This window comes from Physcomitrium patens, chromosome 22, assembly GCF_059467195.1.
Source record: "Physcomitrium patens ecotype Gransden chromosome 22, ASM5946719v1, whole genome shotgun sequence".
In the NCBI taxonomy this organism is placed as follows: Eukaryota; Viridiplantae; Streptophyta; class Bryopsida; order Funariales; family Funariaceae; genus Physcomitrium; species Physcomitrium patens.
The window spans coordinates 6215779-6287867 of NC_143431.1; the positions used below are offsets into that span (position 1 = coordinate 6215779).

Below are 72089 nucleotides of genomic sequence, written 5' to 3' on the forward strand. Positions count from 1 at the left end.
CTTTGGTTTATTCTAGAGGCTCTAGATAGGCTCTTAGTTTTATATAAGGATTACTATAGTAAGAATATCTAAGAAACAAGTGTAGAATTTTAAATATCTTGTTGAAATATAGAACATCATCCAAAACAATATTCACATATTCTCTTTGTTTTTTTTTTCTGATTAGGTATTAACATAGTGTACTACTACCTCTTTTAGATCACAAAAATATAGAAATTTATTGGTTCTTTAATCCCACATGCTCAAACTCATGTGTTGTACAGGATTAGAATCATAACAACTATAGATATATTATTAAAAATATTGCTTATTCTTTGATACATGTAAAAATCAAATAAAAATGAATATTTACCTTTGAAATAGTTTGCAACTAGCACAGATCCACATCATGTGCACTTCTTTTCTGTATAATCATTTTTTTAATCAAGATAAACAATTACTATCTTTGTGTTGGTGATTGGATGAGAACCTTTTCAAACATTAAAAGTCTTTTTCTATTCATGTAGTATATATCCTAGATTTGTATCTATCCTATAACAATAATATAGTTTTTATATAGGTTTCATTTTAAGTTGCCATTCTTTTTGTGAGCCTTTAGTTGTGGTAATTTTATTTAGAAAACCTTCTTACAATTTGCCCTCATTATTCTTAAGAAAATAACTTTTATACAATCCTCTTTCTTACTATATATATATATATATATATATATATTTGCCTCCAATAACAAACTTATAAAAGAATATCCATTGAAGGAAAAAAAAATGATATAAACATAATTCATTGATATTAAAGAATTGTATTAAACTAGAAAAAATAATATACCTCTCTTACATCAAATATTTATTACAACCTTCTTTTTTTAACAAAAGAAACAACTTTGTGCAAATTCTTGAAGTGTCTAATATTTGCTTAAGTTTAGAATTAGTCTAAAATATTAATTATTAAATTTGATCCAATAAATTATCAGTGAGGATCATAGAGTCTTATATATTTTAACTTTTAATTTTTGAGTTCTTTTTTCATAGATAAAGCTTTTTTTTAATAATCAAGTATTCTATATATATATATATATATATATATATATTTGTCTTCATTACAAATGCTTGCTTTTGGTTCATGTGGATACAAAAGAACAAAATATTTTCTAAAAATATTGATTGGGATAAAAAGAAGCTATAAATACAATTCACATCATCTTCATTAAATATAAACACTTTATTGGTATAAACCTTAAAAGAAAATAAAAATTAATTCCAAATTTTTCTTTGATAAAATGTAGAATATAAAAAAACAAATGTAGTCTAGATGAAGACCAGAAATCCAATGAATAGCTACATTTCATGTACGTGCTTAAGGTCTAGAATTATAGTTTGAACCATAATCCAAAGAGGGTCGTTGTGCACAAGAACGAAGAAGATGAACTCTACAATTTTCAAAACTTGTGGTTGATTGCCTTTCACAGAGTTGAGCTCACAGTGTTAGCCCAAAGTTTGGTAGGTGAATCTCCAAATAGCTCAATAAACACAAAACAAGAATAGAAAAAACAGGATAAACAGAGAGAAAAAGGTAGAAAACAGCCCAAATTGGCTTACAAAGCACAAAATGAAATAGCGAGAGAGAGAGAGAGAGAGAGAGAGGAATGAATAAAATGTATGGAATGTATGGAATGGATGAATGCAATGCAATGCTGGTTGGTCATGGAGGAGTGCGGGACTGCGATGCTTCATGGCCGTGATTCATTGATTCCTTCATTTTCCGACGAAGGAACCTTTTTCTCAACCCAATTCCTTCTACTTCTTCTTGTTTGTTTGTTTGTTTGTTTGTCTGTTTGTGTGTGTGTGTGTGTGTTTGATGGAAGTGTCTCTGTCTGTCTGTTAGTCCGACTGACGGCCGAGTGATTCTCAAGTGTCGTCGTGACATAGCCACTTAAGGCTTTGACCTTTATCTGCGTGGCATCAACGCCCATCGCAGTCGCCCAGACCTGAGATTCCATCCAGCCCCCGGATTTGCACTTCCTACTTGGCTGCTCCAACTTGTGGGTCACCGTCGAATCGCTTGTTCGGCGATGCTGTATGCATGATTCTACCCTTAATTTGGTTCAGGTTCGCGGTATCCGACAATCAGTTGCGATGGTCTACGAACAATTCACCGTTGTTGACAATGTTGTTGACAATGTTGCCTTCATTTTGAGTTTGTTTTCTGAGAGTGGGTGGGGTGTGAGAGTTGTGGCTCTTCGCAAGGTTTCGTTCTCTTTAGGGGTACGAAGTAGTGTGTGATTTTAGGCTAAGTCTTTAGTCTGTGTGATGGTTTTTTTTTCGTCTCTCCGTGGGGGTCGTTTATGAGGGTTAACTGCGTCAGGAATTGCAGCTTGTGCGTCGATGTCAAGTTGCGCATAGTTCTCGGCATTTTGCGATAATTAGAAGCCTTTTCATGGTTCTTCATGCCCTTTCATGCTTTGAACCGGGTTTGAGTAGTTCTTTTGAATGGGGCATTGTTTGAGTTTGACTGATTATCTTGGTAACGAATTCGATTTTGGCGTTTCTATGTCTTGTCATTGTGATGAGAGCAATGTTGATAATTGAATCTCGTTATTGAAGGACATGGTGGTTTAGGTGCTCTCTATTTTCGCCTCAGTGTTGTACGAAACTTACGACGTCGTGCTTATTGCTCTGCACTTACGTCTACAGTGATTGCGCAGCTCATTTATTTCATATTTATGTTGAAGTGAGATTTCACCTGTGCAAGTCGGAATATGAGAACGAGTTCGGATGGGATGGTGAGTTATATATTCTTGAGCACGATGAATTGAGTTTTCATCAGTCACATTGTTGAGGTTTTGATTGTTCGACAGTAGTAAAACAAAGCGAGGGTCAATTGTGATGATCATTGAGGTCAATGAATTACTGTCTTAAGTAGAACTCTTAAACCTAGGGGTTTCAAAAGCATTTTCGTTTCCAATATGGAATTGGGTCGTTGTTTCCAACATGCGGAAGTCTCACACATGCTAATTTATTCTTCTCTGCACGGATATGCCAAAGTGAGTGGAATTTCCTCCTACGATCGTCTTATAAAGATTGGTACAGACTTCAACGAATTTAAATCACACGTCGCTGCTGTCGTCTCAGAGAAGAATTCGAATGCAAGTGCTTTATTCGTAGGTGTGCTTTTCTGAACTTTTGAGGTGCGTTGAAGCATTTTTTCCATTTACACAAACCTCATGCCTGTATTTTACGCTTGATCTTTTTGTCGTGAATGTGGTGTTGATATATGTCAGGTAGCATTTGGAAATGGACATAATGCGGATAGTGACAAACACAGGCACGAGTTCGCGAGCACGTATGAATTGGCCGATTACCGCCAGCTCTTGGTGGTACTGATCTCGCATGCCTATTCCGTAAAAGAGCATTTCGGCTATCAACTTTGGTTTATCTTTTGGTTATGAATCCAATTGCAAATCTGATCGAATCCACGTACTGATGATAGATTCTAAATTGATCGATCTTGACGAAGCAAAGATGGAGTTCAGGGAACGGCAACCTCTACTTCAGACGTCGTCACGAAGTGAGGAGGTAAAGTCTAGGCATATCACTTCGTACCCTTGCATCTCTACTTTCAAGAACATAAGAAAATAAAATTAAATGGAGCGATGGCAATGGATATTTTAATTAATCTGCACTCAATGATTTTGTGTAACTGGAGATGTATGTATACTAGGGTGTTGGCAATGCATCTCCTAACGATTATGTTTCTGTGGACAATTTCGTCAAGTGAGATCACTTAGCAGAGTTGATTTGGCGCTAAATCTGATAGCAAGTGAAATTGCACCTTAAATACAGAAGTTGCAGAGAAGCCGATCCTGGTGGAGCTCATTGACATTCTCGTGGGTAAATCCACTCTTGGAAACTGGAATTCAAAGGCAGCTTCAGCAAGAAGACTTGCTAACCGTACCTCCCGACCTAGCACCTAAATTATGTTGTGGCCAATTATGGAGGTGCTGGGATCAAGAACGCAAATGCCACAGCAATAACCCTTCGCTTCTTTGGGCTATTTTTAACGCCTACGGTCGAGTGTACCTGTTTCTTGGACTTCTTAAGGTGCTCAGTTCATGGTCCAATATATTAACGTTTTATTCAGTCGAATTAAATGGTTTGGCCTATTCGTACATAAATATTAACAATCAATCAGTCAGCGTGTAAAATCATTATGGCTAATAAAGCACACCTTTGTGTATGTTTATTCAACAATTGAACAATCCTGTGTTTCATCTAGTACTCTGACCTCAATCCTTTTTCACGAATAGGCGCATCTTTGTTGCAGTTTATCATCATCATATTGGAGTTTTCGGGACCCATCCTTTTGAACCAGATTCTTAAGTTCCTGCAATCAGGTAAGGATTATCCGCGCAGTGACATATTTTGAGCTTCTAGCTGAGGTGTGATAATTGAGCGACTTAGAGTCATCTGGTGCCACAGGCCCTGAAGTTGGAGCACGGTGGGGTTATATCTGTGCAATTGCGCTTGGATTAGTATCAGTTGTGAGGTATGTGCACATCAGAGCTATCTTTATAATTATATGAATCGATTCTCAAGCTGTAATGCTTTCTTTTCCATCCAGTACATTAGGTTTCAAATCGGGTGTGCAAATGTGACATTTGGGTCGGCGATTAAGTTGCTCCAAATCTGACTCTTGAAATAACATCAAGCATCTCGGCTTGTTCACCTGTGTAGAACTGTGCTGGGCACGCAGTACGAGTATCGTATGGCAAAGCTCAGATTGCAGCTCGAAGCGAGTCTTACTACTATGGTTTACTGCAAGGTAACATGGAATTTTGAATCTTGTTTTTGTACAGTCATATGCAGAATACTATTTCATGTCAAATCTACGTCTTCGGTAAATGGATCATGGAATTAGAGAAACAGTTGGACCTGGATGACACTCGTAGGGATGCTTTAGTAATCTCAAGATAAAATTCATGTTTACGGATACGAGAGTCCGTCCTTTGAAGAATGTTTGCTTTGACGGAAAACTTTCTGGTTACAAACTCGTGAGTCTAAACTAAGTTATTGTACTTTGGTTTCATGTGATTGGCTGGTTGGTTCTTTCGACGACAGGTTCTAGGTTTTCTGTAGATTATCTTTTCCTTAGATCAGTATCGAGTCCATATGTATAGAGTGTTGATCACTTGATGTTTGTACACTTAAATCTTGTTATCTACGTATGATGAGCAGTCGATGTGCGTAAGCTCATACCATCGAAGATCATTTTCAAGTGGAGAAATTCAGACTTACATGTCAGTAGATGCACACCGGGTGATTCAAGTATGTTCTAGTGCCCACGACCTTTGGAGGTACACAATTCTTCTTATCTTCAACTCCATACCGTATCACTCATAGTCCCTTTCTGCTATCTCTACTCTGCTAGATCGTCATGTTCTGTAAATTTTTTCAGGATTTTATGTTCTATATTTTTTCTGTTCGATATTGGTATTTCTATCAGCTTTAGTCACAACCTAATCTCCTTGAGTGGGTTTGGATGCTCTGGTGTATATATATCATCAGCGTACCATTGCAGATAGCTGTGGCCCTTGGAATGCTCTACATGCAAGTTAAGTTCGCTTTTTTGGCCGGTCTTGCAGTTATCATCCTCTTAATACCTGGTGAGAGATAGCTAAGCCATTGCACCAAGTTTGCTAACATGCTAGAATAATGAGATCATTCGTCATCGTGCCCAGCGGGTAGCGTGGCTTCCTTTTACAGTCTGCATAGTTATAACAATTACTGATTGTAGGTTACTCCAGCACTACTTGCCTACCCTCGCTTTGATGGGTACAGTGGTACTTATTGCTCTTGAAACATCTTTACTCTGTAAAATTCTGAATTCGATGAGAATGCGATTAACTGACCAGCTTTCATTTCTTTCACTACGTTTGATGGTTTAGGACAGAGTCGTATTATTGAGCTTCCTTTATTATCCTTTTAAGGCTATCTTTGAGGTCTAGCGGCTGCTATCTGAATCATGGTGAAATTTGCTGTGCTGTGCACAATTTTTATTAGTGAATCGCATCATCGCTTTGAAAATTGCGACATCAAGTGAGAAAATGATGAAGGAGAAAGATGAAAGGTATTACTTTTTAAACTTACCTTTAGCTTGTACTCCCCCCTTTCGCTGCTTTTCTCAGAACGGAGACTTTCGTGCAAATGTTCCCTTTTCAGTTGATCATGAATTTGGAGCACACGATCACGTACGCAGAATCCATCATCGTGTGTGTGTGTCTTTTATTTCTTTGTATATGTATGCATTCTCTCTCGTCGAATGCATGTTCAATGACTTAAATGTTAGAGAATTGATGTCTTTGTACTGATTCTACTTGTTCAAGAACATCTCCCATGTTTTAACGCCTTAATGTCCGACGCGTCGTAGAGACTTCTATGCCGAAAGCAACGAAGGTAACAGATTTCTGAGCTCGTTTTCGAATATGGGAATCTGGTTACCAAGACCTACCATCTTGGAGCGTTCAAGAACAGGCATCATGTATAATTGTGATAAGTACCATATGCTTTATCTCATGTAATATCAATATTCATAAACCCTTGATGTACTCCTTCCTGGCTGTGCAGGGTGAGGATGATGGGTGAACTTCTGCAGTACATTCGCACCATCAAGATGTATACTTGGGAGCACATTTTTGTGTCTCGAATCATGGAGACACGAACTCGGGAAATGAAACAGTTGGCTGTATGTGAAGCATTACGCATCTGTTCACAATAATAAAATTGTTTATGTATTCTTTGAATTTCTCTGAATTTTTTGATGTTCTGCTGAAAAGAGGTATTTTATTTATTTATTTGTATCTTTGTATTTATTCATTCTAACTTTATAAAATTTAACTATTGAATAATAGCTGTTATATAAGTGTTGATAGCTTGTGGAATGTGATCAGGTCAAAAAATATATGGATGCGTTTTGTGTCTACTTTTGGGAAGGAACGCCGGTGCTTTTCACCATCTTCACTTTTGGTCTTTTCGTGGTCACGGGACACACCCTAGATGCAGCAACGGTACTTTAGGAACCCTGAAATGCAACATGCTGAAAATCTGAGTGTCTTGTCGTTATCTGCCTCGAGATTCATTGTTTTCTTTGTGCTTCTTAGTAACTTTTTATTTAATGTATCCTTTAGCTCTTGCCCATCATTTTTTTTTTTTTTTTTTTTTTTTTTTTGCGTGCGTGTGTGTTCATGGTGTTGTTGCATTACACTGAAAGACAAATGACCTTTGGCTGATAGTACTTGCGCATTCCCAGGCGTTCACAAGTCTTGCTCTCTTTGATATTCTGACGGCCCCTCTTAATATCTTTCCATGGGTGATCAACAGTATCATTGAGGTACCATCTTACTATTCACTGCTTATGATGTGTTGTTGTTGTTGTTGTTGTTTTTTGTCTAGTTTTTCAAGAAAATTTAAACTTTTAGTTCTTCGTTTTTGACTTTTTGGGAACCGTGTAAGCATTATATTCCTCGCTGTTTTTTTGAGCTTTATTTCTGGTCTTTAATGAATATTGGTCGGTTACATGCAGTAGGAGTCGAGTAATTGAGTGCGTAGTTGTCGGTCTAATGATGATGCCTAGTATATTGAATGTTTGCTGGCTATTTTTGACGCTTTCGAGCTGTCAGATTATTGTGAGTAGTGATGATGTTTTGGACTTCAGGATATTCTCAGGTGCATTCACTTAATCTTTCTAACACTGAGTCAACTTTCTCAATATTGATTCAATGCAGGCCCAAGTCTCTCTCAGACGTCTTTGTCGGTATTTATGTTGCCCTGATACTGATTGCAATTGGACGATTAGCATTTTTGAAACCATACATGAAGAGAATGTCACTGATTCCTCCTACGTGCCGAATGCAATTTCAAGTATTTTTAGTAGTCACGAAGGGAACATTCCGGAGGAAAACGCCCACGGACAAGCAGTTTTAGTTGAAGATGCAGCTTTTACGTGGTCTAACGAGGATGATGCGTTGATCACATTGACTGATTTGTCGCTAACCATACCACAAGGTTCTCTAGTTGTCATACTGGGAAAGGTGACCAACCTAGAGCCTCTTCTGCCTTCTTCCTCAATCTAACCAGCAATAGTTTCGCTGGGAGGCATTACCCTAAGATTCTGTTAATAGGAGCGATCTACTCTTTCTATGCCTACTTTGATCTGTCCCTGAATTCAGCTTTTTATAGTCTTGATGCAGGTCTCATCAAGCTGATAGGAAGTATGATTGAGCACAGTTTTGAACGTTGATTTTGATGGTTCACAGGTAGGAGCTGGTAAATCATCCTTATTGGAAGCTCTTTTGGGAGAAATGCGCTGCCTGAAGGGCCAAGCTCGCATGACTGGCTCTGTTGCTTATGTGGCCCAGGTTTGGCACTAATCGATGCTGCAAATTGAATTGCAAGTGTTTGAACGATTGCCGTCCATATTAATCAGCTTATTGAGGGTTACTTGTTACTCCACAATCTTCCGCACAATGAAACATTTTCAGAATTTTTGGTAGCAGTTAAAAGATATGCGTTGCTCTTATCTGTTGCAAGTTGCCACTGCTTCTCCATTGCTTCTCATGAAATAGCAGGAAACATTTTGCCCTATAAGTCATGACTGTCTCTACTGTTAAACGTTGTGAACATGCTTATTCATTCTCTATAAATGATGGACTTTGCATTGATGATTATTTGAGTGATACAGACACCATGGATCCAATCAGGAACGGTTCGTGACATTATCCTCTTTGGGTCTCGGTATGATGCTGAGAGGTGATCATCTGATTCTTCTTCATAACGATTTAATACTATCCAAGTTTCATCTCGCATCATTGTAATCTCTTGAAATGTATTCTGATATAATGATGGTGGTCTAGAACTTGCAACTTAGAGGATATGATTCGTAGGGGACACATTTACTTTTCTCATAGATTTCTTCCGATATCTATCGAAATCAATATTTATCAACGTGCGCATCCTATAATTTTACCTGTGAAGGCGTACACCTCATTTGGCTTGTTGATCCTCCAATTACTCAATGTCTCACAGAGCATATTATTGCGATTCTATCATTTATCCCTGAGAATCCTCCTAGACAGGAGATTATGATTGTCCTAAACCATCCAACTTGATCAGGTACAACCATGTTGTGATGGCATGCGCACTAGGGGAGGATATCCAGAACATGCAGGGGGGGGACATGGCTGAAATTGCTGAGCAGGGATCCAACCTCTCAGGCGGTCAGAAAGCTCGGCTCGCTCTCGCTCGGTACCATCCAACTATTTTTAAAGATCTGTGAAGTTTGTCTTGCAAAATGTATGTTAAGTATATAATCTGCTCTTGATTTGTGGGCAGAGCCTTATACCAGGATCGCGAAATCTATATCCTGGATGACCCCTTGAGTGCTGTGGACGCACATGTGGGAAATTGGCTGCTACATAATCCGATAGCTGGTCTGGCTAAGAAGGGGAAGACATGTATACTCTGTACGTATCATCCTGAGGTAGTTCACTTGGTACTTGTCCTTGCATCATGAAATCTCAGCCTTTTCTGAAGCGTGGTATTGGAACTTAAACAGGAACGGCAAATGTGGTTGTACCTCTCCGTTGTTGTGTGGCTAATGAGTGATTGCTCGATACTTTTGCAGGCAATTTCTGTCGCAGATCTGGTGATTCAACTGGAAAATGGTTGTTTGACTTATCATGGAAAAAGTTCTGGTCTGCAATCGTCATTATCAGGCAACGAATTATCAAACCAGAAGAGGACGGTACCCAAACTTCACTCTCCTCTAATCGAAATTCTTGAGGAAGCCCCAGTTACTGAAGGTAAATGATCTGCACTTTCATGTTCACCTATTCGTGATTTTTTTAATACAGTTGGACTACATCCAAAAACAGAATATCCGATTCATGTTTAATGTTTTATTTATGTAGCAATGTGTAGTTGGCAGCATGATTGATAAACAAGATTCTCCGAGGGGTTCTAGCTCTTTCCTATCCCCAGCAAATCCGATTCCTCTCAACCAGGTTGAAGATGTGAAGGGCGAAGTCATACTCGTTGATAACGAGCGGACACTGGATTTGGACGACGGTCATAATACCAGAAATATAGGTGATACAGAAACTTGTGACATTTCTGTGTCGTGCGTGATGCCGCCAGTGCCACTGATTGAGGAGGAAACTCGGAAAGCAGGGCATGTGCAGGCATCTGTCTATCGGTAAGTGACTTTTGTTTGCTGATACTGGGTGTTTTAAATAAAAAGAAAACTGACACAGTTTTTCTCGACCGCGTATGTTGGATGTTTTTGACACCAATTTTCGACAATACCGTAATTCGAGCTTAAATTGAAACTTGTTCTCCAATTTCAAACTTCAGTTCGTTATTGACTGGATTGATTGATTATGTTGCTGGAAAGATATAAGTTCTGGTGTAACGGATTTGTCATTGGTAGTGGATTGCAGTGCATATTGGGCTTTCACAGGTTGGTGGATAGTAGTCATCATATTAGTGAGTACTACTCTTATGCAAGGAACACAAAATGGTGGTGATTTATGGCTCTCTTATTGGGTCGATCACAGTAATGACGGTCTGCATTCCACGACCTTCTATCTTGTGAGGCTTAAACCGATTTTATTCTCAAATTCTAAATATGTGGGTTAATTATGAATCGTGTGTGAGCTGCTGTAAACCTCTGCAAGTACAAATAGAAGTTTTCTATACACATATACACATATACCACCAAGGAAATTAATTCATTCTTCGGTAAACCTTAATGACATTGGTGCGGTTCATTCTAACTTCCTATACTGACTGCCTCCTTTTTCTCCCTCTAACTTTGTTTCTGCTTTTCATGCGATAGCAAATGCTCTGATTTTCCATTTCTTCTAGTCTATATATATAGCGATAATAATTAGTTGGTACTCTGGAGACGTCAACAGAAAGTGATGCTGGTGCTGGGTGGACTTCACTCACTCTTTACTTTAGCTCGCTCATTTTCATTTGCGTATGGAGGTCTTCGAGCAGCCCATCAGATGCATCATGTTCTATTGCAGAAAGTCATTTCAGCTCCCATTACTTTCTTTGATCGCAATCCTCGCGGTCGCATATTGAATAGGTAAATAATCTGAAAACCAGAAGCAACACTTTTAAGTGCAACTGCAGCCTGAGTGATACGAGTCTGAGTCTTGATCGTCTGGAAGAGTTTAAAATAAGGTGGCAAGATATAACTAACAAGTAGTACTGTGCATGACAGTATTTAGAGCAAGTTCTTGTCCGCGTGCATCGTACTTCTGCTTTCGTTATTCCAAGAACCATAATTTATGCTGAAACATTTGCAGGTTCTCGTCGGACCAGTTTTCCGTAGATGACTCGCTACCTTTTATAGCCAACATCCTGCTTGCTAACGTCTTTGTCCTGATTGGGATTTGTCTAGTTCTCTTCTACATTCAGGTAAAATATTTTCCGAAATAAGTTACTTCCATCCCATTGATCATCGGTGTAATCGGTTCTTTGAAAAGGCATGATTTCAATGGGGTGAATTTGGAGACTTCAAATTTTCGGGACATGACTTGACTTCGGTTGAATGCTGCTGGTGCAGCGGGCACTTTTATTGACGATGCTGCCACTCAGCTATTTCTTCTTTAAATTGCAGGTCTACTTTCCACCTTCATAGTAAATTTGCTGACTGCTGAACTTGGGGTCAACAGTCCTGCGACGCTGTGCCTGGATTGTTCCCGTTACTTAAATGTAGGCTCATTTATTTAGTTTGTCCTGAAATTGTCATGTTCCTGCTTATTACTTTTTAAGAAGGGGCTTGTCTTTGTCATATTTATGATATCCAAATCCTGTTTGTCTCTCATATCCAATTCCCTTCTGAAAACTGATGTGCATGATAAAATTGACGACATGTGCTGAAGCGTTTTAGTTCTTATACAATCATCGCAGAGGTACTACCGCGAAACCTCTCGTGAACTGCGGAGACTGGAGAGTGTATTTCGATCTCCCGTGTATACTTCTTTCACAGAAATGCTTGAGGGATGTGCAACGATCCGAGCATTTGGGGCGCAGGTGAGTAGACTCATAGTCCCACTTGTATATGAATTAAAGTCTAACATGTTACATTTTGATACTATTAGCGAGTGTTTAATTTTCTCTTGGAGCTTATGGAATTGAACTCGAAGAAGTATTCTGTGTTCCAAAAAGCACCAATTTTCACTGAAGTGCATATTCGCAAAAACTTCACATGTCTGTGTTAACAGTGGAGATTCCTTTTCTTTGATGAGGTTTTACTAGCTACTTCTACTGAATATTCTGAGTTCAGGACGCTTCCTTATAAAAAGCCATGAACTTCTTGTGACGTGGATCTCTGGCAATTGTAACGTTGTTACCAGACTGCATTCGCGGCCAAAAATTGGAAAAATGTTGCAGATCGGCAGAAGGGATCATACGCGGAAATGGCTGCAAGTCTATGGCTGGCATTTCGACTTGAGGTAGGATATTTACACGCCTCCCGTGTCTTCGTTCTTTACGTTCCATCGTCAAAAAACAGACGGAATTTCAGCCTCATAATATATTCTATTTTTTATTCATTCGTCTGTTTTTATTATAAAAGAGATGCTTACGTATCTTAATGTTGGAACAAAGGAGTAACATGATGCAGTAATTTTTTTCCAGTTCGTAGCCATTCTGCTCAGAAACAAGCGTTAGTGTATGGAACGTAACTAAAATTTTAACAAATGAATACATGAATTTTGGTAAGTTTGAGGACAAAAAGAACCGTACTTGCGCCACCAGAAGTGAGATTATGAATTCTGGATCGTCGGAATCATAGGATTTAACCGGAACGTATATCAGTAGTTTCAAAGTAAGAGGTAAAATTTCAGCAACCAACTACCCCAGATAGAAGCTGGTATACTGCTCAAATCAATAATGTGCTTATGTGCCGTGTGCAGATCATAGCGTCTGCACTCACAGGCCTCATATGTGTCATGGCTGTGGTCAGTCATATTTATTCTCAGGCTCATTTTGCAGCTACATCGGCCGGCATGGTACATCTGCTAACCCTGTCTATTAAGGAACTCTTTGCACAAGCCCCACGTAGATGAAGTAATAACAGAGACAGAATGTACTGAATTTCAGACGCGTGATGCATCAAAAAATCAGTACATTCTCGTTTCAGTTAAAAATACAGGATGTAAAAGATATATATCCTAAGTCATTCTTTCTCTCAATGATTAACTTCCTGTCTGGATGTCAGGTGGGACTTTGCTTGTCTTATGTCACGCCAATAATTGGTCTTCTCAGTGGTATTATGACAACTTTCACTGAGACTGAGCAAGAGATGGTATCAGTGGAACGAATTCAGCAGGTATGGTGTGCTAAGTGATCATTTGAGTGGAATCTGTGAGACACCATTCCAGATCTCAAGTACCACATGTGATTTGATCATGCTGAGGATAGGGTTTGGTACTATCGCACAGTCCAGCATACTCTTTATAACAACGATACACTGTGAACCTGGCAGTATATGGATGTGCCAGAGGAGAATGACCAAAGTGATCATGAAGTGAGTCCGTCGTGGCCAGTAGAAGGTGCCGTAAATTTCAATCATGTTAGCTTAATTTATCGTCCCGGGTTGCCTCTCGCCCTAAACGACGTTTCGTTCTTTATTCAGCCACGCGAACATGTAAGTTACCGCTCCCAACTAATTTTTAGACTACTGCAGTATTTTTAGTCAAGTACTAGGATTGATTCCTCTCGAGTAAATGTTAGGAGTGCAAACGTTATATATGAAAAATGTGTACTGTTTCAGATTTGCAAGGCGTCGCAGGCTCCTATCGGAAGCTATTACAGCGACTAACATTTTTCAGCTGCTTGACTCACTAGTTATCACCCGATTCAATTGTACATTTTCTTTTAAAAATATGATTCAAGAGATTCGACTAAAATGACTGTGCTCGAGTTGCAGATTGGTATTGCTGGAAGAACAGGAGCCGGGAAGTCGAGCGTCCTTAATAGTCTCTTTCGTTTGACACCAATTTGTTCAGGAAGTATTGTGATTGATGGAATCAATGTATCTGGCGTTCCTCTTCAGCGCCTTCGATCCTCGCTCACAATTGTTCCCCAAAGTTCCTTTCTTTTTGGTGGAAATATACGGTCAGCACAGGGATTTGCATTGTCCTTGCTCATGTAGAATGCTTTCGAACCTTCTGAATGCCACCATTGATATTAATCTTCTCATGACGGGGATGATTTGTATATATGCAGGGAAAATTTGGATCCCATGAGCCGTGCCACCGATGCCAGATTGTGGGAGGTTCTTGAACTGTGTCACTTGAAAGAAGCTGTTGAGTCTGTTGGGGGTTTGAGTGGAAATGTGGTAGAGGGTGGGGAGACCCTTTCGCAAGGGCAGAGACAGCTTCTATGCCTAGCTCGCTCACTTCTGGGAACTGCACGCGTAAGCCGTGACGTTCATTCACTTTCCCATATCAAAAGGCCACGTCGTTAATATGTCTTATGATAGTTGCAGAAGGTATTCATCAGTTTGATAAATTGATCCAATGCTCTGCAGATATTGTGCCTGGACGAATGCACTGCCAACGTGGATCCTGAAACGAACGCACTGTTGAAGAAGACAGTGGCGAAAGAGTGTGCTAACATGACAGTTATAACCATAGCCCATCGAATCTCCACCATCATTGACTTACACCGAGTTCTGATCATGGAGCAGGGAAGAATGGTTCGTATCTCTTCCTCTATCGGCATCTTCTTATATCTTATTATTTTCGTACTAGTCGAAAATTGTCCCTGGTCAAATGAGAAATGCAGTACTGGAGAGCTTTAGCAAAACATTTCAAAAGGGAAATTTACCCGTCTAAAGTACCTGGTGAGGATTTCCAACACCCATCTAGTTTAGAGCCGAAAGTAGAAGTGAAAAAAGTTTCGATTTTTTTTTAAGTCTACGCAAGGTAACGAGTGATGCCATCAAGTTCAGACATGGATGTGGCTAATGATCAGTTAATATGTTAACATGCAATTGAAGCTAAAATAACACATATTCCATTTCTAGTGTTTCCCTTTGATACAAATTCTGATACAATCCTACGTGATGGCAGGTTGAAGCAGGCTGCCCCAAAGACCTTCTGGCAAACGTCCACTCTAGATTCTTTGGTCTCGCCAATGCATCTCAAGCATGATGCCGGATCAGCAGGAACCCAATCTCAGTTCTTACTGCGGCTCATTAAATACATTTCGATCGTACAAACTCTAGATGCAGCCTAAGAAGAGGCGCTCCTACTCATCTACCACCAGGTTGCAGGGTTTTTTCTCATCAATTTTAGCTACAACGTGATCTTTTGACACCCTTCGTCTCTCTGCTTAATATCTGAACAGCTGGGCAACCTCCCCAAGTAGCTGAAAGTATCAAACGCAAAGCAATAACACAACGAAAGCCCGTTCCCATGTAATTTTAGTTCAATGTGTGTTGGGGTTCCCACAAAATTGATTGAAGACAGTAATTATAGTTTAAAATCTTGCATGTGTGGCATAAAGGAATTCAATAACAGTTGAAGTCATCACAATTCTTTCTTTTGTTGAAATCACTCAACACTCCATATACATATTCACATTGAGAGCCAAGGTGAATCCACCAAGATGGGCATTAGGAGGTGAATTTTTGAAGTAAATGTTCATCTGATTTTCAATAAAACTTAATATTAAACCTAAAAAAATTACATCTTTAAGCTGTTATATCAATAGTTCTAATTGACTCTAGATTTTCTGGTGAGGTTCAAAATTTTCAAGAATTTTCCTTGTTATTAATATAAAGAACAAATTATATGATAATTTTAATGAACTTTGTGATATATATATATATATATATATATGTATTATAAAAAATTAAACCACATAAAAATACTATAAAGCTTTGAAAATAATTGTGTGTGTTTTAAGGATGACATGACTATCTATGAGTAATATATTTAAATACAATAAAATGTTGGAGCTTATTAAAGAGTTTTTTTTTTTTTTTTTATAGCTTTAAATGTAAAAAATTGTCAAAAATTTCATATTTGGTCTTGTAATTTTTGTCATTAGCAAAAACTCTTCATTATTCATTGCTTAAAAGAAAAATTATCTTTTTTTCTTTCAAATCAAATATATTCAAGTATTGTAATGGATTTAATTATGAAAATCTCTAACTTATATTCTTATAACTTTACTTTTGAAAAATTATTTTATTAAAACAAAGTTGCATATTTTAAAACTTACTAAAAATATTTAACAGTAAATAATTTAAATTCTTGTTTAATAATATATGTATTAATATTACATATTTTTAATTTATATGATATTTAATAGAGAATCTTTAAAAGAATCTTTTAAATGTATTAAATATATATTTTTAATTAATAATATATATGTAAGATACAACTAGAGTGTTATTACAATTTTAAAATAGATTTTTGATACTTAGATTTTAAAATGCCTATTATCTATAATTATAAAGAATATCTATCAAACTTTGTAGCATATAATATTTAAAAAATCTTCAAGTTTATTGAATTTAGTAGCAATTTGAGTATATTTTTATGGAACTATTTTATAAAAAGAGATATAATATAATTTATAAGGTTTTCTTATTTGACTTAACTATAGTGTGGATATTTCCTCCCTTGAGAAGATCTAGCTTCAACTTGAGAATAATCTTGTAAATGTTGCAAGAGTTGGAATATTTGATCTGGTAGTAGTGATAAAGAAAGCTCCAATTCTGCCTCTACTTTGAGATTTGTGATCTAAAGTCTCTCTAAACACTCTACAATTTGATATATTGGATCACAAACTAGATACACTAAATTTTAAGCTTGCTGTGAGCAATACTTGCTTTCTTTTTATATACAACATTCTAGTAGTAGCTTCATAGAAAAGTCATCCTAAATTAGGTTTAGATTTTTGAAGAGAGCATTGATGAAACTTCTATATCTTTTACAGTGCATTAACTAGATTTTTTGCTAATTTTTACATATGCTCATTAATATTGTAACTGTACTGATGAATAAAATATTCCAACTTACCTCTTGTTTGTTGAGAATCAAGGACCTTTTTTACCTCATATTCTATATGATTATCTATTTCAATATAAGGCAGTGATAGTTGTATTTTTTTTTTTTTTAAATAGTTGATTTTGTATATGTCTCTAAGTAAAAAATATGAAAGACTAGATGTACCTTCATAGATGTGGATAGTTCCAACAAATAAGATACTAGATTGATTTGCTTTTGTATACAAAATGGTCTTAGACTTTGGTAGTCTAATTTATTGCAAGGTTGATTGGTCTTGATATTTTGTCAAAGAAGCCTTATTTATTTTTAACTTGAAAAGTAAGGAATTTCTTTTTAAATTCATCTAAAGATGCTTCATAAGAATCTTAAGCTACTTATAAATAGAGCTTCAAAGTTGTCTAGAGCTATGAGAATTTTTTTGCAAGATCTTCAGCTATTAGATTTTCATACTTTGATGTACCTAATAAATCAAGCTTTGAATAATAACTATAATTGGCATGAAATCGTATTTGTAGAGTGAAAGCATGAGGAGTATTATTATAAGCAAATTTTGTAAAAGATAAATATAAAGTTCAATTATCCTATTGATAATTGATGGCGTATGACAAATATAGCTCTAAAACTTAATTGATATGTTTTGTTTCACCATTGGTTTGAAGATAGAAGGTAGAAGAAAGTTTGATATCTACCTTCAATATTTCAAAAAATAAATTTTAAAAATTTGATATTAATTGAGGTCTTTGATTAAAAATGATATTAAATATGCCATGATATCGATATATATTATCAAAAAAGAGTCTTGCTGTTTCTTCTCCAGAAATCATCTTTTTGCATAAGACAAAATGAGACATCTTTAAAAGGTGATCTACAACAATCTAGATAGCATCAAATGTAGATAATGGTGGCAGATCAATAATGAAATCCATTGATACTGAAGGCCATGGTCACTTTGGAATTGGCATTGGCAATAGAAGTTCAAAAAACCAATGTTGAAAATTCTTAGATCTTCAACAGATGTCACACAAGAAGACAAAGTCCTTCATGGTCTTTTATATTTGAGACCACCAAAAATCTTGAAAAATAAGCTCTAATGTTTTGTTAATTCTAAAATATTTTTTAGCTAGAAAATTATGATTAGATTAAAGAATATGAAGTTGTATTGGTTCTTTTAGAATATATAAATGATCTTCAAAATATAAAAGATATTTTACAAATTTAAATTTATTTTTATTAGAATGCTGCTCAATATTACAAACTAATGAGTCCAAAAAAACTTGAAACAACAAGTATAGCCATAGAAGTAGCATAAAGACAAAACTACTCTAACTTCAGGAGAATAATATATTATTGATCAAATACTACTTTTTTAATCTTTGGAATTAGATATGATCTCCTTGATAAAATATCTGATAATCCTTGCTATTTTCTTGCTCAATATATAATTACAAAATCAAAATAAAATAATGATATATTTCAACGAAATTAGCAACAATTCAAAACTTAAGCATATATGAAATACTCAAAATTTTTGTGATTTGTATATACAGTCACAAGATGTGTAGTGCCTTCTAGTGAATGATGCCATTCTTGAAAAGAGTCTATAATTATAAATCTCATAATTGAATTTTTTTAGAATAAAATGTAACTAGGTGGAACTTTTTATTCATTTCTATGTTAAAGCTAAGAATTTGATGAAAGAAAATAAATAAATAAATAAAACTTTTTTAAAAAAGTATAAAAAAATAGAAATAAGAAAGTATATATATTAAAAAAATAAATAGAAGGGCTATTGGAAAAGACAAGAAAATTAGAGACTTCTTAAAATTAGTCTAGAAGTAAGAAAAGATTTGATAAGAGTGAAAAAGACTTCATTTTTGCCTCTACACGTATTATCTACTTAGGAGCTATATAGCAATATTCTATAGAATCTCTAAAATGTGTTGACTTTGCACAATACATATCTTGACTTATAAGGCAAGTTTTTTAAATGGATGCTACACAATTAGCTTTTTTTATAAGCTATTAATATTTGTGGCATATAATTAATTTGTTAACGGAGTTTCTAACCTATCAATCAAGTACAAATACATATAAAATCAAAAGAGTATCTATGAAGTTTTTAAGAAACTTCTTTAAAAGATATTATGAAATTAATTTATTTTTATTTATTCATATTATCTAGTTAAAAAATAGAGTAAATTTATGTCCGTGACATTATTCTCTCTTCTTTCTAGGAACAAGTTCCATGAAAAGAGGTGATCACATATTGAAGAAGTCTAAGATGCAGCAAACTGTATTTGTTATGTACTCTAATCTTTATTCTCTTCAAAGATGGTTAATAGGTCTTTTCAACCATCAATAATATTCTATTCTAGGAAAAAAGATCACCATATTATATGATCATTGTTGAGACTTTTATAACTTCCTTCAAACAAAATATTTGTAATACTATGAAGAATTATTTGGATATCTAATAAAATTACCAAACATCAAGACTTTCTTTCTTGGTTGTGATACCAAATACATTGTAGCTTGCTATTTATTCAAGAAAGAATATGTTATTCTTGAAGATCTTCATCCCTATTACATTATCTTAAAGGCTATGATAATTACAATATCTTGTCCAATAAGTCAATAAATGATGGTTCTTAAATTGAATTTATTGGCTATTAATTCTCTATTTTTTTAACTCTACAATTATATAAAAATTACAAATAAGGATAGAATACAATCTTTTTTAAATTATATTTTTTTATAGCAAAGATTTGTTATCCTTCATCTTAGTTTTGATGGATGTTGTCAATAAATAAGATATTCTAACTTAAGTTGATATTACCTTAAATCTAAAACTTCTTCCACATCAAATTCTTAGTTATCATTTATTTTTATAGAAGGCAGTGGTATTTATATTTTTTCTAAGATATTTATTATCTTATATGGCTCCAAAAAAGATATGTGAAATATAGGATGGATTTTTATAGACTTCAATAGATGTAATCAATAAGCAATTAGATTGACTTGTTCACAAATAAAAAATAGTCCAAATCTATGATAATCCAACTTATTATAAGGACAAATAGTTTTAATATTATAATAAAGTAACCATATCTTATCACCAACATAGAAATGAAGTTGTTCCTTGTAATAGGCATTCACATTGCTCTTTTTTTGTTCTTGAACCTCTTCCAGTTGCACCTTTATTATTGTATATAACTTAGATAAATGATTTATAAAATCTTTTGTCATAGAATTATCAAATTTTAAAAAATCAAATACATTAAGTATAGATGATAGCCACAATTAGCAAAGAAAGGTGTTTATTGTATAGAAGAATATATTGTATTATTATAAACAAATTTTATCAATGGAAAAATAATTATTCAATCATCTTATTGGTAGTTAATAATACACCTTAAATACTTATTTAAAACTTAATTTAAATACTCTATTTATCTATGAATTTGAAGATAAAAAGTAAAAGATAGTTTTTAATCTATTTTTAGAAAATTAAAAAGTATTCTTCAAAATCTTAATATAAAATAAGTTCTCATATTTGATATAATATCTTAAAGCAATCCATGATAGTAATAGATGTTGTCAAAGAAAAGCTTAGCTATTTCTTTACTTGCAACAAATTTTGTATATAATATAAAATGTGTCATTTTGATGAAACAATCTATTATCATAAATATAGAATCAAAAGAACATGAAATTAGAAGATCCGTGATAAAGTACATAGAAATAGAAGACCATGGTTGTTTTGGAATGAATAATGGTTGAAAATGTCCATAAAGTCGATGACAAGAAGTTTTTGATCTTGAGCAAACATCACGGGATTGTACAAAATCCTTGACTACCTTCCACATTTGGAACCACTAAAAATCCTTCAATATTAGCTCTAAAGTCTTATTATACACAAAATGTCCTGATTTTTCTTAAATTCAAACTTAGAAGTATCATAAAACTTTGAAAATTTTTTCTTAATATCACAAATAAGAGGATTAAAAGACATATTCGATTGAATTTGCTTAAAGAAAGTTGAATCAATAATTAGTGTTGATTTCATTGCTCAAAGATGAAGATGCTTTGGCTTTAAGAAAATTGTCCATCATTGATTAAAAGTGGAATTTATTTCTTTTGGTATAAGATAAGATTGTTTAGAAATTTTATATGACAAATCTTATTCATCAATAACTAAACTTAAATTTCAATATTAACAAGGACGTGCTTTAGAAGGCTTGATGATAATTCAAAATGCATGTTGAGATAAAATACTCAAGATTCTTGTAATCTATATAAAAAATGTTTAAATTAGGAACTCTTTTTAGATAATAGTGCCATTCTTGAAATGAATCCTTGATTGTAAGAAATTCTTTATCATAAATCTTATAGTTGATCTCAGCTACTAAAATTATTTTGGAATAAAAAGCTATTACATGAAATTTATCATCTGCTCCTATTTATGATAATAAGATATCCAAAGCAAACTCTGATACATTTGTTTCTATAAAAAATAGCTTAGAAAAGTCAATGCAACATAAGATTAGTGCAAAAACAAAGCTTGTCTTCAAAGCTTCAAAAATGTTACTTTTTCTTCTTGATTTCATTGAAGTTTATCTTTACAAGTCAAACGTATAAGTGGAGCTATAATTTGAGAGAAGTTCTTGTTGAAGATCTAGTATTAGTTGACAAATTCTAAAAAGCATTGAGCATATCTTACCATTTTTGAGATCTTCCAATTCATAATAATTTGAACTTTCTTAGGATCCATCATAAGTCTATTATTTGAAATGATATATTCTAAAAAGATAATTTGAGTAGTGTGAAATATATACTTTTCTAATTTGGCATAGAATCTTATATCCTTTAATTTTAATAATACATAACAAACATGAAGTTCATATTTTTTTATGTTCTTAGAATAGATTTATATATTGTTTAGATAATAGATAATAAAATTATCTAAAAAATCTCAAAAGACATCATTTATTAAATGTTGAAAAGCTACTAGTACATTTGTAAGTCCAAAAGGTATAAAATTATATTCAAAATATCCATTGTTGTATTGTAACACAACTATATGGTAAAAATATAATCAAAAATAAAATTTTAATTAATATTTAATCATCTTGATTCAATTATAATTCAAGAAATTTAAACATGGCTTTTATAAAAGCCTCTTAATTTATTTTCTTGTTTTAATAAGTAATAGATTAAAGGTTGATTAATAATTTTACCTTCTAAATTATAGAATTTCTTTTATTACCTTTAAAGGGCTATAAATTAATAAAAATAGGATAGAAGAAATAAATAATTAGTATGGTTGATACTAAGTTAAATTAAATATAGTGTTGGACTAAAACATTCCAGGGATAGATTGGATTGATACTCAAGGGTCAATCATTTTTAGAACAAAGTCAAAATCAAACCTCTGGCCACTAAAATAACCGCTTAGGATAAAATAGGGAGGCATTTAAAGATTAGGAATTGAATTTTTTGAACTAGCTTTAAGTTTATTTCAAAGTTGTAAGGCTTATTTTTATAAGGTTTGGAATAACTTTGCAATTTTTGTTCAAAAATAAGATTTGTATCGGTGACTCGGAATTTATGCAATACAACCTTAGGTGTAGCTTTTCTACATGATTGTTTTAAAATTATTCTAAATATCCTTTGATATTTGATTTAGTACACTTATTATTATTACTTTTTGTTTATTGTTACTTCTTATCTTTTGCTGATTAAGCTTGCTAATCTTTTTTTCTATATACCTCCATACAATGTCTACTAGAGTATGTATATATTTGAAGCCCAAACAGTCCCTATCATCTTCTCACTTGAGTGATAGTATAGTCTCTATAAATTTATATATCATCAACAATAACATCTTTATCTTCTTGTCATCATCAAGAGTTACCAAGATTCTTTTTGTTGAATGTATGATACTATTATTAAGCATAGTAGCATCTAATTATGATTCTAAAAGAAGTCCTAATACATCCTTTGGATGATCTGTTTATAACAGTATCTCTTATTTTGTACTGACGATAGTCTTTTGAAGAACTTTCATTATAGCAAAGATGTTCACAAGATTGTTATGTGATAGAAAAACTTTTAATACTCCATTGATCATATAGATTTTGCCATGACATTTTGTTAATTGTAGTTTACATTTTTCTTTTTATGCTAGATATCTAAAGGTATAATTTCTTTCTTGGCACATAAAGACCTTTCTTCTTCCTTCTATAATAAATAATCGTCTTATAGCTAATGCTTCTTCTAAAGGTTTGTAATAGCAACCAATAAGAATAGACATAGTGAATACTACTTTGTTATCTGCTATGATGCTACATTCCTATATACTTAGAATGTTAATACACTCTTGATACATCTTTTGATTGAAAGAGATATATACATTGTTAAAGATCTTATAATTATAAATTATTATATTTTTGATTAGATCTACAACATAGAGCATCATAATATCATACAGCTTAATAATACTACTATCCATTTTAATACTTTTTATAAACCTTGATAGATCTATTTGTTGTCTTTCATATATACTAAGTGTGAATATGATTTTGAATGTGAGTGCCACATGTAACCATCTTTAGTTATATATGTGTGACTTCTTTTTTTATTTTTTATACATTCCATGCTAATAAGCATTTACCAATACCACAATGGCTAGTCAGCTCAAGACTATATCATTCTCTTTTTATTCTATAAAGGAGAATTACTTGAATATCCTCAATACAGATTATTAACAAGAGTGATATAGGTTCTTCTGCTCTAGAAATATGAGCTTGAATCTACTATTCTATATGTTCTCATTCAAAAAGTTGTCAAAGATATATGAGATTCATACAACTTAAAGAATCAGTCTTCAATCCATTATGTTTGAAAGAGATCATAAAAATCATAGAAATGATATGTCCTAGGTATAGATCATTTGATTCTATAGGAAAGATCAAAAGAAAGAAAGTATGTTCTAATTGTAAAGTTCATATAAGAGTATACACGTTTAATCCAAAGAGAATGTAGCTTGTTGATAAAAAAGAATCAAGCTATATTATATCAGCTTCTACTATAAAAGATATATTTAATATTTTATCAAACGATCAGATAAGGTTTATGGACTATAATCTATCAAGTTCCAAGGATTTTATAATGAATCATATACTTATTGTTCCTAATTGCATCAGATTTTCTTTGAGTCTTGAAGACAGCCTTACTAGACTATACAGTTCAATACTAAGAAATAATAGTAATACTTCTATTATATATAAAGAGTATTGTACAATAATAAGAAAGGACTCATTCAAAAATAATGAAGGATTTTTAATAAACAAAATATCTGGAAAAAGAAAAAATTTAGAAGATACATCCTTGGTAAGAGAAAGAAGCATTGTGCAAGAGCTGTAATAACTCCTAATCTTAATATAGATATTGATGAAGTTGATATTCTTTTATCCTTTTGTAGTAATCTTAAAGTACAAAAAGATGGAGATTATATACTACTTAATAGACAACCATCTCTTCAAAGGATGTCCTTCATGGCATTTAGAGCAAAGATGATGATTGATTCTTATATTATAAGAATCAATCAATTTGTCAATCTGGCATTCAATGCAGAGTTTGATAGATATGAAATGAACATATTTTGTGCATCATCATATCTATCTAAAGCTAAGTGTGATATACTTCTTGTTGTTGATAAGTGCATCTTATCACCTCAGAATTTAATGCCTATTGTGTATGCAATACAAGATACAGTTGCAAGAACATTCATAATGTATAAAATGAATAAGATACTAAGACGATTAACATTGCATGATTGTATTATGGTGTCTCATATATATCTTGATGCTACTAACATATGTACTTCGAGGGATCTTATACTCATGCTCATCCAAATAGTGAGCAGTGGTGGCAATTTAGTGGTCAAGTCGCTCATATCTAGTACAATAAAGAATGTAATGAAGAGCACATTCATAAGCAAAGGTGGACAAGGTGCTTTAACATTTCTAGCATCACTATAGAGAATCATTAATCACTAGCTTCTTGAAGAAAGATTAAGCGTAGGACATAATGACTAAGTAAACAAAGTTAATCTTGTTGCTATAGCAGATGTAAATATAGATGATAAGAATAATAATTTTATTCTTAATAATATTAAAAATATAAGCCAATATAGCTCTTGAGGTTATTTATTTCTTCAGGAGGTAGCCTTGACACAATATCGAGTATAACCACAACAATTGACTTTGGATCAGATGAAGACTATGAACACACTATCTAAAAAAAAATAATTTAACATTCCCTTTCATACTAGTGAAACATGATTGATCTATTTCAAGTGTCTAAGATCGTTTTAATCTATAGCAACATAAAACCTCATCACAAAATAAGACAAACTAGATGAAAACAAAATTGAATAAAACTAAACAAAATGGGACACAAAAGATAAAATTAAACAACCAAAATTAAAATAAAATAGAACAAAATATGAAGATACAAAATCCAATTGTATTAAGAAAAAAGATCCGAAGCCATACTTAACCAAATGCCCCTAAAAGGCCTTGACTAGTCTTATTTATATATTATTCTATCACCGTGGACTTTCTAGAATGTTCCTAGATGATGGATCCTACTTAAATAACCTCCTTAAATTCCTTCTTGAAGGTTCTATAGTAAGCCCCACCTAGATAATCACCTTAAGTCTTTTCTAAAATGTTCTATAGTAGATCTTACATGGTCCACTAACCTAACTCCAATTTTAGAAACTTCTATGGTTTTAACTATCTATCTCTATATACAAATATCTTATGTATACTCTCTTATATAGCTTGTTTTAGAAGCTACTAATATGTGTGGCATATGATTAACTATTGATCAAGTTTCTAACCTATTAATCAATTATAAATACATGTAAAGTCAAAACAATATTTGTAAAGCTTTTAAAAAGCTTTTCTAAAAGATATTATAAAATTAACCTATTTTTATTTATTCATATTATTTAGATAATAATTATAATAAATATATATTTGTGATATGCTATCTATAATAGTATAGCTCCCAATGCATAGTCAAAAGCATCAATCTCTAAATAAAAGGCCTTTGTGAAATTCGGATGCATTAAGATTGAAACTATAGTAAAAGTTGCCTTTAAATCTTAAAAATCTCTTTGGACTTAAGGTCTCCATTTTAGTTTGTCTCTAGATGTCAATCAAGTAAGAAGAACAATAATTTAGAAATAATTTTTAATAAATATCTAATAGAAATAAAAAAATCTAAGGAAATATTATATATTCCATATTTTCTTTGGACTTGCCCAGTTTGTTATATCTTGAACTTTCTACAAGTCCATCTATAGGTTTTTATTGGATATAATATATCCAAAAAATTCTACTTTTGGCTAATACAATATATATTTTTCTAATTTGGCATATAAACTTGCATCTTATAATTTTTACAAGACTAATCTGACATGTTCTTTGTATTCTTCAAGAGTCTTGAAGTATATTAAGATATCATCAAAATAGCAAAGAACAAACTATTTTAAGAATTTCAAAAAATATCATTCATCAAATGCTAGAATATAGCTAGAGCATTTATCAATCAAAAATACATTCCATTATATTCAAAATATTTATATCTTGTTCAAAATATTATCTTTTATTTATCTTTTTTTTTAATAATTTTTTTTGAATGATTGCACTCATAGATCTATTTATATATTATTTTTTTGACAAATTTCAAATTCACCATAATATAAGTATATGCCTTCTCTAAATTGATGCTTATTCTCTTTTGCTATAAGAAATTTGAATTATATTACATCAATTTGTATATCTTTAGCTCCGGAGTGTAGAAGTAATGTATTTATTGAAGCAACAAAGTACAAATTTCTACTACATTACTTTGTCAAAATTTACATCCATTAATCTTAGCAGCATTAAAATAATTAATTATTACACTTCATAACTTGGGTAATAGCTTTACTAAGTATTTGAAGATTACGTAATAATAATAATAATAATAATAATAAGTCTTTCACATTGTTTTTTAGTCTCTAATAGAATTGGTTTATAAGAGCTTATTCATTCCGATTGACGCCATAAGCCGATTGCTTAATATCAAATGCATAAATTGATGTAGAATGAGATCTTTAAGATAATGATTGAATCTTTTTGTCATCCATTGAGTCTTGTCATATTCACCAAATGCTCCCACAAATACTTTTAATTTTTTTTTAAAGTTACTCAAAATTAGAGATTTCTTTTCAAAAAAAAGAGCAAAACAAGCTAAGGGGTGTCTAGTAAGTAAGGTTGTAAGTAAACCAATTTGAGAGTCGTTTTTTGGATAGTACTCAATTTATCAAAAAGATACTAATTTAATTTTGTTAACAATCCTTGAAACTTGGAGACTGTGCCATCTAATGTTTCTAAAGAACTAATTTGAAGCTCCTTATATTGTTAAATAGGCCAATTTTCTTATTAAGATATAGGTGTCATTGCTTCCTTGGATATAGAAGCTTGAAAAAGTGATTGTATCAGAGATTGAATTACTCTAGGTCTTCCATCACTATAAAAACTTGTAAAAAATTCTTCAGTTTTTAGTAGTTCTACAAGATATAATATTCAAAATATTTAAAATAATATCTAACTTAGACTTGACAAACTTTATTATATTAATATCTTTACTTCCAATAATCTTCAAAGAAAAAAAACAAATTTCTAAACAATATCAGTTTAGAGGAGAATAATCCTCAATCTCTAAAGCACTCAAATGCCTTCAAAAAGAGAGATAATTCACTCTCTATTAAGAAGGATCAAACTATAATATTAATAAGATGGAAGACTTAATAAATTATCATAGATACACTATACAGAAGACCAAATAAGAAGTTGAATAGAAGAGTTTGAAGTAGAATGCTAACAAGAATTCAATTAAACCAAATGAATATAAGATCAACACCAAGAGTAATGAACTAGAGTTCTAAGAGATATACTATCAAAATTGAGGATTCCTTCAGCCTAAATTCCAATATATACTAGATATTAGGAAGCTTCTTGAAAAGTTTTCATATTACTTGGAAACAAAGCAACCCTAGAAAGCTTCCTAAGAAGTTTCCATGTTGCTTAAAAATAAATCAATCTTTAAAATCTTCTTAGACAATTTTTTTAATCCTCCTAAAACTTTCTAGAATTTTCTGAAATATTTCAATATGTGCAACATGTGGCAAACTTATTAGCCAAATTTTCAACCTATCAATTACTTATTAATATTTGAAAAACCAAATTTTCATCTATGAAGCTTTTACAAAGCTTTTTCAAAAAATATTATCAAATTTTCTTGCTTCTACTTACTTCTATCTAATTTCTCTAATCTAGGTAATTACTAATATAAATATGTATATTTGTGATAATATTAAATATAAAAGAATGGTTATTATAAAAATCTTTAAATTAAATTATATATATTTATATATAAATTAAATAAAATTTTTAATTTTTAAAAATATATTTTTAAAATTTTATATTCAATGGTGTAGAGATTTGTTTTATTTGTATAAAATTTACATCTATAAATCTTTTTATTGTAAGTAAAAAAAATATCTTATTTAATTATTTATAAACTTATATAATAACTATTGAAATAATAAAGTTAAAAAGAAATTTGATCATTTCAAAAAAATTATTTATTTAATTTTTTTAATATTATATATAATTTTTTATTTTAAGTTTTTATTTAATTTTTGTGATAATAATGGAATTTATTTGTGATTTTTAGTTTTATTACATGTATTATAACTAATTATTATATCCTATAATATTCTATAGTAATTGTGTAATTTAACAAATCACTTTCAAAGAAAACAATAAATTCTATTTAAAAAAATAAATCCATAAATACTTATTTTATAAAACTTCTTTACTTAAATTAAAAATTATTATTTAATATTAATTTATAAAAAATAATTTTAATTAATTTACTTAGTATATAATTATCAAATTTTAAATTATTATTTACTTTATTTAAGACACATAATTTTTAAGAAGTTATCAAGAAGCTTCCTAAGGTTGCTTCATCTTCAAGCAATATGGAAACTTTTTAAGAAGCTTCCTAAGGTTGCTTAATCCTCAAGCAACATGAGAACTTCTCAAAAAGCTTCCTAAGATTGCTTCATCTTAAAGCAACATGAGAACTTCTCAAAAAGCTTCCTAATATCTAGTATATATTAGAGTTGAGACTATAGAAATCCTCAATCTTGATAATATATCTTTCGGAATTTTAGTTCACTTTTCTTGGTATTGATCTTGTACTCATGTAGTTTAATCAATTTCTTGTTACCTTTTTGTTGAAACTTTTATTTTCAACTTCTTGTTTGGTCTCCCATTTAGTATATTTGTCATAAGAACAAGCAAAGAAACTACAACTTTTAAATCCTATTATTAGTTGAAATGAGGAAGTCTAAATATTTGAGCTAGTGAAAGGATTTAAAATTTATAACCTCTCACCTTATCCCCTAAGTATAAAACCCCCTTAGGATACACCTTCAAAGTATAAATAGACAATAATTAGCATAATATTTCTCTACAAACCTTGTTTTTGAATTATAAATTTTTTTGAGTAGGATAATGTTAAAATATCAAAATACATAAATCAAATACCGTTCTTATTATTTTTAGGATGTTTTAATTTTTTTAATACTAAAAATCATGTACCAACCTAGTTGCTGAGTACTTAAAAGCTTGTAGATACAAAGCGGCTAAAACTGTACGGGCTGCCAACAAGGGTAACAGATTTCTCTCAGAACTGTCGTGGCGGCAGGGGACAGTTCTACGCAGAACAGTCGTCGTCCTCCGCCCATGGATGAATCCTGGTGAAAGGATGCCTGCTGTGCCCTTGTTGTGGTGGTGGTGTGGAGACCATGGATGTGGGGATTCTGGGGGCAACGAAGTTTGCTTTTGCTCGTGGGGGAAATAAATCGCCTAGTGGATGGATTGTGCGATTGATCGCTTGAATTGCGAGCATTCGGAGCTGTTGCTGCCCCTTTGAGGAGAATTGTGGTGCAATCGTGTGTGGCGTCCGAGGTGGGTTCATCGTGTTTGATTTGGGTCTAGGTGGAGTTTACTGAAGTGTTGATGCACGGTTTGTGTGTTTTTTGAGCATTTTTTTTTGTCGTCGCAGGGTTATTTGTAGTATGTTGGGTGTGTTCCGGTTTCTTTGTGTTCCTTGTTGAAGTGTTTGCGAGGGAGTTCCAAATTCTGTTCATCTTATTGGTTGTTGCGATAGCGTGGTGGTTCCGTGAAAACTTTTATGCATGGGTAGCTTTGTTTCACTCAACGGCGATGTCTTTCTTGTGATCGGTTTGCAGTAATGGTGAAAACCATGAGCTGCCCCTGTGTTCTTGGTCTCGTTTTTGAGGGATATTGCATTGAAAGGCTATTGCTTCAAAACCTAGATTTCAGGATAGTTTTTCTTGATCATCTATTGAGGTGAATCCTTGTGTTCAATTTTTAATGGCAATCGGTTTATGCGATTTGAAACAGTTACGCAACGTTTTTTTTCTTGTTTTATCAGTGACAAACTCAGTATTATTTTATTTTATTTTATTTTTCTTCAAATGATTAAATTTTTTGTTTGCAGAATTTTCTACGCCATACTTCTGCTTACGAAAACATGCTGTAGTGGCTCCCAATTTTGGAACTTGAAGATCGCTAAACGTGAATTAGAGGCCTTGACGTGAGCTTTACAAATATCAAGAAATGTGGATGTATTTGAAGCTCACAGGCACCTTCCGATATACTAGAAACGCATGTGCTACAGGGGACAGTTAGCACCATATTTGCCATCCCAGGAGAAGGTGCAGTGGCTAACGCAGCCGCCATAACACATTGCGAAGCGTGCTCCTAGTTAATATGAAGAAAGTTTGTGAAGAGTGCCGCAGAAACTGCTTGAGGCTGCATGGGGCGGAAGAGGATGATGTGCATCCTAATCTATTATGTACCCCAGGAGGGTCCGAAGCAGACAAAAATGTCCAAACTGATCGCCATCCATCATTCCTGAAGACTATGACAGAGAGTACTATAGACACCTTGAAGTTACCAAGGTCTTTCTTATTGGATAATTCGGGAAGACTTAGTGACAGTGTCATCCTGGAGGGACCTTGCAGGGAGCAATGGAGAGTAGAGTTGCATGGTTATGGTCAAAGCTTCAACGTCAGCTTTGGACAAGGTTGGAGTAAGTTTGTGGTGGATCATGTACTACAAGTTGGAGATCACCTCGTTTTTTTCCTCTTACAAAAGTCTTATTTCCAAGTGGAGGTATGTAATTTCCTCTGAACAGCGAAGTACGTAGTTTTAGGATTCTGTTCAATCTACAGGTTTGAAATATATCATCTCGGCCGTTGTGTTGTTTTGAGGCTATTTCATATGATTTATCTCCTTCCTGCATTTTTGCATCTTATTTTTAATTTTGTTCCTAATATGTGCCAGCTTCTTGATTTCTTCTATCATCCAGGTATATGATGGATTTGGTGTTCAGAAAAGGAGTGCCCTTGATGCCGTAAATACTCCCTTGAAAACAAATACCAAGAACGTCGACGTTGTCCAACAAAGCCTTGACCTAGACCATGGAGTGGTTCAGACCGAGCAGAAGAAGCCTGAGAGTGCCACTCAGCCTGAGAATGCCGCACAGCCTCTTATCGATTTGATACAGTCGAGTGAGTCAGAGTCAATGTTAATGAGTGCGCGGAAAATTGACATGATAATAGCTGAGGCATTAAGATCTGAAGACTCAGGGCATCCAATAATGAAGTCGCCGGAAGTTGAGAAGCGAAAGGTCTTGCCCCCACATGTGTTGGTCAATGGAACTGTCACATCCAAACGGCGCCCCGTAACAGAGTTGGAGAAAGCAAGGGCTCTTCAGGCAGCGAGTTCTCTCGAACTTGTTAAACCCAACGTTTTGGTGGTGATGACCAAAAGTCATGTATATAGAGGTTTTCTTCTCGTGAGTTCTTCAATCCTCTTTGCGAATCTGTTGAACTTGTCGCTACTTGTTCATGTCCATGTTATGTTGTATTATTATGTTGTTTGTTTACGTTATACATTAATGTGGCATTCAATCTATGATAGGTTTTTTGTTCTCTTATATAAGCATTTGCAGTGATCAAGGTAAGTATTTGTGTTGCGCACTGTTCTGTTTATGAGCCAACTGCATTAGCATTTTTAACGCGGCGAGCACAATTTGATCAATGCAGAGTATCCCTAAGCGGTTTTCGAAGGATTGGCTGCCTTCAGAAACCAAGGAGGTTACCCTCACCAATAAGAGCGGACACACATGGCCTGCAAAATGGCTTGCCTCGCAAGGAGGTTTAAGTGCGGGATGGAGACGGTTTTCTCTTGACCATCGTCTAGAAGAGCATGACGTGTGTGTGTTGGAATTGGTTGACAAGGCGAACCTTGTGCTGCTTGTTCATATTTTCCGAGTATTAGGCAGTCCAGAAGAAGATGAAGGACTCTACTTCCCTACTAACTCAGCCGTAAAAGCCTTTGATGGTAAACGGAACATCAGTAACTCCCCCCAAGTCCACGACGACCACAAAGGTGTTTCTCCTTACGGAAATGGCTCAGAAAGTGATAAAAAGGGCTCTGAACATTCCTCGCGCGGCTCTGATGGCCTAAATGATAAAAGCACCTCGGAACCAGATAAGATGACGAATAGCCTAAAGCGCAAAATCTGTGTTCTTGGATTAGAAGCCTTACCTGACAAGACGAAAGCGTTGGGCGATCAAAGTCATCGGGAAACAGGCACCGCTGCCATTCATGATGTCCAGGCAGCTGAACCTGACTTGGGCGTGAGAACTAGAGATCCATGTGGTGCAGAGCTCCGTCCAACTGCTGCACGGCAGGACTTGGTAGACTTTCGATCCACACTTATGAAATTGACTAAGGATTTGTTGGTAAAGAATGGTGTAGGAAGTATCGTCCCTGCTAAAGGTGTCCTTCCTGGGAATCCTGCTGCAAATGCTGATGATGTACATGAGCAGCTCACAAATTTTGTAGATTTTCCAACAACTAAGAGGCAGCACACTTTACCGAGCGTTAGTCAAGAAGGGGACGGAAAAGACCAGAGTGGCGAGGATAATGCGAACCTAGCAGATGCTCCAATTCCTGAGCAGCATACTCCGAGTGTTCGTCATGAAAGACCGAGGAAAGAACTAGGCCAAGAGTATAAAGTTGTACACATCTACAAAGGACGAAGTGTAGGGACTAGTACCGAGTTCCTTGCAGAACTGGAGGGATATTCAGAGAGCATTGTTTCTAAACTGCCCAGGGATGACGATACAGGGTTCTTGTGGGTTCCAAGTAATCAGTTTTCATGGGATATGCAAACTTGCTGCATCGAGTGATAGGACAGCGAATCCGTCTTTTCGTGAACGTGGTTAAATATATCACACTAGATGGAACGAATCTCTACCCATCTATTGCGGGTTTCCTACGTGCTGCATTTTTGAAGTGTGAGCAATTCTTCGAATCTGCCGCTGCATGCCCCAGGTTCGGATTTTCACAGCAAATATAGACATCTGGGAGCTATGTCGATGACCCAATTGAAACTACAGCATTACAAGAAACTGGATTAACAGGATCATGAACTAAGAGAAACGAAATGAAGGGCTCTTGTGTCTTACCACCTTCATTCCATCTGCAACGTCAATGCCCTCCTGTGCGTCAGAAATGGGTCCATAGCACTAAACATCGGTGATCGCTCCAAGTCACTGTTAACTGATGTTTACCGTTGCGTCCATTTCAGTTCTTCTCCGCCATTTGGAATGACACAAGCTAGATTTCTAATGCGACTACTGAGATCACAATCTACTCTGTGCAACTGTGTATGTGTACTTTTAGTTTTTGTTCACTGTTTTTGTTCACTGTTTTTGTTCACTGTTTTTGTTCCGTGTCAAAACCAAATTGTGTTAATCTGCACTGAAATCAAACACAAATTGGTAAAAATTGAACATTGTACGAATCAGTTGCTTACAACTCCAATTAATGTTCATGGCATTCATTTCTTGATAAAAAAATATGGAGTAAAGTTCATTGGCTCGGTGGATTGTTGTTAATTATCAGAGGAGAATCGTATGGAAGAAATGTGCTGAGAAAGCCCACTCAGAACAATGCTTAAACAATGAATTACAGAGATGTTGATGTCTCCAAGTGAAAATGATTTCCTTCAATTGCAATGCACATTTGTCTTCATCATTGTCTACTTTATGTATAGTAGATCTGTTTTTTATTGATACTATTTAAAGACAATTTAAAAGGCGATTTTAGATGGAGATCCATAACTTTCAGACTAGTTCTTTACACCCTCATTTAAAATTTTCCGACAATTATGCTCCATTATCATTATATTTTCCTAGCACTATATTCTCTCCAATAGAATCTACATGTTAGTACTCATAATTAGTTTTCCTTTACTCCTAACAATTTTTAAAAGTTATTACCACCAATTAGATAACACTCAATGGACAAAATTTAGTATACGGTTTAGGATATGGTTTCTTAGATATTATAGTGTTTATAATTTGACAAAATTAACTACATATAAATTTTCTATGAAAAGATTTTTGACATTTACGTTTATTAAAAAAATTGGAAGTTGCAGTCACGTAAATGTGGTATATTGCATGGATTTTCTCTAATCTTCAAATAAAAAATATATATATTTAGAATATATTACCCACATGTCAATAGAGATGGATGTTTAGTAGATAAATCAGATTTACTAGGTAGCTCAATGATGGGCAACCAATTGGATTGTTCTAAAACACTCGCAATAGGAATTCAAGATTAAAAATTAAAGATAAAAAATTTCAAGTAAAAGTGAACAAACAATTTTGGACAGTTAGGCAAAACTGAAAATTAAGAATTCATTAAAATATTTTGGTACACAAAGGCCTTTTCGATTTTCTGTTCATCCAGTACCAGGTTCTTGCTGGGTACCAATTCCTCTACGGCCCAAAATGGGCCAAAATGGCCCAAAATACCCTCTTAAGCAAGGCGTAAAACTGGATAAGGAGCCATCATCAGGAAAAGACATAAGCCCGGTCGGTTTCACAGAAAGACAGACGCGACTTCTTGAACTGTCTACAGTACCACCTAGATGGGCAGCCCAGCCATTTCACAAGCAATTGTAAGCACTAGGATCAAATTCCACAAATCTACACTGGACTGTAGGTGCAGAACCACTGTTATCAGGACATGGTGATGCATACCTCTGGAACTCTTGATGATCCAAGCCGCCAACTATCCAGCACCTAAATGAAGTGCTCCAAATATTCAATAAACTACATTTCAAATACGTGCAAACTCAGTTATGCACCTTTAATCTTTTGGATAAACCATCGAAATTTCCGCGTATAAAACAGAAGTATGCAATAAACTGAGGACACTCATTAACTGCCGTTACACAAGTAAAAGGTGACATACGAAGCAAAGCGATTTCCCTCCATGTTAATTCATAACAAAGAGATTTCATATTACAAAATATTCAGCCATACACTACTTCTTTGACTTCTTTACTGAAGCAACACTCGATGGAGCCTCAACAGCCTCAGCAGGAGCTGCGTCAGAGATACCCTGGGCTTGACGCTCCTCCCTCCTTGCAATCTTGCGCTCACGTGAAGCCTTGTTCTTGGCACGCCTAGCCTCGAATTGATCAGAGAGAGTCTTCTCACGAGCCTTCTCGGCCTTGGACTTGTGAATACTCTCCATCAACACACGCTTGTTCTTAAAGACATTACCCTTAACCTTCATGTACATATCATGATACATGTGCTTGTCGATCTTCTTGGCATCACGGTACTTGCGCAAAAGACGCCTCAACACACGCATACGCCGCAACCACAGCACCTACAAAACGGCCAGCCCGCTTGTCATCCGTCAATACTAACATCACAGAAGATTTTTAACATGTGATTTTCTAAGAATGCAGAAAATTTTCTAAAAAGATTTTTAACACGTGATTTTCATGGACTTCATCCAGAAAATTTAAGGGTGCAGCTCAAAGTTCAAAAAAGGAAACGCAGGCCGGCTAATTAGAATTTTTTTCAGCAAAGAATTTGATGAAAGAACCAATACCATGTACCTCGATAATAATAAATTGGGTGCGTCTGCCTACACCCCATTCTAAACCTCACCATTAACAAGAGCAGTCCCATAGTAACTCTTGAATTCACTAATCCGTTCTGTTAACATAGGGAGCCGGAAAAGTACAGTTCGACGTAACCAAGCAACAACTAAAAGAAAATCTCAAATGGAAATCTGATTACCCTCAACCCGCTCGACTTTCAAGCAAATGAATCATCAAAAGATATAAAAATCTAAGGTATCATCAAGCATATTACAAAACCCTAGCTAAATCCAAATTGTGTAATGACCAGAAACAAGGCGGGGTTAGCCTCAGTAATGGATTGTAGCGTCACAATACGGAAAAAAAAATAATGACTTTAAACCCTTGAAGCCCAAATGACGTCTTCAAAAAAAGACAGCAAGAGCTGATCGATACGTTGAAATACTAATTGAGACCCGCAAAACCATACCTAAAACAGCATACTCCTAAGTAGAACAACAGGGGGAAAATAAAAAATAAAGAGGGAAGAAGAAGAAGAAGAAGAAATAATAGAAATAAAAGAAAAAATACAAAAACTTAAATTCATCACTAAGGTATGAAGTCAGACGCGAAAGGCACCTTGGTAGGAAGCCTGGCCTCCCTGGTACCGCGACGTTTTCCGTAGCCAGAGTGACGTCCCTTCCGCTTAGCCTCGAGAGCACGACGAGCACGGGCACGAGAGTGTATCTTCTGGGGCTTGCGGATAACGAAGCCATCCTTGACCAGCTTGCGGATGTTCTGCCTGCTGTTAGCCATGGAAATCTCGTTGACTTCGTTGGGGTCGAGCCATACCTTGCGCTCGCCGCACTTGAGCACGCTGGCAGCGAGGCGCTTCTGCAGCTTGATGGACACCATAGCTGCTGCAGCTGGTGCTGGAGCAGCGAGGAGGAGAAGCAAGCTTGGGGGCTATGGTGGACGGTAAAGGGCAAACCCTACAAACTTAACTCCAAAGAGCGAGAGGGGGAGCCTGGAGGCCCCCGCAGCTCCTCTTGAGGGAAAGGGAAGGAAAGGGGAATGGAAAGGGAAGGAAAGGGGAATGGAAAGGGAGGCTCTCTCCCCAATCACGGGTCTCCTCTTCCTCCTCGCCCCGGTTTGCCCCCACCCGACCCGTCCCTCCTCCGCCACCTCCATGCTCGTTCCACAACCAACCTCCTGTCATCTTTTCCATAACATATCTGTCATAATTAATCAACATACTTAGATTAATTTTTAAGATGATTAGATTTTATTTTTATTTTTGATAATATTAGAATGTATATTTCTACATACTAGATTTTCAAGCAATGAAAACCAACCACATTCATCATGATTATCATATTCTTTATTGTGATTATAATTATGGCTCCCTTCCATTTCTCTTGCCTTCTATGGAAGGAACCCTAATTTTTTGTTTAAAAAGAAGTAAGAGATACATTTCAAAAAAATCTCCTTTCCATACCCTCCATTTTCCTCTTATTATCTATCATATTTTGCTTATTATCAATTCCTTGTACTTATAGACATTTGTCAAGGACATGAATCTTAAAGAAAGAGAATCCTCGATACACTCTTGTATCACTCAAGAGAACTAGAAAGTCACTCAAAAGGTAATGTAATATTAACTAGAATGGCTATTTCCAAAAATAAGAAGATTAGAAAGTCTTGAAACAAAACTTAGAATTAGAACGGTGTTGACAAGAATGAAGAAGGCTTCACTCTTGTCTCCATATATACTCTTAACTAGGAGCTACGTGATAATGTCCTATGGGACCTCCAAAACATGTTGACTTTGCTAGCCACATGACTTAATTTACAAGGCAAGTTATCCATATATACGCCACATGGTTAGCTTATTATACAAGCTACTATATTGAGTTAACTTGTTCTTCTTCAATCAAGTTTTTGTTCTTGATACCTTTCAAATAATCGATTGTCGCATGCAATGGCTTGAGCAATAAATTATTCCAAAATTTTTGCTTTTGGCATTGTTAATAAGAAATCTTTCACTTTATCCTTTAATTCATATCAAAATTGATTGATGAGTGTTTTGTCATTTCAATTCACATTGCAAGCAAGGTTTTAGAATTCAGCAGAATATGTAGTGTTTGATCGTGTTCTTTGTCGTAAAGATAAGAGTTTGGTCTCTGCTACTTGTTTTCAATCAGTTTCTTTGAATGTGGCCGTGAATATTTCTAGGAATGAATTCAAATCATAAATGAATTACAATCTTTTTCTATTAAAGGTGCAAACCAAGAGAGAGCACTTCTTCATAGAAGTGCACCTATGAATCCAACTTGAGTAAATCCATTAGGATATTAGAAAGAGTTCAATCTTAGATAGAGCTTGACTTGTTGCAAAAATCCTTAAAATTTTGATCTTGTTCCATCAAACTTCTTAAGCATACTAATTGTTATGTCTGTTATATTAAAATAAGCAAAATTCCTTAAATTTGGTTATAAAGTCGATCTACTTGCTTCCTTCAATTGCATAATTTCTTGCCAAAAACTTTGAACTTCTTCCATAGGTATAGGCATAGTACCTCCATGATTCACGTTAGAAATACATAAGATTTATACTCTAAGAGTGTTGGTAAACTCATGAAGATCTACAATAGTTGCAAATCTATTCTCACTTTTGCTAGGTGTAGCATCCATAATCTTTCTTTCCATATGCAATTCAAACAAATCTAAAAAATTAAATTAGACGAGGATAATCCACAACCTCTAATAAAAATTTCCACAAAGAAAGATAATCCACTCTCTTTAAAGAAAGATCAGTATTAGAAAACAAGATTTTTTTATTTAAAAGGTGGATAGTCCGTAACCTTCAAAATGTAATAATAAAAGTGAAATAATCCACTTACTTCTAAAACAAGATAAGAATAGTATATTAGCACTCTTGTCAAATTATCAAGGATATAAATCTCAAAGAAAGAAAATCCTCGATACACTCTTGTATCTTTAAAGAGAACTAGAAAGTCATCCAAAAGATAATGTAATATTAACTAGAATAGCTATTGTCAAAAACAAAAAGACTAAAAATTCTTAAAATAAGACTTAGAATTAGAATGGTGTTGACAAGAATGAAGAAGGATTCACTCTTGTCTTTATATATATTCTTAGCTAGAAGCTACGTGGCAATGTCCTATAAGACCTCCAAAATATGTTGACTTTGTTAGCGACATGACTTAACTTGTAAGACAAGTTATCCATGTATGTGCCACATAGTTAACTTATTCTACAAACTATTATATGGAGTTAACTTATTCTATAAGCTATCAATACGTGATTAACTTGTTGGCTAAGTTTCCAACCAACAAACACATCTAAAATCAAAATTTTATCTATGAAGCTTCTAAGAAGCTTTACTAAAAGACTTTATAAAATTAATCTATATTTATCTATTTCTACCTAATCATATAAGTAATTATTGATATAAATTTATATATCTATAACAACATTCCTTAAATAAGTACAAAAGAGTTGTGTAGATGCATTTTGAGGGTTGTGTGGCAAGCCAAACAAATGCTTGATGTCATGAGATAAGTGATGGCAAGAACTTGTAGGAATGAAGGTGTATGGCATTATAATACATAATTTATTTGTGAAAAAAGAGACCCTGAGTAAAAAATAAAAATGAATTATTATACAAGATGTAGATGTATTTGCTAGGCATCATGAGAAGATTTGTATGTCCAAATAGGTAGTTATAGTCTTATAGTTTGATATTTTTATATTTTACTTGTTATTTTTTTTTTTACTTATTGTAATATTATTTGAAGGTATCAAAGACATGAATCTCAAAGAAAAAAATTATCAATACACTCTTATGTCATTCAAAAAAGACTAAAAAATTACTTAAAGATGGTAATATATTAAATTGGAATGATTATTTCCGAAGACAAGAAGACTAAAAAGCCTTGAAATAAGACTAAGGATTAGAAAGACATTGACAAGAATAAAAAAAGCTTCACTCTTACTTCCTTATATACTTCTAATTAGGAGCTATATGGTGAGGTTCTATAAGACTTCTAATACATATTGACTTTATTAGACACATGTCTTAACTTGCAAGACAAGTTTTCTATATGTGCCCCATATAATTAGCTTGTTCTACAAGCTATCAATATATATGGTATGTGGTTAAAGCATTGATCAGGTTTCTAACCTATCAATCAATTAGAAATACATATAGAGTCAAAATCATGTCTAAAAAGCCTCTCTAAAAAATATCATGAAATAAATCTATATTTACCTACTTCTATTTAATCATGTATGTAATTATAAAAATAAATATTTATGACTATGATAGAAGGTCAAATAATAATTCTTTCTTTAAAATGTTTTAGAGGCAGATATATTTTAGATGAATTGTTGTCAAATAGTAACATAGATGTTGTATAATAATAGGGCTATTAGGTAAAAGAAAAAAATAACTATATTATAGAAGAGCTTAATAAAAATATTGTGACTAATTATCTTGAGAATATAAATAATGGTCAAGTAGGTAATAAAATTAATAAGTGCTAATATTGTCTTATTATAAAAAAAACTTCTATTTACTTTATAAGGTCATAAACAAGATAAGATAAAGTAGAATAGAAAAATTAATATTATAGACATCTTAAAGTAGAAATAAATAATAATTTTAAAAAAATATTAATTAAAAATATTATATATTCATACTTAGAGAAGACTGGTTATCAATATGGATAAAAAAAAGAAATCTTGAAATTAGATCCAAAAGCATAAAATCTTGCTCTTATTGCAAATCCTATATTATTTTGTTAATTTAAGAAGAAGATTAAGAATAAATTAAAGAAAGATTTTTTAGAAGTTGATTTTTAGTGATTTAAATTTTTATTAACTTTATAAAAACTTTACAAAGTCAAAGTTGTATTGTGATGACTTTGATTTTTGAGAAATAAAAAAACTTATACTTTAGAAGATTTTATAAAATTTGTAATAAATATATAAATGATATTTTTTGGTTTTTTGATTATAATTATGTTAAATATATATATTTTTAGTTTAAACTTCATCAAATGATTCTTATTAAGCTTATTGATACTCAAGTAGATTAAGATCCGAAAATTTGAAGTTTGAAAGATCAGCATGGATTTCTAAGATTTGCAGCAATCCATGATTGAACTGAGATAAAATATGGCAAACTAGTCAAAAACTTGATTTTTAACTATTATTTAAAATTTTAAAATAATTAGATAGTGAAATTGAAGAATATTGGTACTAAAAGATTAGCATTAAGATTAAAAAAGAAAGCCGGATGACACCTAAGAAAATTATGAAGTTTATTTTTAAATTAGTAAGCTCAATTTTTTAAAACTTTGTATGCTTGATTTTTGCTTGAAGATTGAAATGTGCAATTTGTTTTTTGAAAATTAAAGATTTGATTAATAATAATTAAAATTTTAAGATGACTATAAGAATTTGGTTAAAATTTGGTTAGGATTTATTTATGGTTTGTTTGAAATTTTATTAGGATTTAATAAAAATATATTTAAGATTTTATAAGGTTTGATTAAAATCTTCTTAAAGTTTATTTAAGATAAGATTTTTTAAAGATTTTATTATAATTTTCTTAAAATATAATTAATATTAGGTTAGATTTTTAAAAAAAATTATTAAATTTTGATTTAGGATTTAAATTTTTTCAAAGATTTTTTAAAGATTTTTTTAAGATTTTTAATTTTATTAAAATTTGATTATGAGTTGATTAAAATTGGATTAAAAATTGGTTGGAATTTTATTGGAATTTTATTAGGATTTGATTGAAATGTATTTCAGATTTTTTAAGATTTATTTGGAATTGATTAGAGTGTGACAAGATATATCTTAGATTTTCTAAGATTAATTGGATGTATTTAGGATAATTACAAGCTTACTTAGGTTGTTCAAGATTACCAAAAGGTGTTTGTAAAAACCTCATGTATTCTTTTGGATTATAAATCAAACCTCAAAGTAAGTTCAATTCCTTCAACAATCAAATATCCAAAGTATTCCAAAGTTAGTTTTTACATAACACAATACTATTTTGGTAAAAGAAAATTTTAGTTTCTAAAATATTTGTGCCTTCTTCTATAAATATTGATATTAATTATGCTTGGTTGAATTGATATTTTGTATTTTTTGTAGTATTGATTATTATCTTGAATTAGTTATTTGTTGGTTTCTACTCAATGTAAGTTTTGTCTTGCATAGCTTTCAATCCCCTACATAATAAAAATTCTAGTGGTACTAAAATATTAGTTGGTCAAAGGCAATTCTAACTCTTATTGTGGCTTTGTTTAGAAAGATTAAGAATTTTGTAAAGAATCATTCAACCACGGCAATTGTATTTTAAACTTCAATGTAGCTAATGAATTGATTAAATGAATAATTATTATATTTTTTTATCAATATCTATTATTTTATTTTTAAAAATATGTAATAATGGTTTTAATTCTAGAATACTATAATAATGTGGTTTAATATCAAGATTATTTTTTTATTCTGCTTAAATTTATATTGATCAAAATTCTATGTTTGCAAAGAAAATATGGTTTTTAAAATAGTTAATAAGCTAGAATAGAAAAAAAGTCCAATAAATATATTTACTTCTTAAAGTTGATTTTGAAAATTTTCAAGTCTATTTATTCTACTAATTTCTTTTGATGCACCTTAAGATCTATGAAGTAGCTATTGTTGAAATTGTTATTTGATTTTATTATTTTTTACTTCAATAACAGCTACAATTATATTTTTAATTATAACATATTTATTAAATTATTATCTTGTTGGTGTCTAAAGATTTTTTTTCTTCAAATGCCATGTATTATAACAATTAAATATGTTGTTTTGAGCAAATAGATACTATTATAGCTAAAAATTTGCTAGAAAATCTTTCTATTGAGATTATTAAAAAATTATTTTAGAATGTTAAAATAGTAAAGATAGTTAAAATAAATAATTTAAAGGAATTGAATTAATATTTTATATTTGAATATTTTTTAGAATCATTTGAAAATTTGAGGAAAAAAATGACATAAATTTATTTTTAAAGTTGATATTAGTATCAAAAAACCAAAAGATCAATACATTCTTATATAACTCACTCAAAGATGATATAAGATTATGATTAGAATGGCTTTTGTTAAAGATAAGAAGATTAAAGACTCTTGAAATAAGACTAAGAATAAAAAAGCATTGACATGAATAAAGAAAATTTCATTCTTACGTCCATATATACTATCTATTTAGGTGCTATGTAATGACATTTTGTAGGAACTCCAATACTTGTCTAACTTGCAAGACAAATTTTATACCTTTATGCCACATGGCTAACTTGTACCACAATTTGTCAACATATGCAAGACGTGGTTAACTTATTGAGTAAGTTTTCAACCTATCAATGACCTACAAACATATATAAAATCCAATTAGTGTCTATAAAATTTCTAAGAAGCTTTTATATAAGACATTATCCATTTTTTTTATTTTACTTACTTCTATTTAATTTTTCTTATCTAAATAATTATAAATGGTGGTTATATCTGTAACAATTGGCTACTTTTGAAATAAAAAAATGATAACAATAAATATTTTTCTATTATACTTTTGATACAACAATAACTACTATAATCACAAAAGGCTTAAATATAATTCTTATCCACTGTTGTCACAATCATTTTTATCAACTCTACAGTCTCACTATTATTACACACCAATAAAATCAAAATTTCTTGATTCATTAATACTATAAGCTGAAATAAAATTCAGATTAGATTTCTAGAAAAGCACATCATGTTCTACTTATATGCAAAAAAGCTTTTGTAGATTATCACTATAAACTTGATTGTATTTTTAATCTACTTGTAGATAGTAAAAATAAAAAAAAATAAAAAAAAATTAATAGAACAAGTGCATACATTATCTTTGAAATTTTTGTAATTTTTGCAAAGAAATATATTTGTAGTTTCTTTGATAGTTTCAAATATAGCTTTAATACCAAACATCAATTTTTAGCTTACAATGTAGTTATACTTTTGAAGTAAAGACTAATTTGTATCAAGCTTTAACAAAACATCTCTTATGTAATATTTATGTATTTTGAAAGTATTCAAAAATTGCATAAGTAATTATATGAATATGTTTAGTACAAAGGTTGGATATTTCAATATTGTAGAGCTTCTTAAAAGTAGCTTTCATTACATTGGTCTAATCTATAAGAAATAACAATCAACTTGCTTTTAGCTTGGTTACAAAATACTTCTTATATATAATTATGATATTATTTTGAATGTATCAAATATAGAGTAAGATAATTAAAACAAGAAAGAAAATTTTATTGGCATTTATTAGTATCAAATCTTGATTAATACCAATACAAATATTATAAATATATATATATGTATAAATAAAAGTGGATAGAAGATAAAGATATGTAAATATGATAATATTTTATGGAAAAGCTTTTTAGAAGCTTTATAGATGCAAATTTGACTTTACGTGCATTTGTGAATGATTGATAGATTTAAAACTTGGCTAATAAGTTGACCATGTGTTGTACATGTTGGCAACTTGTGATACAAGTTGACCATATGGCGCATATATAAGAAACTTAACTTGTAAGTTAGACATGTATCTTGTAAGTTGGACACATGTTGGAGATTCTATAGAATATTAGTATATAATTTGTAATTATATAACACATATAAAAGCAAGAGTAAAGCCTATTTCAATCTCAAAAATATCTTTTTTATTTTTAGTCTTACTTTAGCTTTTTTCCTTTGATAGTAGTCATTTCAATCATGACATTATATCATTTTTGAGTGAATATCTATTCTTTCTAAATGTCATAAGTTTATATTGACTTTATAGTCTTTGTGATTCATATCCTTGATAGTTTGACAATATTGTTAATTTATTATTTTTGATTTTTTTAAAAGTGAGTGGAATACTCTATTACTTTAGTTTTTTTTTTTTGAAGATTGTAGACTAATAACTTTTTAATTTATTTTTTTATATTTTCTAACATTTATTTTTTTAAAAAATAGATTATTCTTCTTTGTAGAAATTTTATTTAATTTAAAATTTTATTGAATATCTTCTTTTAATTTGACTTGTAGATTTATTAAAGTTTTATATTCTAAAAATAAAAAATAAAAAATAAAAAAATAAAAAATAATAGATGCTACATTCAACAAAAGTGAAAATAGTTTTACAAGTATTACATATCTTCTTCAACTCGTTAATACTTTTAGTGTGGCAATCTCATATATTATTAATACCAATTATAGAAATATTATTCTTAAGCCTATCAAAGAAGTTAATATTAAAGTTTCATGTTTTCACCGAGAAATTGTATACTTAAAAGAAGCAAATAGATCAGCTACATACTTAAATCCAAGAAGTCTTACTACTATAAGTATAAAAGATACAAGAATTAATTTTCCGAATAATTTCAAGGATTTTTATATCAAGTTAAATTCTACTTAAGGTTGCATTTTTTCTAATATCATAATGGATTTACTTAAGTTGAATTCATAGGTGCACTCCAATCTAGAAGTGATTACTCTTAATTTAAGTCTTTGATAGAAAAAAATTCACAATTCTTATATGATCTAAATTCCTTTTTAAAAGCATTTATAATTACACTAAAAAAAAGTAATTGAAAAAAGATAATATAAACCAAATTCTTATTTTTACAATAATGATCACCTTCAAGCACCACATATGTTGTAAAATTCAAAAATCTTACTTGTGATATGAATTAAAATGAGAAAGTCTTTATCAATAAAATTTAATATAGATTAAAATATAATATCTAAGATTTATTATTGACAATGTAAAAAATAAGTTTATTTGAATAATTTATTATTCAAGCTATTACATGTAATAATAATTTTTTAAAAAAGTATTAAAAATAAAGATTTTGTTGAAAAGAAATAAGTGAAGTTATGATAATAATTCCTAAGTTTTTAGAAATTTATTTATCAAAACTAGCATCTATACAAATTGGCATGATATATTTCAAAAAAATTATTAAGTAAGAAAAGATTCAACGTCATTAAAAAAAAATTACTTATATTATGGAGAACTTAAATACATCATTTAATATTATTCAAAGAAGTAACATAATCATAAAATGAAGAGCATGGTTGCAAAAGAGGATGATATACTGAAAAATAAGTTTTTTTTACCTATAATAAGAACCATGTGATTAGAATCTTGTACAACACCTAGTAAAAATCATAATCACTCATCAAATTCTTCACCTTGCTTTATAATAGATATTTTTTTACGATCAAAAAATTACAAAGTCTTTATTTTGTTAGATTTAAGAGACAATTTTGTTTTATGAATAAAGACTTAATCAAAAAACATAAAATATCTTCAATCAAAAAAACTAAGTGTATGCATATAAAAGCCATAGATGGTTGTTTGTTATTTTTCAGAGATATTACTCATAAAATTCTTCTTTTAGATATATCAAATAATAGTTATAATAGCTTAATAATATGTAATATAATTAGATCTCTTTTTAATTTAGTTGTTTTAAATTTATTGTGGCTAAAAAAATATAATCCTTACATAAATTAGATTATTTTTAATCTTTATTTGTTTATAAGATAAGCTAAAACTCTATTATCTAAGTGAAAAGTCATAAGTCTAATATAATCAAAATCTTATTTTGTAAGTGCAAGAGCTTTTATATATGTTATAAAAGAAGGATTTTTTTTTATTATTTAAGATACACTCATTTTTGATAGTAGGAAGAATTCACAAAACATTCTAAGCTAATAACAAGATTATCAAGATATTTTTTTACAATATTGTCCTTATGATTGTTTAATTGATTTTCAAGAAAGAATTCAACTACCATTTAGACAAATCTATAGCCTATCACAAAAAAAATTAATTGTAGTTAAGGAATATATTCACAAGAACTTAGCTAAGAATTTCATATGCCATTTGAAATTTTCAATAGTAGCTTTTGTCATATTTAAGAAGAAAAAAGATGGATCACTATGAATGTTTTTAGATTATTGATGATTCATTAAACTCACCATTAAGAATAAATATCTTCTACCTTTCATATCATGATGTTTTTATCATTTGAATGAAGTCAAGATCTATATTAAAATAAATCTATGCAAAATATACAACTTGATACAAATCAAAGAAAGAAATAAATAGAAGATTATATTTTGAACTAAATGTGAGTATTTTAAATATAATGTTATGCCTTTTGGACTCAAAAATGCACCAGTTACTTTTCAACATTTATTGAATAATATTTTTTAAGAATTTTTAGATGATTTTGTTGTTTGTTAATTATGTAATATTTTTAATCTATTCTAAGAATACAAAAGAGAATGAATTTTATGTTTATTGTATAGTATAATTAATAAGAAATGCATGATTATATACTAAAATGTAAAAGTATGTATTTCATACAATTCAAACTATCATGAATAAAAAAAATTTAAAAATAATAATAAATATATAATATATTTTTTAAATTTATCAATTACTATTAGATCTTTATTAAGAACTTTTTTTAAGTTATAACTCTAATTATATATTTGAATTATAAAGATAAACATAAATGAATTAAAGAAGCTAAAGCAATATTTAAAGTTTTGAAGATAGCTTTTATTTTTGTATCAATCTTATATTGTATTAACTTCTCTCATGCATTTTTTATGAAAAAAATACATCAAACTTTGTTTTAGGTGAAATATTGTTATAAATGGGAATAGATGTCAAACTTCATTTAGTAGCTTTTTATTTGAAAAACTATTTAATAGCTAAGATCAACTACAAGATCTATAATAAAGAATTTTTTGCAAATATGGATTTTTTTCAAGATTAGCACCATTATCTAGAAGATATTTCAAATCTAATTGCTGTATATATATATATATATATATATATATATTTTACAAGAACCTCAAGTATTTCATTTCAGTACCTATTTTAAATCATTGCTAAGCTTAGTGGGGCATGTTTTTGTCAAGATTTGAATTTAAGATCACTTATTAATTAAAAAAATAATAAATTTTGTCAAATACTATTTCTAAATATTCTTATCTTATACAAAAAAAAGAGATGCAACTTTTGATGAATAATAAATAATTCTTTTGAAGCCAAAGAAATTTCATCATTAAGTAATGAAATCAAGATTAATTATTGATTTTTTTATAGCAAATTTAGTCAAGTATATCTTGCTTTGAAATTTATGCAATATTATTAGGACTAACATTCTTGGCTAGTTTTGTACAATTGGTATTATATCTATAATTCAAAATTTATTAGTACTTGGTTGATTAAGTATGCTAAGTATGTGTAAAATTTTGTATTAATCTAACAGTAAAATTGAGAGATATCTGGGTTTTGGTATAAGAGAGTATTAAAAGTTGACACTTTGAGATTAGGTAGGATTTCTATGATATCTAAAGATCTATTAATTGGATCAAGATAAAATTTAGTATAGTGATAGAAGACTTTAAGATCAAGCTATACACCGATTTTGAATTGAAGTTCTTGGTTGAAGAAGGAGAAATAGATATTGAAATATTTGCATCAACTTTGAAGTTAGTAGCCAAGTAATATCAATGTATTTTTTGGATTTTTTCTCACAATTTGTAAGTTGGATTGGGCTGAATTATTTTGAGCATGTAGAAGCCTTATAGTGGCATTTGTATACAAAATTTTGCACCAAGTAGATGGTCTAAAAAGTAATAAGATAATTAAAATTTGTATATACTTGAGGTTATTAAGAAGAATATTTTTGAGTACTTTTTATTGATTTCATGCATTTTTGAATTGAAATTGAATTACTTTTTATTTAGATAGTTGAAACCTACTAAGGTTTCTTAGATATTTATAAAATACAACTTCACCTTCTACAATCTAGTATCCAATGCATTTTCAAACAAGACAACACATATTATGACATAAGTGGTGAATCCAATATAAAAGTTTGAGATAGAAGGTGTTGAATTGTATTTGTGGTTATTTAAATTTCATGTGCCATGAAATTACTTGCAAAGAAGGAAATGAAAAAAGATAGGGTTGAAATTCAAGGGATTAGACAAGTACCTAAAATTCAAGAATTACATACTTGACAATTTTTATTGTCCAATCTTGAAGGACTACATCAATGAAATAGGACAAGGAACTTTAAGAGATTATACATGGAATATGAGATCTTTAAATTAAACTTATAAGGTTTGAAGAGAAGACTTCTACAACATGTTCAAAAGCTACTTTTAAACAAGAGTACGTGCAAAGATTTATTTGGTGTCATGATAATTTTTATTTTTGAAAAGATTGAGGTGAATTCAATGAAATGATACAACAAGGTATTATTTTTTAGAAAGATTGAAAGGTGATATTGAAGGATATTAATAATCTTTTTCAAATCAACTTTGATAAGGGAAGTATAAAAGCTTTGATTAAGGATTATTTAGCTATGCATGGAATTGCAACAATAGAAGTTACAAGTTATAGCACTAAATTAGATGATGATGACAAATAAGAATTTTTGGGAAATATTGTATCAAATAGACTTTGGTCTTCTATTATTTCTACAATGCAAAAAAATAAGATGTCAAGGGAAGAATTTTTAAGGACTGCTACTACAATTTGTAGAATTATAGGTTGAGAGGATCCTATAGAAGCTTTGTCAATGTATGCCTATATTGGTAGAATTCAATATAAAGCCTTAATAGAAGAAAAGAAGAGGTAAGATTTTAAAGACATAAGAGAAGGAAGTACTTCCAAGAAACAAACTTGAGGAAAAAAGGCTCATAAAATAGCTTCATAAGAATTATTAATCGAAGATGTTTTAACAACATTGAAGGAAAAGTCAAAAGATATAGGAAATAAAAGTAAGTTGTCATCATACAAACTACTCTTTGATATTAAAAGAATAATACATTTAGAGATAGTGCTTAAGAGACATGTACTCAATATTAAGATTAAATTTATATTGAAAGAGATTTTAAAAATTACCAAGAAAGAATTCTATAATATTATTATTAACAATATTAAAAAAAAGAAGAAAATAATAAAAGAAGCTAGATTGAATCATACTATTAATATATACATATTTAAGGATAAAAAAGATAAATTTGATAATTATTGTAAATAATTAGCAAATGAGAAAAGGAGTCATAATGAAAGAGTAAGTTTTGATGATTAAAGTAATAAGGATAAAGAGTTTTTAAATCATTATATTTGAAAGCATTGGGCTAGAACAATTATAGAAGCATTGGTAAAGGTTGGAAATATAGATGAGCCAATTATTGCTTTAATTAATCCCAGTTTGAAAATAAATCTTATATCCAAGGATCTTTATATGAAATAAAGATGGTTAATTGATATGAAATATGGATGGACAATATATGTAGCTAATAATATATGAAGTGATTTATATAGTGCTTGAGCAGATATAAAAATTCAAATTGGTAATATTAGAATAGAATAATTTTTTTTATTTAAGATGCAACATCTTATCCTCTTATTTTGGAGCAACCATATATTAGTGTGACTTGAATGGAAACAAAGGTATTCAATGATGGTTCAGCTTATACACAAATTTGTAGTAAGGATGGAAGGAGGATAATACAATTTTTGATTATGCCTCCAAATCGTGAACAAAATTGAAACAAATTGAGATAAAGTCGATTGTCAAGGGTTGTTGAAGAATTCAAGGATTTTTGGAAAGTACCATTATAAAGCAAGATTATAGAAGTATAGAAGAGGAGGTACTTTCATAAGATATAAGTATCTTTGATGCAAGATTTATTGATATTTTTGAAAATAGAAGTATTATATAAAAGAGAATTAAAGATTTTAAAAAATATATATATATATATATATATATATATATATATATATATATATATATTTTATTCTACTGAAAAAAAATTATGTGGATTAGAAATATTAGAAGATAATAAAAAGATTATTTGTATTTATGAAAAAAATAGATTGAAAGATCTTTTGAAATTGATTGCATCTAATGAATTAGGTGATGATGATAAATTTATAAAAAATTATTCAAGATTAGTTTATGATATGATTGAATCTTTTCAAGCACCAAAGGTCATAGTTGAAACAAAATATAAGACAATGGATAAGAAGGTGAAACTCGTTGATAAATCTTTGCCAAAATATTCTAAAGAAGAAATGGAAGAAGCGTCAAAAAAAAGAGCTTAAAGAATCTAAAGAATACTAAGCATAAGTTGATTAAAAAATCTTTTAAAGAATTAAAGACTGATTTTGATGTTCCTTTATTGCTAGAAGAAATTGTATACTTCAAAAAAATATTGGCAAAAAAAGGTAAATTATTTGTCTTTGAATCTCATTAAATTGAGTATATGGATCCAAATATTATAATACCTATGGTTATTTTTACTGTACTACATGTAACTTAAAATTTGATACCAATTTTAGTATAAAGAGTATATTTATCAAGCTTGGTGGAATTATTGAAAGAAAAGATGAAGATTAAGATTTTAGAGACTTCTTTTGCATCATATTTTAAGTGATGGTTTACAATACCTAAGAAAAATAGATCATTATAATTTATTTAAGATATGTAGCCAAAGAATGCATATATATAAGAATTAGATGAATAATAGATGACTTTACTTAAGTATTTGCAAGAAGGGCAATTTATTCAATGAATGATTTGTATTCAAGCTATGACTAATTTCAACTTACACAAGAAAGTAGAGACATGACAACCATAAAAACACCACTTGGGCTGGTTAGAATGTATACTCTTCTTTAAGGTACTATTAACTCAGTTGCGCATATGATAAATAGGATGAACAAGATATTGAGAGATTTTATTCTTAAAAAAACTATACTTTTTTTGAATGATGTTCCTATTAAGAGGTGCAAAGAAGAAGATAAGGATAAGACTTTAGATAAGAAGAGGTGTCGCAAGTATGTTGTTGATCATATACAAGATTGTAGAAAAATATGGACTCAACTTGAGAAAATTCATTTGACACTATCAAATATAAAATCTATATTTGAAGTACCAGAGATTGTAATCATTGAATATTTATATGGATTTTTTGAAAGAAAATTAAATCCAATTAAGATTGATGCAATTGAGAGAATGAAAAAAAATTATAGTTCTTTAACAAAGGTGCATAGATTTTTGGATGCATGTACCTTTTATCATATTTGGATTCCTCACTATGCTCACATTGTAGATCCATTGTATGGGTTCTTATATAAGGATTATCAATTTAAATAAATAAAAATAAAAATAAAAAAAATATATTAAAGCAGTACAAAGATTAAAAAAATTATCAACATTACTTTCAATATTGAAAAAATTTGATTATAAATACAATAGACCAATGATTTTTATAGTGGATATTAGTTTGATTGCCATAAAATGGACTGTAAGTCAAGATGATTTGAATGGATACATATTTGAAATTTGATTTAAAATTAAGGTTTTAAATATTCACTAATGGATATATTTACAAGTAAAAAAAACATTATGGAGGTTATTTCAATTATGAAAGTTGAAATGGATTATTTGATAGGAATAATGGTAGTGGATTGAAATAGATTGTTTGCTTTTACTTGGAATGATTACTAATTATATAATATTAGATATTATAATATTGACATGGATTTTTTATATCAAGTTATTAAATTTGGAGTTTAGGTATGTTGTGAGGAAAAAAATTTAGTAGCAAATATGTTATCTTGAGCAAAATATGATGGAAAAAATGATATGATTGAAAATATTGATGATATAGGTACAAAATTTTATTTAGTTTTGTAATTAAATAAGAAAGATAAGCCATTTCATAAAGAAAATTATAAAGGATAATTATTAGATATTGGATATTATTTTAATACATTAACCAAACATATTAATTAGTTGGTTGAAAAATTTAAAAAAATCAAAAAATAGGCATATAAGTTTATATTAAAAAGAAGATTTCTTTGGAAGACGCCAAAATCAAATATTAAAATGTCATAATAAATAGTAGGTACCAAGGTTGATCAACAAAAACTACTTAAGGAATTTTATGATAGTCTATATATATGAGGTAGAGGAATTTGGAATATTTTTGCTAAATTAAAGAAATAATATAAATAAAAGAATATGTATTGAGATGTAGGTTTGTTTTTAGAATCTTGTATAATTTGTCAAATATATCCAAATATATAATATTGAGATGGTTTACATGTAACATATTCTTTAGTGATTCATTTTAAATAAGTTGTGGATTTGATTATTATGCCAATAGAACTATAGCAAATGAAGTATTTAACTTTGGCTCATGAATATTTATCAAACCAAGCAGAAGGCAGGGTACTAAAAACCAAATCTACAAAAAAAATTTGGAAGTTTTTGCTTAAAGATATTATTTTTTGCTAAATATGTGTGAAAAAGATTACTACAGATTGTAGAGATTTAAATGCACATGAAGCTTGTGAATTCTTTAAAAGACGTCGTGCTGTAACACGATTATATGGTGAAAATATAAATAAAAAGGATTTTATTAATATTTAGTTATCTTGGATATTAGAAATAGTAGCCAATTCCAGTGCCAATACTCAGGGGTCAGTTAATGTCACTCCATTGCAAGCTATACCACCGACCATGACAACAGCGTATGCTCCACCGGCGTCATTAAACCAAGTACCTTCCGTACCAACGGAACAACTAGGATCATTTTCTAACCCTACATGGAACAAGCTTAGTAGGTATATACTGGTGGAGACACCCAATATGCCTGATGGGGATGCAAGAAGACCACTTCAATGTTTCTGTTGTAGACAGATTGGTCATTATGCTAGTGAATGTTCCAATCCCAGAGCCAGTAACAATTACGCGCCAATGTGTGGGAATAGCAAGCAGTCGGGACATACTTATCAGCAATGTAATGCTCTGTTTAATTTCAATAATCCAGATCAGTAGATTCAAAGCCAGGGAAAAATTGAGGGGATAAATTGAGGTCCTCAAGATCTCTGGTAAATCAGGTGGAATGAGTCTGAGCCGTTCTTACCAGGAGTCGACAAAAAGGGAAAGGACCAATTCAATATTCGGGTGAGTTTGATGTGAAGGACCAATTTGATCCAATTATGGTGTCATGTTGTAACATGACTATATGGTGAAAGATGATAATATGGATCTTATTATAGAAGAGCCAAGTTTAAAGAAAAGGTAGAAAAATATAGATAAAAGATAGGAAGGTAGTAAAACTTTTAGTAGTAATGCTGCCCACTTAGAAAAAATAGCTTCTACTTATTTCTTTAAAAATAAATGATATACACATCTTTAAGACAAAATTGAGAGTAAATTCTAGTAAAAATTACTTAAAAAAAAATTAGATGTTGATACTCGGAGAGGGCCGGTTATGAACTAGGGTCGAAATCAGACCATGAGGCACAAAACCGAGTCTCGATGAAAACTTTGAGACTCTTTGGCATATCAGAGAATGGAGTTTGATAGAAGATTGGATAAGCTTTCTATGGGCATTGATTTTAGGTGATTTGGAGTTGTAATGACTTTGTAAGAGCTTTGCAAAGTCAAGGTTTGTTTCGGATGACTTGGATTTTATGAAATAAAATAGGGTTTACATTTTGGATGATTTCAAGAGTTTTGTAATAGATCTACAAGTCAAATTTTGTAAATTTATGGTTATAGTTGTGTTTAATATATGTTATGAACTTGAGCTCGATCTAACGGTTGAATTGAGGAATATTGAGGTTTAAGTGGGTCAAGGTCTCAGAAAGTAGAATTTTAGGTCTAGTGAGAGTTATAAGTTTTCATGCAATCTACTAGTTGGATTAGAGTGAAACTTATGTGAGAGGATATAAGACTTGTTTTTCTATGTATATGAGAATTTTGAGATCAATCGAACAATGCAAAGGAGACATATTGGCTCTGGAAGATTGGCATCAAGATTGGAGAAGGAGGTCGGCCAATACTTGAGCACATTTTTGAGGTTATCGTCAATTTGGTAACTTTGATCCTTTTCAATTTTTTTTGCTTATTTTTAAATTATTTTTTTAAAAGTATGAAAAATTTAAGTTAAGATGAATGGTTTATTCATTAGTTATTGAGGATTCAATCTATTATAGGAATTACTAGGGTTTGGTTTAGGATTTAGGATTTGATTTAGGGTTTAGGATTTGATTAGGATTTGGTTAGGATTTGATTAGGATTTGGTTTAGGATTTAGAGTTTGGATTAGGATTTGGTTTAGGATTTGGTTAGGATTTTATTTAGGGTTTAGAATTTAGTTAGGATTTGGATTAGGGTTTGGTTTAGGGTTTAGGATTTGGATTAGGATTTGGTTAGGATTTGATTTAGGGTTTGGTCAGGATTTGGTTAGGATTTGATTTAGGATTTGGTTAGGATTTGATTTAGGATTTGGTTAAGATTTGGTTTAGGATTTGGTTGAGATTTGGTTTAAGGTTTGTTTAGGGTTTGATTTAGGGTTTAGTGTTTTATTAGGATTTAAGATTCAATTAGTTTTGGCCTAAAGTTTAAATGAAGTTCAATAGGATTTTAACTAAAATTACATTAAGATTGAATTGAAATATATTTGAGTGATATTTGTGATCATTTTAATATTTCTTTAAAAATTCTTATTGTTTGTTTGAAATTTCTTTCAATTTGATTAACCTTGCTTACCATTATCATGGTCTAATTAGAGCATTGTTAATATTCTATTAAAATTAGGATTTTGTTATTGCAATTTCCATTCTTCTTTCCACAGCCAAGTGCCCGAAACATTCTCAAGCAAGACTTCACATATTATGACAAAGGGGACACCCAATCCAGGTCTCGTTATAGGCCTCTTACCCAGTATGAGACCTAGCTCGGTTGGACAACCCAATGAGGTTTCGAATACGGAGGCTTCGGTTCCATTTCAAGCTATTCCGTTCTCTATGCCGTTTTGGAGAAACGTCATTTTTGTGGAAAGATCCTCTTAGATATGAGAATTCCATGGAAGTAGGTCTGTTGTTCCAATTTGGAGTCTAGAGCAGAAGAATAGGGGACCTCACGAAGTTAAAGGAAAGGAGAGGAAAAAATAGAGGGCATTCAGAGATCGGGATTTTGGGATTGGAGAGCTAGCTTCAAGCTTCTTCGAAAGGTGTAGAATTGGATTTCATAGGCTTTGGGAGGACTTTGCAATCGTTGCTCAAAGTTAGTGTTTGTATTAGTCAATTAGATTTTTATAATAAAGTAAAGACTAGTACTCTTGACTGTTTTGCGAAATTAGAGAGACATCTGAGGGTTGAAATTTTAGAAGTGTCTAGATAGTTGAATATACTAAGTGCATACAAAAATTTGTGTTAATCTTATGATAGGGATAGAAGATATTTGATCATTAGTATAAAGAAATATCAGAAGTTGGCATATTAGAGTTGTTTAGGGTTTAATAATATCTAAGATCTACCAGCTGGAATAAGGTGAATTTTAATGCGATAAGTTGAGAACTTAAAGGTAGAGTTGCATACAAAATTTGAATGAGAATTAACAATAAAAGAAGGAGAAATTATAAGTTAAAGTTTGTCATCAACCATCTAGGCGGTAGTCAAGGGACTTCAACGTGGATTTATGGTATTTACTTGCAATCTGTAAGTTGGATTGGATTGAACTTCTTGAGCATTTAGAAGACTTGTAAAAACACTAGTGGTAGAAGTCTCAAAATAATCGGATAGTCACATTGAAAATTATAGCTTGCCAAGGCTCGATGACTAGGGTTAGGGTTTAAAAATAAATAAATAAATAAATAATAAAAAATAAAAAAATAAATGAAATAAAAATATAAATAACAAATAACAAAAGAATCTGTGTTTATAATATCCAAAAGCTATTAAAAATAGTGTTCTAAGCACTTTATATTGGGATTAAGGTTTTATATTGAAATCCAAAATAGTTTGTGTTTAGATGGTTAAAATCCACTAGACTACTTGGATACTTGCAAAACATCATTTTATCTTCTACAACTAGAAGCCTAGTGCGTTCTGAAGCTAGATAGCACGTAATACAATATAAGTGGTGAACTTGATGTGAAACACTTAAGATAGGAGGTATTGGGATTCGTTTATTTTTATTTTTATTTCATGGAGAATGAGAATAAAAATTTTGAAGGAGCTTCAAGTGGAGCTTCTTCTAAAGGACAGGATATGTACATGGATACGTCCATTGATAGTATGTTTCAAGCCTTATCATTATCTATGCAGCAACAACAAAACAATGATCGCAAAGAAGCTTTAGCAATGAAAGCATTGCAAGCAGTGGTCAATAAAATTGATCAATTTGATGGAAGGGATATTTCAAGGTATTTAAGATATTATGTTCGAGAAAAAGAATTAAATTGAGTTTTTGAGAAGAAGATGGTTGAATTATTTGGACTTGCCATGATATCAAAAATAATAGAGCATATTACATCAATTATAGAGCATTATGGAAATTCATGGGAGATTTTTTTACATGCATTAAAAGACGAATATTTCTTGGAGGACACTGATCGTGTTATTAAGAAACTATTTCTAGAATGGATTGAGCGGCCTAATAAGAATTTGCAAGCAATAGAGCTACTAAGAAAATTTGAGAGGCAATATTCTCAATTATCAAATGTAGAAAAATTGACATTAGAGCTGAACAACGTTGAATTATTTCTTCAAGCTACTGATGGAGAATTATAAGGAAAATTGGAGTTGTTTCTTGAAGACAAAGAAGAAGATGAAGGATTGACAACAAAGTGGAAAAATGTTGAAAATGCAGTGGGTTTGCTTGTAAAAAGAGAAAGGAGGAAGGATAGGAATAATATTCCAAAAGCAGTACAAGCACCTAAAATTCTGGTACATACAACACAACCAACAATGTCTACTGTTCAACCTTCAACATCTTTATCGAAGAAAGGAGAGATGGGAATTGAAGAAATTATACATGGAATGCGAGATCTTCAAATTAAATTGGTAAGACTTGAAGAAAATACTTTTACAAATAATTTGAAGAATATTTCAAAACAAAGGTATGTACAAAGATGTATCTGGTGTGATGACGTTTCAAATACTAGGAAGGATTGCAATGAATTTAATAATATGGTGCAACAAGGAGTTATTTATTGGAAAGATGGAAAGATTATATTAAAGGATACAGAGGATCTCTATGAAACCAATTTTGGCAAAGGAAGTATGAGAGCATTGATTCAAGATTATTTAATAGAATATGGAATAGCAACATGAGAAAGTGCAAGTTATGGCAGTAGAGTAGATGATGACTTTGGTGGAAGTATAGAAACTAATAAATTTTGGGCTTCTGCCATTTCCACAATGTAAAAAAGAAAAATACCTCGGAAAGCATTATTAAAGATTGCAGCTACAATACGAGGTATAATAGGTTGGAAAGATCCTATTAAGTCTCTTTTTGTTCATGTATATATTGCTAAGAGCCAACATCAAGCTTTGATGGAAGAAAAGAGACGAAGAAATTTTGATGATACAAGAGAAGGAAATTCTTCTAAGAGGCAAACTCGAGGAGACAAGGCTCATGAGGCAGCTTCACAAGAATTTCTTATAAAAAATACTTCAGCATCATTGGAAGAAAAAAAAAAGGAATCAAAAGATAAGGATAAATCAATTGCTTATAAGCTACTTTTTGATATTGAAGCGGCAACAAATTTAAAAGGGATGTTGGAAGAACGTATATTAAATGCTAAGGTGGAATTCATATAGAAAGAAATTTTGAAAATTGCAAAGAAGGAGTTTCATGATGTTATCATTGACAACATTAAGCAAAAGAGGCAATTAATGGGCGAAGCTGGAATGAGTCATGCTATTCATGTAGGATTATATAAAGATGAAGAAGAGGTTGATAATGGTTACAAGCAATCAACAAATGAAAAGAATGGATATAATCAACGAGTACATTTTAAAGATTATAGTGATAAAGAAATAGAAGCTTCAAGCCATTATACTCAAAAATATTGGACAAGGGCAACTACTTAAGTATTGGTGAAAGTAGGAGATATAGAAGAACCAATTGTTGCTTTAGTTGACCATGGTTCTGAAATAAATCTTATGTCTAAGGATCTTTATAAGAAGCAGAAATGGCCAATTGATATGGAACATGGATGGGCAATATGAGCAGCTAGTAACACATGAGTCGAATTATAAGGAGCTTGTCCAGATGTCAAAATTTGGATTGGAGATGTTGCAATAGAACAACATTTCTTTGTTCAAGATACAATGTCTTATCCATTGATTTTAGGACAACCTTATATTACGGCAACATGGATGGAAACAAAAGTACTTGACGATGGTTCAACGTATGCAAGGGTACATAGTCAAGATAGAAAGAAAGTTGTATAATTTCTAACAGTACCTCCTAATCATGAATAGAATTGAGATACATTGAGGGAGAAATCATTGCCAAGGGTTGTTGAAGGATTTAAGAATATTGGAGAAATACCACTATAAAAAGGATTATGGAGGTACAAAAGAGGAGGTACTTTCACGAGATGAAGGTACCTTTGATGCGAGTTTTATTAGTATTTATGAAAATGGAAATATTATATATAAGAAAGTTGATGATTTTAAAAGAAAAGAAAAAAAAGATTATATAGAACTGAAAGGGAATTATGTAAGTTAGGAACATTAGAAGACAATGAGAAGAATTTAGGTGTTTATGAAGAAAATGGATTGGATGATTCTTTAGAATTAATTGCATCTATTGGATTAGGAGATAATGAAAAGATTGTGGAAATTCATTCGAGGGAGGTTTATTCTATACTTGAATCTTTTCAAGCACCAGAAGTTATTGTAGAGATAAAATATAAAACAGTAGATAAAAAGGTAAAACCTATTGCTGGACTTTTACCAGAAGATTCTAAGAAACAAATGGAAGAAGCATCAAAAGAAGAGAGTTTAAGAGATCCAAAGAAGATTGGACATCAGTTTACAAAGGAAACTTTTGAAGAATTAAAGATTGGATGTGATGGTTCCTTATTTCCAACAGAAATTAAATATTTTAAAAAAATGCTTGCAAAACGAGGTAAATCATTTGCCTTTGGGTCTTGTGAAATAAGATGTATAGATCCTAATATTGTTGTTCCTATGGTTATCTTTACAGTACCTCATGTGCCTTAGAACTTAAGGCCAATTCCCGTGTCGAAGGCACATTTACCTAAATTGGTGGAATTATTGAAAGAAAAGATGCGAATGAAAATTTTTGAGCCTTCTTTTGCTCCATAGTCTAATTGTTGGTTTATGGTGCTTAAAAAAAATGGACTGTTATATTTTATTTAAGATATACAGCCAATGAATGTAGTAACTATAAGAAATACAGGTATAGGATCTTTAGTAGACAAGTTTGTAGAAGCGTTTGCAAGAAGGGTAATTTATTCAATGGATGATTTATATTCGAGTTATGATCAATTTCAACTTACGCATAGGAGTAGAGATCTAACAATAATGAGAATGCCACTTGGATTGCTTAAAATATGTACTCTCCCACAAGGTGCTACTAACTCAGTTGCACATATGATGAATGGGATGAACAAGGTACTAAGAGACTTCATTCTTGAAAAAACTATGCCTTTTTTAGATGATGTTCCTATCAAAGGATGTAAAGAAGGAGAAAAAGATGAAACTTTAGATGAGAAGGGATGTCGCAAATATGTTGTTGATCATATACAAAATTGTGAAAAGATTTTAACTCAACTTGAAGAAATTCATCTTACACTTTCAGGAACAAAATCTATATTTAGAATATAGGAAGTTCTTATTATTAGATATTTGTGTGGATTTTATGGGAGAAAGCCAGATCCAAGCAAAGTTGATGCAATTAGAAGAATGAAATATTCATGTGACTCTGTAATAGAAGTACGCACATTTTTAGGAGCTTGTGTATTTTATCATATATAGATTCCTCATTATGCTTATGTAGTGAATGTATTGTATGAATTATTACATAAGAATTATCGATTTAAATGAGAAAGAAAGCATATTGAAGCAATGCAGAACCTAAAGGTGTTATTGGTGACTCCTCCAATTTAAAGAAAAATTAATTATGACTGTAATAGATAAGTAATTCTTATTGTGGATACTACTCTTATTGCTATTGGATGGACTGTGGATCAAGATGATTCAAGTAAAAATAGATTTACAATTTGATATAGAGCTAAAGTTTTAAGTACTCGTCAACGTGCATATTCGCAAGTCAAAAAAGAACTTTGGAGAGTTGTTTTGGTTATGAAAGCTAAAAGGGATTATTTGATTGGTGCAACAGTAGTAATTGAAACAAATTGCTTGTCATTACTTAGAATGATTATTAATTTTTCAACACTGGATATTGCAATGTTAAGATAGATTTTTTATATTAAGTCATTAAATCTAGAATTTAAGCATGTTACTGGAAAAAAAAATTTAGTAGCAGATATGCTATCTTGAGCAAGATATGAAAGAGAAGACGAAATGGTTGAAGACATTGATGATGTTGGATCAAAATTCTATTCAATATCAAATCTTAACAAAGAAGACAAGCTATTTCTTGAAGAATTTTATGAAGGAGAATTATTGGATATTGGTCATTATTTGAATACCTTGACTAAGCAAGAAAATTGGTCTACAAAAAAATTTAAATAAATAAAATAAAAACATATGGATTTGTGCTTCAAGAAGGATTCTTATGGAAGAGACCAAAGAAAGGAATTAGAATGTCACAAAGAGTGATAGGCAATAAGGAAGAGAAACAAAAATTATTAAAAGAGTTTCATGATAGTTTATGGGCAGGACATAGAGGAATTTGGGCTACTTTTGTTAAACTTAAGAAACGATATTGGTGGAAAAATATGTATCAAGATGTACTCTTATTTGTAGAGTCATGTAAAATTTGTCAAGCGTATTCTAATATACGACATCGAGATGGTTTTCATCCTATATATCTTCTAGCTATTCATTTTAAATGGGTTGTTGATTTGGTTATTATACCAATTGGGTTATGGCAAATGAGATATTTGATCTTAGCTCGTGAAGATTTATCAAATTAAGTAAAAAGAAGAGCATTGAAAAAAAAATCTATAGAAAGAATTTGTAGATTTTTGCTTGAAGATGTTATTTGCCGCTATGGATGTGTAGGAAAAGTCACTGCAGATTGTAGAGAATTAAATGCACAAGAAGCTCATGAATTCTTTGAAAGATGTAGAATTAAACTATCATTGAGTATTGCTTATAATCCTGAAAGAAATGCAAAAAGTGACCATGGTCATCCATTGATTGTGAAAGCATTAGTTAAAGCTCATAATAGAAAGATTAGAGAATAGTTACGACTTTTGTCATTTGCATTATGGGATGATCGAACAACTCATAGCTCAATAATGGAATATATGCCTATTGAGCTTATGACTGGTCAAAAATCAATTATGCCAATTCAAAAAAAAGTACCTATTTGGAGTATACTACTATGAGAAGATGGATTGACAAGAGAAGAACTTCTAACTATTAGAATTCAATAATTAGAGCAAAGATCAAAAGATGTGCAAATAGTATTAGAAAATGTTAAAAAGAGTAAGGTTACAAAACAAGGCACGATTTGATAAGCAGCATCGATTGAGGCCTAAAGCAATTGAAGAAGGTGATTGGATTTTGGTCTATGATAGTAGCTTGGACAATCAACATAGTACTTTAAGGAAGTTTTCTAAGCAATGGTTTGGACTGTATGTGGTAACAACTATTCATGATAATGCAACTTACTCATTGCGGGAGTTAAATGGAACAAGGTTAAAAATACCAATTTTAGGGAAGCGAGTAAAAATATTTAAACAAATATATACAGAAATAAATATAGAAGATCTTGGTGAAGACATAGATATTCGTCAACAAGAAGATGAATTTGAATAGGATAGCAAAAGTGATGAAGAAGATTTGAATGAAGACTTGAAGAACATATTATAAATCAAACAACAACTAGATTATTTGGTGCATACTAGAGGATGCACAGATTCAAAGGGGGTGGATGTCATGTTGTAACACGACTATATAGTGAAAATATAAATGAAAAGGATTTTATTAATATTTAGTCATCTTAGATGTTAGAAATGGTGGCCAATTCCAGTGCTAATATTCAGGGGCCAGTTAATGTCACTCCATTGCAAGTTGTACCACCAAACGTGACAATAGTATATGCTCCACCGACGTCATCAAACCAAGTACCTTTTATACCAACGAGACAACTAGGATCATTTTCTAACCCTACATGGAACAAGCCTAGTAGGTATATACTGATAGAGATACCCAATATGCGTGATGGGGGTACAAAAAGACCACTTTGTTGTTTCCGTTGTAGACAGATTGGTCATTATGCTAGTGAATGTCCCAATCCCAAAGCCAATGACAATTACGTGCCAATGTGTGGGAATAGCAAGCAGTCAGGGCATACTTATCAGCAATGTAATGCTCCATTCAATTTCAATAATCGGGATAAGCAGATCCAAAGCTAGGAAAAAATTGAGGGAATAAATCGAGGTCCTCAAGATTCTCTGATAAATCGGGTGGAATGAGTTTGAGCTGTTCATACCAGGAATCAACAAAAAGAGAAAGGACCAATTCAATATTCAGGTGAGTCTGATGTAAAAGGCCCATTTGACCCAATTACGAGGACATCCAATCCAGGTCCTGTTACGGGCCTCTTACCCAATATGAGACTTAACTCGGTTGGACAACTTAATGAGGTCCTGAATATGGAGGCTTTAGTTCTATTTCAAGCTATTCTATTCTCTATGTCGTTTTGGAAAAATATCTTTTCTGTAGAAAGATCCTCTTAGAGGCGGAAATTCCATTGAAGTATGTCTGTTGTTCCATTTTGGAGTCTAGGGCAGAAGAATAAGATACCTCACAGAGTTAAAGGAAAGAAGAGGAAAAGGAAGAGGGCATTCAGAGATCGGGATTTTGGGATTGGAGAGCTAGCTTCAAGCTCCTTCGAAAGATGTAGAATTGGATTTCATAGGCTTTGGGAGGACTTTGCAATCATTGTTCAAAGTCAGTGTTTGTATTAGTGAATTGGGTTTTTACAATAAACTAAAGGCTAGTACTCTTGAATGTTTTGCAAAATTGGACAGACATCTATGGTTGAAATTTTAGAAGTATCTAGATAGTTGACTATACTAAGTATATACAAAAATTTGTGTTAATCTTACAGTACGGATAGAGGATATTTCATCATTAGTATAAAGAGATATCAGAAGTTGGCATATTGGAGTTGTTTAGGGTTTTATAATATCTGAGATCTACCAGTTGGAATAAAGTGAATTTTGACGCGATAAGTCAAGGACTTAAAGGCGGAGTTGCATACAAAGTTTGAATGAGAATTAATGATCAGAGAAGAAGAAATTACAAGTTAAAGTTCGTCATCAACCATCTAGGCATCGGTCAAGGGACTTCAACGTGGATTTACGGTGTTTTCTTGCAATCTGTAAGTTGGATTGGATTGAACTTCTTGAGCATTTAGAAGACTTGTAAAGATACTAGTGGTAGAAGTCTCACAACAATCAGATGGTCAGATTGAGAATTACAGCTTGCCGAGGCTCGCTGACTAGGGTTAGGATTTTAAAATAAATAAATAAAATAAATAAATAAATAAATAAATAATAAAAAAATAAATAAAAATAAAATAAAAATATAAATAATAAATAACGAAAGAATCTATGCTTATAATATCTAAAAGCTATTAAAAATAGTGTTCTAAGTACTTTGTACTGGGATTAAGCTTTTATATTGAAATCCAAAATAGTTTGTGTTTAGATGGTTGAAACCCACTAGATTACTTGGATACTTACAAAACATCATTTTATCTTGCACAGCCAGACATCTGGTGCATTCTCAAGCTAGATAACACGTAATACGACAATGTGGAATTAAATTATCATTGATTACTACTTATAAATCAAAAAAGAATGGAAAGAGTGAACAAAGACATCCACCAATTTTGAAAGCCTTAATTAAAGCTTGCATTGGAAGAAAGAAGGAATAGCCTCAATTTCTAGCTTATGTATTATGAGCTGATTGAATAATACCTAGTTTAATGATATGATATATGGTAATGGAACTCATGATAAGTCAAAAATCTATTATATCAATTAAAGAACATATGCTAACTTGGAGTGTGCTACCTTGGAAAGATGGATTGACAAAGAAAGAATTATTGCCTATTAGAATTTGACAACTTGAGCAAAGATCATAAAATATGGAGGTGGCATTGAAAATACTACAAAAGATTAGGCTGGAAAACAAGGCTTGATTTGATAAATAATATTGATTGAGGCCTAGAGCAATTGAAAAAGGTGATTTGATACTTATTTATGACATCAGTTTGAATAACGAGCATAGTATTTTGTGGAAGTTTTTAAAATAGTGATTTAGATCATATGTAGTATTAACAATCTATGATAATATCACATATTTATGTAAGAAGTTAAATGGTATAAGGTTGATGATATCTATTATTGAAAAATAAGTTAAGATTTTCAAAAGACAAGATAGAGAAATCAATGTAGGTAATCATGCTAAAGATATCAATATTTGTAAAAAAGATAATTATATTGAAATAATTAGTAAAAATAATAATAAAAGAATTGATGTAAAAATTACAGAGATGGTGTAATGCCAATTATGACACATGGTTCATTTGGCGCATATCAAAGGATGCGTAGGTTTAGAGGAGGTGGATGTCATATTGTAATACAACTATATGATGATAATATAATCAAAACTAAATTTTTAACTAATATTTAATCATTTTTATTCAATAATAAATCAAGATATTTAAACATGGTTTTTATAAAAGCCTCTTTGTTTATTTTTTTGTTCTTATATCTAGTAGATTAAAGGTTGATTAGTAATTTTATCTTCTAGGCTATAAAAACTCTTTTATTACCTTAGAAAGACTATAAATTGATAAAACTATATTAGAAGAAATAAATAATTAGTATGGTTGATACTAAGATTAAGTTGAAGGTATGGTTGGGCTAAAAAATCCCTAAGATAGGTTAGATTGATATCCAAGGATTAACTATTTGTAAGATAGGATTGAAATTAGATCTCTATCCACTAAAATAATTGACTAGGATAAAATAGAAGGGCATTTGAAGATTAGCAATTAGAATTGATGAGCTAGCTTTATGTTAATTCTAAAAGTATAGGACTTGTTTTCAAAGAATTTGGAATGACTTTGCAATTTTTTTTCAAAGTGAGGATTTAAATTGGTGATTTGGGATTTATACAATACTATTAGGACTAATACTCTGAGCTAGTTTGTACAATTTGTATCACATCTATAATTCAAAATTTGATAAAGCTTAGTTGATTAGATGAATTAAGTGTATATAAAAGTTTGTATTAATCTAATAGTGTAATTGAGAGATATTTGGATTTTAATATAAGAAGGTATTAAAAGTTGGCATTTTGGAATTGAATAGGGTTTCTATGATATTTAAATATCTACTAATTAAATCAAGGTGAAATTTAACATGGTAATAGAATACTTTAAGATCAAGCTATAAATTTATTTTTAATTGAAATTTTATTTTATTTTTAATTTGGTTGGAGAAGAAGAAATAGGTACTAGAATATTTGCATCAATTTTCAAGTTGGCAACCAAGTAATATCAATGCAATTTTTGGACTTTTTTTCAAAATTTATAAGTTGGATTGAGCTAAAAAAATTTGAGCATATAGAAGACTTATAGTGGCATTTGTATGTAAATTTTTTTACTAAATAGATAGTCAAATTAGAAGTTACAACTTCTTAAAATACATTGAGTAGGATTAGGGCTTGTAAGAAGAAATCAAAATTTCCTAATTATTAAAATAATAAGGCAATTGGAATTTGTATATGCTTAAAGTTATTAAAAAGATTATTTTTGAACATTTTGTATTGACTTTAAATAATTTTGAATTTAAATTGAATTACATTGTATTTAGATGGTTGAAACCTATTAGAATTTCTTTGATATTTATAAAACACAACTTCACCTTCCTTAGATAAGTGCATGGTACATTTTCAAATAAAAAATATGTATTATAATAATGTAGTAATATTCTATAGAACTCTAAACATGTGTTGACTTTGCTAACTACATGTTTTAACTTGTTAGGTAAGTTATCTATATACATGCCACATAGTTAATTTTTTTGTTGAAACAACCAATATATGTGGCATGTGGTTAACTTGTTAACTAATTTTCTAACCTATCAATCAACTAAAAATACATATAAAGTCAAAACCATATTTTTGAAGCTTCTAAAAAGCTTTTTTAGAAGATATTATGAAATCAATCTATATTTATTTACTTCTATTTAATCATATAAGTAATTATTGGAATAAATATGTATGCTTGTTACATTATATGGTGCATATGTGAAAAAAACTTTCTTACAAGCTAAATGCATGTCAAAGGTCTTATAAACATTGTCATGTACCTCGTAGTTAGATAGTATATATGGATGCAAGAGTGTAGCCTTCTTCACTCTTATCAACTCCATTCTTATTTTTAGTCTTATTTAAAGAGTGTCTTATCTTTTTTTCTTTGATATTAATTATTTTAATCATAATATAATATTATTTTTAAATAAACATCTATTCTTTTTTAATAATATAAAAATATATTGATCATATAATTTAAATCTTTAATAATAAATGGATTAAATATTTCTATAAATTTTAATTAATTTTTACAAAGATATTTATATTGACATAAATAAGAAGTACTTGATAGGAAGTAAATATAAATAAATTTGATATTATCTTATAGAAAAGCTTCTTAAAAGCTATATAGATGTATATATTTGATTTTATACATGTTTATAGTTGATTGATAGGTTAGAAACTTGGCCAATAAATTAGCCATGTATTGTACATATAGGAATTTGTGATATAAGCTAATAATATCACATGCATGTAGAAAACTTGCCTTATAAGTTAAGACATATGCCTTGTAAAGTGAACATGTGTTAGAGGTCCTATAGGATGTCGCTCGTAGCTCCTAACTAGATAGCATATATAGAGGCAAAAATGAAGCCTTTTTCACTCTTATCAATATTTCTTTAGTCTTTAGTCTTATTTCAAGATTTTCTAATCTTCTTGTCTTTGGTAGTAGCCATTTTAGTTCATTATCTTATCATCCTTGAGTGATTTTTTAGTCTTTTTGAATAACAAATAATGTATTGAAATTTTCTTTCTTTAAGATTCATATTTTTGATAATTTGATAAGAGTGCTAATTCATTATTCTTGTTTTGTATTAGAAATTAATAGATTATCCCACTTCTATTGTTGTATTTTAAAGAATATGGATTATTCACTTTTATACTCACTTTTAATTTTCTAAGACTAATTATTTTACTTAAAGAAAGTAAACTACCTCCTCTTTGTAGAAACTTTCATTTGATATTAGAATTTATAAATTATCCTCCTCTAATTATACTTTTAGATTTATTTGAATTTTTTATAGAAAAAAAAATTATAGATGTTATTATTGATGAAAATAAAAATAAATTTATAACTATTAAAAAATTTCATAAGCTTGTCAATATCCTAAAGGTGAAAATCTTATATTTCTCTAATTTCAATTATAGAGGTAGTATTTGAGTGCCTATAGAAGAAATCAATAATGAAGTTCAAAGTCTACACTAAGAAGTTGTGCAATTGACCAAAGTAAGTAGATCAAGGTTATAATTAAATCCAAAAAGTCTTATTACTCTAAGTTTGAATGAGGAAAGGATAATTATGTCCAAAAATTTCAATAGAATAAGTTCAAAATTTCAAGGATTTTTACAAAAAATAAAGTTCTATCTAAGGTTGCATTTTTCTCAATACTCTAATGGATTTACTCAAGTTGAATTTACAAGTGCATTTTTTTCTAGAAGTAATTTGTCTTGAATTATATCTTTGGTAGAAAAAAAATTATATCTTTTCTGTGATCTAAATTCATTCTTAGAAAAGTTTATGGCCTCTTTTGAAGAAAGTGATTGAAAAATGATAGTAGAGACCAAATTTGTATCTTTTACAATAAAGATCACATTTAGCCACTAAATATATTGTAGAATTCCAAAATCTTACTTGCAATATAGATTGGAATGAAAAAGCCTTTATTAATCAATTTTAATATGGATTGAAAAATAATATTAATAATTTACTATTGATAATACTAAGAACAAGCTCATTAGAGCAATTTATTCTTCAAGACATTGCATGTGATAATTTATTCTTTGAAAGATATCAAGAAAAAAGATTTGGTTGGAGGGATACAAAACAAGCCATAGCAATAGTCTCTAAGTTCATAGAATCTTATTCATCAAGATTAAAACTTATGCAAATTGACATGGTACATTTTAAATCTTTTACTGAGTAAGAAAAAATTTGGCGCCATAAAAAAGGTTTATTCTTATATTGTAGAGAATGTTACCACACTAGTTAGTATTCTTCAAAGAAGCAATGAAACTACAAAATCAGGAGTATGGTTGCTTAAGAGGACAATGTATAAGAAAACAAGTTTTTCCAGCTACAATAGAGACCATGCGGTTGGAATCTTATATAATACCTATTAAAGTCCTTATTCCTTCCTCAAATCCTTGACTTTGTTTTACTATAGAAGTTTTTTTGAAAATAAAAAATCACAAAGTCTTTACCTTGCTAGATTTAAGAACCTTCACTTATTTTATGGACAAAGCCTTTGTTAAAAACAAGAAATATTTTCAGTCAAAACAAATAAATCTGTACATGTAGAAGTCATAGATGGTCATTTGTTATCCTTTAGAGACATTATCTATGAAACAATTCCTTTAGATGTAGCAACTAAAGATCATAATAGCTTAATAATATTTAATGTCATTAGATCTCCATCCAACCTAATTATTTTAGAATTATTGTGGCTAAAGAAGTATAATTCTCAAATAGACTAGACTTCTTATAACCTTGATTTTTCCTATAGTTTAGTCAAGGATCATACTATTTGAATAAAAATTTATAAATCAAATACAATCAACTCCTTATTAGTATGTACAAAAAAATTTATATATGCAACAAAAGAAAGATTAACTTTTGATATAAAAGCCACACCTATTTCTGATAGAAAAAATCTTCAATTAATATTTTAAGCTAATATTAAGATTATCAGGATATTTTTGAGGAAAGAAATACAAATATTCTTCTAGAGCATGGTTCCTATGATTATTTTATTGATCATTAAGACAAAATTCAACCACCATTCAGATTAATCTATGATTTATTGAAAAGCGAGTTGGCTATAATCAAGAAATATATTATAAGAAATTAATTAAAAACTTCATACGTTATTTCAAATGTCAAATAAGAGCTTCCATCTTATTTGTAAAGAAAAAAAATATATCTTTAAAAATATATGTGGAGTATCAAAGATTCAACAAGATCACCATTAAAAATAGATATCTTCTACCTTTAATTTTAAGACTTCTTGATTAATTCAATCAGATAAAGATCTATATAAAAATAAATTTATAAAAATCATACAACCTAGTATGCATCAAAAAAAGAGAAGAATAGAAGACTATATTTCAAATCAAGTATGAGCATTTCAAATATAATTTCATGCCTTTTGGATTTATGATTATACCAACTACTTTTCAATATCTAATAAATGATATTTTGTAAGTTTTTTGATGATTTTTTTGTGTATTATCTAGATAATATTTTGATCTATTCTAGAAACATAGAAGAGCATAGACTTTATATTTATCACGCACTACAAAAACTTAAAGATGCAAGAATATATGTTAAGATAAAAAAATGTCTATTTTACATGACTCAAGTTGACTTCTTAAAATATATCATTTCAAATGATGGCCTTATGATGGATTTTAAAAAGGTCCAAAGTATTATAGATTAGAAGATCTCAAAAATAGTTAGAGATGTATAATACTTTTTAAAATTTTTCAATTATTAGCAAATCTTTATCAAGAATTGTTTTCAAGTTGCGACACTTCTTTCATGTTTGACATGTGAAAACAAACTTGAGTGGAGCAAAGAAGTTAAAGTATCTTTTGAAGCCTTAAAAATAAAATTTATTTTTGTACCAATCATACATTGCATCAACTTTTTTAAAGCATTTCTAATGAAAACAAATGCATCAAACTTTGATATGGGTGCAACATTGTCACAAATGGAAGTAGATAATAAGTTCCATTCATTAGCTTTTTATTTTTTAAAAAAATTAGTAGTCAAGATTAACTACAAGTTTTACAATAAAGAGCTTCTCGCAATCATGGATTCATTTCAAGAATAACATCATTATCTAGAAGGCGTTTTTAATCCAATCACCATATATATAAATCACAAGAATCTTGAGTACTTTATATTAGCATTTGTTTTGAATCTTTGTCAAGCCTATTGAAGCATGTCTTTATCAAAATTTGATTTCAAGTTTACTTATCAATCCAAAAATAACAAGATTTGTTAGACATCTTTTTTAGATATTCTTATCTTACACTCAAAAAATGAGATACAACTTTTGATCAACAAAAAATGATTTTCTTGAAGCTAGGGCATTTTTATCTTTAAGCAGTATAATCAACATTAATTATTAATTCAACTTTTTTCAAATAAATTCAATCAAATATTTCCTATGATCCCTTTATTTATAATGTTAAAAATAATTCTTCTAAGTCTTATGAGACTTTTAGGATTGAATTTAAGAATAATCTATTATATTTAAAGAGACAATTATATATTCTAAAGAACAAAGTATAATTATATTTTCTTCAAACTTGTCATGACTTTTTAGTAACTATATATTTTAGATACAA

At 30.8% G+C, this 72089-nt stretch overlaps 3 protein-coding genes and 1 long non-coding RNA gene across 10 annotated transcripts; 2 read left to right on the top strand and 2 right to left on the bottom strand.

The window, feature by feature from the left end:
* Positions 1-1740: 1740 nt before the first annotated feature.
* Positions 1741-15604, top strand: LOC112275137 (ABC transporter C family member 13). Of its 6 annotated transcripts, none has more exons than XM_024505200.3 (35): positions 1742-2102; positions 2699-2776; positions 3039-3158; positions 3275-3370; positions 3484-3569; positions 3837-4094; positions 4318-4387; positions 4473-4539; positions 4728-4815; positions 5229-5347; positions 5559-5656; positions 6054-6120; positions 6618-6735; positions 6941-7057; positions 7300-7380; positions 7775-8080; positions 8306-8407; positions 8731-8798; positions 9162-9293; positions 9381-9528; positions 9673-9850; positions 9969-10242; positions 10487-10637; positions 10964-11139; positions 11363-11474; positions 11623-11676; positions 11970-12092; positions 12416-12514; positions 12977-13072; positions 13282-13392; positions 13549-13710; positions 13993-14180; positions 14292-14481; positions 14596-14763; positions 15140-15604. In XM_024505200.3, exons 5-35 carry the CDS (start codon positions 3516-3518, stop codon positions 15218-15220), a joined length of 4056 nt encoding a protein of 1351 aa, XP_024360968.1. In that variant the 5' UTR covers positions 1742-2102; positions 2699-2776; positions 3039-3158; positions 3275-3370; positions 3484-3515; the 3' UTR covers positions 15221-15604. The 6 variants fall into 6 exon arrangements, with proteins under 6 accessions (XP_073386327.1, XP_024360968.1, XP_024360969.1 ...); XM_024505201.3 differs by having other exon boundaries at positions 1742-2070; XM_073530226.2 differs by having other exon boundaries at positions 1741-2776; positions 11078-11139.
* Positions 10860-12982, bottom strand: LOC149986626 (uncharacterized). The gene is made up of 2 exons (XR_016499963.1): positions 12807-12982; positions 10860-12710 (listed from the first exon to the last, which is right to left on the bottom strand). It is a non-coding gene; the product is annotated as an uncharacterized LOC149986626 (long non-coding RNA).
* A 14398-nt stretch (positions 15605-30002) lies between the features above and the next one.
* LOC112274872 (B3 domain-containing protein Os11g0197600) lies at positions 30003-33970 on the top strand. Of its 2 annotated transcripts, none has more exons than XM_090246280.1 (4): positions 30003-30186; positions 30743-31419; positions 31616-32104; positions 32355-33970. In XM_090246280.1, exons 2-4 carry the CDS (start codon positions 31015-31017, stop codon positions 33504-33506), a joined length of 2046 nt encoding a protein of 681 aa, XP_090102406.1. In that variant the 5' UTR covers positions 30003-30186; positions 30743-31014; the 3' UTR covers positions 33507-33970. The 2 variants fall into 2 exon arrangements, with proteins under 2 accessions (XP_090102406.1, XP_090102407.1); XM_090246281.1 differs by lacking the exon at positions 30003-30186 and having other exon boundaries at positions 30865-31419; positions 32355-33011; positions 33144-33970.
* A 1613-nt stretch (positions 33971-35583) lies between these two features.
* Positions 35584-37246, bottom strand: LOC112274873 (large ribosomal subunit protein eL19y). Its single transcript, XM_024504697.3, has 2 exons — positions 36848-37246; positions 35584-36009 (listed from the first exon to the last, which is right to left on the bottom strand). The coding sequence occupies exons 1-2, from the start codon at positions 37121-37123 to the stop codon at positions 35659-35661; spliced, it is 627 nt and encodes a 208-aa protein (XP_024360465.1). The 5' UTR covers positions 37124-37246; the 3' UTR covers positions 35584-35658.
* Between the last annotated feature and the right edge of the window lie 34843 nt (positions 37247-72089).

What these genes read in the sequence shown, in the direction of transcription:
- LOC112275137 (XM_024505200.3), top strand. Translation starts at nt 3,516, where the DNA reads ATGGAGTTCAGGGAACGGCAACCTCTACTTCAGACGTCGTCACGAAGT. An exon ending in CGTCGTCACGAAGTGAGGAG is followed by an intron (nt 3,570 to 3,836) that starts GTAAAGTCTAGG and finishes CCTTAAATACAG; the next exon opens with AAGTTGCAGAGAAGCCGATC. An exon ending in TCTTAAGTTCCTGCAATCAG is followed by an intron (nt 4,388 to 4,472) that starts GTAAGGATTATC and finishes CTGGTGCCACAG; the next exon opens with GCCCTGAAGTTGGAGCACGG.
- LOC112274872 (XM_090246280.1), top strand. Translation starts at nt 31,015, where the DNA reads ATGAAGAAAGTTTGTGAAGAGTGCCGCAGAAACTGCTTGAGGCTGCAT. An exon ending in AGTCTTATTTCCAAGTGGAG is followed by an intron (nt 31,420 to 31,615) that starts GTATGTAATTTC and finishes TCTATCATCCAG; the next exon opens with GTATATGATGGATTTGGTGT. An exon ending in TATATAGAGGTTTTCTTCTC is followed by an intron (nt 32,105 to 32,354) that starts GTGAGTTCTTCA and finishes TGATCAATGCAG; the next exon opens with AGTATCCCTAAGCGGTTTTC.
- LOC112274873 (XM_024504697.3), bottom strand. Translation starts at nt 37,123, where the DNA reads ATGGTGTCCATCAAGCTGCAGAAGCGCCTCGCTGCCAGCGTGCTCAAG. An exon ending in AGGCCAGGCTTCCTACCAAG is followed by an intron (nt 36,010 to 36,847) that starts GTGCCTTTCGCG and finishes GCCGTTTTGTAG; the next exon opens with GTGCTGTGGTTGCGGCGTAT.